The sequence below is a fragment of the Callorhinchus milii genome, unplaced genomic scaffold (genome assembly GCF_018977255.1).
Source record: "Callorhinchus milii isolate IMCB2004 unplaced genomic scaffold, IMCB_Cmil_1.0 Scaffold26, whole genome shotgun sequence".
Taxonomy (NCBI): domain Eukaryota; kingdom Metazoa; phylum Chordata; class Chondrichthyes; order Chimaeriformes; family Callorhinchidae; genus Callorhinchus; species Callorhinchus milii.
Window position 1 is genome coordinate 1,255,336 of NW_024704767.1, and position 70,795 is coordinate 1,326,130.

Here is a 70,795-nt window from a genome sequence, read left to right on the forward strand (position 1 = left end):
TCTGTGAACCTCCGAACAATAAATTGGACAGGTTCACGGGAACGCTGTCCTGGAAGGATAATAAGTATTCCCTGGACAATGAGAAGGTCCTGCTCCGAGGCTGTGTGCTGCGGAACACAGAGTGGTGCTTCGGGATGGTGATCTTTGCAGGTAACTCGCTCTTCTTTGGTCCAGCGCCTGTCACGTTGGGAGGATGTCAGAAAGCGCTTTGCAGGGAATACTGTGAAGTGGAGTCACTGTGTGTTTCGTAGGCAAACGATGCCTTTGTTCTCCAGGTCCTGACACCAAGCTGATGCAGAACTGCGGCCATACAAAATTCAAACGCACGAGCATAGACCGATTGATGAACACTTTAGTGCTGTGGGTAAGTTAGGATAAAACGTTGGGATAAAAACGCCTCTGGTGTGCCACACCACGACAACGACGACGACAACTTGCATTTACGTAGGGTAATGTCTCGGAACGCACCAGTCCCCTGCAGGGGTAAGTGTCACCGAGGTTCATTGCCGCGGTTGATGAAACTGGTTTGCAAATGGAAATGTTACCCTCATCTCTTCTGGCTGCTAATCCGCAATGCGATGTTTGCAATGGATTGCATGACCAGGCTTGCCGATATTCCCACGATAGTCATGAAGGGCAGATCGTGATTCCCCAATTCGCCAAAGTCAGAACAATACAAAAGAAACACTCAGTGATTATTTGTTTCCCTACCACGAGGCTTTTGCTGGCTTGGAAATTTGCGAGTGACTGCTCTGCTAATTGGCAAACTAATATTTTAATAACAATAATAATTTTGTGAATGTGGCATCTTAGACCCGCTTCACCGTTCTCGGAGCTTCAAGCGGGACACTCACGAGGTTGACCTTGCTGTCATGTAATGACGAAAATTGCTTTTTTCACAGATCTTTGGCTTCCTGGTGTGTATGGGGACCATTTTGGCCATCGGAAATTCAATATGGGAACACAAGGTGGGATTCTATTTCCAGATTTACCTGCCCTGGGATCCGTGGATAGAAAACTCTGTCTTTTCAGGATTTTTAAGCTTCTGGTCGTACATCATTATCCTCAATACCGTCGTGCCGATTTCACTGTATGTCAGGTGAGCGATCGTCATTTCACACGCTTCAATAGCAAGAAGTGTTGATGTTTTCTCTCCTCTCATGTCCTCGCCTTTATCTTTGAAGTACAGATTGACTGCTTCGGTTTAGTCCTGGAGAACGTTCCTGTGTGTGATTTCTGTTTCGTTCTATGAAAGTCTTTTTTTTTGCAACTTTGGCACAATTGACTTAGTGGACCAGGAACAGGAGGAGGCCATTCAGCCCATCCAGCCTGTTCCGCCAATTTATGAGATCTTTCAACGCCATTTCCCCGTCGTCCCTCGTGGCATTGTTGAATGCTTTGAAGACGTGCTCACGATGTGAAAGGGGTTGCATAAATGTAAATTGTATTGGGGTTTTTGGGGGGGTTTTGCTCGCATCTCATTTAAGTGAGCACCGTGAGACAGTTATTCTCTTCCCTGTTATGTTCACAACTTTGTCACCCATTTAATCCCAGATACCTTTCAAGCGAAGAGCGTGATTCAGACACGCTCAGTCGTTTGTCTCGCTGTTTTGGCCCTTTTGAATTCCACCTCCTGTCCCATCATGGATTCTATTCACCACTGTCTCCACTTTCCACTCATTAACAGTGTGGAAGTCATCCGGCTCGGACACAGCTACTTCATAAACTGGGACCGCAAGATGTATTACGCCAAGAAGGACACCTTTGCCGAGGCTCGGACCACAACCCTCAACGAAGAGCTGGGCCAAATAGAATACATATTTTCTGACAAAACAGGAACTCTCACCCAGAACATAATGGTCTTCAACAAATGCTCCATTAATGGGAAGGCCTATGGTGAGTGACTGCACATTTGATAACTCATTTGCTTCTTTTACAGCGTATCACTGTTTGCGGGGGGAGCACTGTTGATGCGCTTTATACAGTAGCATTGCATGGAGATCTGTGTTATCAGTTTTCCTGTGGCCTTGAGAGCAAATTGCTTTGTCTTGATCAGTATTAAACATGGATGAAAATACAGCGGCTCGTTGATAGGCGAATGTGTGAAGCATCTATTTATACTTTGCTTAGTGAGGATGAACATGACACCCCTAACAGAGAGAGAGTTATATGTATGTTGTGGAAGGAGAGTCTCCATTGTTAGCATTTAATTAACACTCATTCTAGTTAACACTCATGATGGCAGTCACACCAGCTTTGGGGCTGAAGACTTCTATTTTCAATTAGTTGCACAACTAATGTTTCCTCATACACACACAAACACCCATAAATCACACACACACTATCCCCCACACACACGTACACTAGCTACATACATACATTATTCTCCCGATGCACACACCTTCTCCATAGACACTACCCCCCACACACACACAGACACACTAACCTCTCCCCCTGCATGCACACATACTAACTAAACACACACTGACCTGCCCTTCCTGCACACATACACAAACATCAACAGACATACACAAATGCACACTAACTACAAACTAAGACTAACATCTACACGCAATAACCACGATACACTCGGGCTGTAATGAATGCAGCCGTCTCATTGCAAAACACAACATTGAGCAGTGAGTCATGGCAAGAGTATGCATTTTTGGCTGAATGGAGTAATAAACGTGCTCTCCTTTGAAATGTTGAGTTTTGTTACAATTAGTTTTTTTTTAAGTGTAAGTAATATTCAACGGTTTCATCAGAATAATAAAGAAATCCATTTGTTTGGCTTGTGAGGCGACTGCAGCTCACATATGGAAACATTCAGCATGTCCGTACACTTCACTGGAAAATAGCCTCACGGGCATTAATCATGTCAGCCTTGCCCCACATGGAAACTTTACAACCAGATCATCTTTCGCCAAGTTGCTTTTCGCCGTGGAGACTCAATGCAACTTTCCCATGCTCAGAACTGTGACAGCGAGATCCGTATCATTCAAAATCCATTCCCGATTAGAACACAGTTTCCACTTTTCAGATTGTTGGTACAAATGGAATCCTGTGTGATGTTTTAGTGCTTTCCTTTCGCTTCAGTAAATAAGAAGATTTTATGTAACTTAGTTGCCCGTCCAGCTTGTGAGGACAATGTCACCTTATCATTGAATTTTACCAGGCGTTAATTCTGCTTTGGGAGGGGAAATCTCATAGCCTTGTAGACTGTGTATAAATGGTAATCTTCCCAGGACAGTGCCCTGGTAAGTTTTGCATACGCTTCTCCATCTAGAACCTTGATTTGCAAAGTTGAGGGGCATGTCAGAGAGTCAGAAGGTCAGCAAAGATTGGAATTTTGAATCTTGGCGTCAAATGAAAGAATTCAACACGCGAGGGTTGTGACAAGTAAACAGCCAATGTTTGTATATTACCGTGAAGAAAGAGTGATTGTAATTATACTCACGGCAAAAAACTCTCAATAAGAATTTTTTTTTTTACTGTCATTTTAGGGGATGTGTATGATGAGCACGGACATAAAACTGAAATATCTGAGGTAAGGACTTGTGTAAGATATATGCTCATTGCTTCGAACCGATTTAATACATGTTCTGTTTTAAGGACAAAAATTAAGGCTTATAAAAAAATGATATGTTTTTAAAGTGTGATATTGAGGTCTGCGCGGCTGCCAACACATCACGGTTTAAACCGGTTCATAAATAATAATAATTTGGTCACTCACGACTGTTTGTGGGACACTGCTGTGCGCAATTTGCTGCCGGTTTCGCCCACAAAATATACAGTCAATTCACTTGACTGTATATTCTGTGAAGCGCCTTTGAGACGTTTCGAAGCCGTGATAAGCCGTTACATCAAATGCAAAGGATTATTTTTCTTTTACTTGACAGAGTTTGTTTTCTGTTACTTTGCAGAGGATAGCTTCCGTGGACTTTTCATCCAACCCCTTAGCAGATAAGAAATTCATGTTTTATGACCACAGTCTGCTGGAAGCTGTTAAACTGGAGGTTCCCATGGTCCATGAGTTTTTCCGGGTGCTATCTCTGTGCCACACGGTGATGCCGGAAGAAAAGAATGAAGGTGAGCACAAAGGCTACATTGCCTGGATGTAAAGGGAAAGCCATTCTTCCGAGCAGAGACATGCAATGCCTCCATAACTGTTTGCTCCTTAATAATCCGTGAAATAGCGCCTTATCACGTCACCTAGACGGCTCAAAGCGCTTCGCAGAATATATTGTAAAGTGGTATGACCGTGTATTTTGTGGGCGAAATGTGAAACGCACAAACAGTGATGGAATGAGTGACCGATTTTATTTGGGGAATTTGTTGGCCAGAACAACAGGAGAAACTCTGTTCCCTTTTTTGAATCATGGGCTCTTTAACATCCACCTGAACAGGCAGATGGGACCTCGGTTTAACGTCTCATCCGAATGACGGCATCTCTGACAATGCAATACCCCCCAGCACTGGATTGGAGTGTCATTTTATACTGTGTGATTCCAAGTCCTGATGTGGGCTTGAACCCACAATCTTCCGAATCAAAAGTTATCACTGAGCCAGGCTGACCCTTAAGGGAGTAGCTGCCTGTCATGGTCTAGTTGTAGTATCAAAACAGGCACCTTTTATCCCAGGAGGACATCGCAAAGCACTTCACAGGGTATATTGTAGGCTAGACTAGTAACCGTGCATCTTTCTGCAGGCGAATACAGCAGGAGGTTTGCGTATAGCAACCGTCCCACAGACCAGTGCGAGTCCTATTAAAGTAAGTGGCAGTGCCGGCCACAGCTATTAGAGCGACCTGCTTAATGAAGATTTCCTGCGGCTCTAAAGACAGAAGTGAATGAATGTGTGTCTCAGGCATGCCTGCTGGAATGGTTCTGATTAGCTGGCACTCTGCAGGAATTAAGCTCAGGGGCCAGAGTGTAATGAGGCCGTAACTGTGTAACGCTGGTGTACCTGTTGCCTTTTAATGGGATGTGCCAATTTGAGGCAGCTGAGCCCTGATTAATATCCACCCCAGAACTGTACAGCATGTGAGCCCTTACCTCTCTTATCGTTAACCTCATGAATTCTGCAATCCGTTTAACCCCTCGACGACCCACCGCCAGCCTGGCCGAAGTTCGCTTCTCTTCGAAGGCACGGACCCCTAATTCTCTGAGACGTTACCCTGCATGAAGGGTGCTATATAAATGCAAGTTGTTGTTGTTGTTGTTGTGAGGTTACTTTAACCTTAAAACGCGAGATTGCACAGAATTGTGGCAAATTGTCCTTCAGATGAGATGTTACACCTGTTCAGGTGGACGTTAAAGATCCCATGGCGCTATTCAAAGAGAGAAGGGAGTTTCTCCTGGTGTCCTGGTCGACAATCCCCCAAATAAAATTGGTCACTCACTCCATGCCTGTTTGTGGGACGTTGCTGTGTGCAACTGGCTGCACCGTTTCGCCCACAAAATACACAAGTCAATCCATTTTACAGTATATCCTGCGAAGAGTATTGAGATATCTTGACAGAGTGATAAGGTGCTGTATTAAATGCAAGGATTATTATTATTATTAATAATGTATTCTTCCTACAATAGGAAAAAAAGCCATAACGCCACTTGTTTTTTTTAATAAAAACAATGATAGCCAAATGTAAACGGTACATTAACAAACGGTTCTTACTATTGGTGCAGGAGAACTCTTTTACCAGGCCCAGTCACCTGATGAAGGAGCACTGGTCATGGCAGCGAGGAATTTTGGCTTTGTGTTTCGTTTCCGCACCCCAGAGACCATCACAGTGCAGGAAATGGGTAAATCCGTCACCTACCAGCTCCTGGCCATCCTGGACTTTAACAATGTAAGGAAGAGGATGTCTGTGATAGGTATGTTGAGCACATATATCGATTGAAATTGTTTTCCTACATCTTAACTTAAGTCGATATCAGGTCTTCACTCTGCACCGTGGAGCTTTCTGGTCTGTCGTTCTATCCTGGGTTTCAATCTTCATTATATACAGCGCAACGTATATTTACCTGTTGCCTTTGTAAGGGTCCTAACAGGACTCAGGTGGTCCTATCTGGTCAAGCAGTGCCAGACAGTGCTCTCCATGTGGTATTACCTGGTTAAATTCCAGGAGTGCCCCACTTGTCCCCAACACACCCAAGCCTTGACTCTGCGCCTAATACTCTCCAGGATTTAAGCGAGCAGGGTGCGTCCCTCCAGGGAGAGAGTGTCCATTCCATTGTAGATATAGAGAAATCTCCATGTGTAGGTGACACATATGTGGAACTCTGTCTGGTTTGGATACTCAGGGTTTCCGCATATGCCAAGACGTCGTCAGAAAATCTAAAAAATTATATTTACCGCTCATTAAATATCCTGACGTGAAAAGCGCTATATCAAATGCAAGGATTATTATTATTATCCTCATTAAATTATCATTAAATTGTTAAATGATGTCTTCTGCTTCCAGTTAGGAATCCTGACGGGCAAATACGACTGTACACCAAGGGGGCTGATACTATTTTGTTTGAAAGGCTTCACCCGTCTAATGAAGAGCTGATGTGTGTGACCTCAGACCATCTCAGTGTAAGTGGATTCAAGGAATGAAAACCGCAAGTAACTTAAGGTCCTGCTGTATCAAGTGGTGACGCATTAAGCCCCTTGTGTCAAGACAGGAAACCAAAACAGGAGCCAAAGAACTGTTAAAAAAGTATTAAAATTGACCTAATATACTTCCCACAATGGCGGAATTCATATTTCATAGTAAAATAATACCTTAAATTTTTTTCCTGTTGCTGATCTGACCAGAATCCCACTGAGTTATAAACTCCACAAGTGAATTAAAGGGAGGTTGCCTGCTTCTAAATTGCCTTGTAATTCCTGATAGATCCAAACTTCTGTCTGTACACGTTTAGTCACCTCTTACTAAAGCACATTTAATTTGTAGGATTTGCTAATAGTGGCCTGAGAGCTGATGTTTTGTGTTGACAGTCTCAGGCATAACATACTGAATGGGTATTTTTCTCCAAAGCTTACATTCTCAACGCTGTCCTTCAGGACTTGAACCCTCACCTCACCTCCCTGACTCAAATCGATCTGTTATCACCTCTGTAGTGTACCCTGGTGAGCTCAGGCTGAACTCTTGTATCACTGAGGAGGCTTCTTGAAATTGTTTCATAAAGGGAGGGGTGAGAACCTCATGAGATTTCAAGATTTCGCAATGGCTGTGCTCAAAGTAACGCCTAACTTTGGGAGAGAGAGGAATCCAGTCAGTCTGATCAGCAGAATTAACATTCCCTTGTCTTCAAAGTGAACAAAAAAACGTATCAGGCGCCAAATAACTTAATCACGTAATAATAACCCTTCTCAGAGCTTTCACATCGAGAGGACGTCTCGGTCTATCACTCGTTCGGTTCTGAGTGTCAGCCCTGAAATGCCAATCGAATTGAGAGCTTCTTGGGACACAAATCTCCGAGGTTCTAACTCGGCCCTGAAAAGCCATTTGATTCGAATGTCCTATACAAGCCATTTGTGCTCTTGTTGCGAGTATTGAATGACAGTGGTTGTGAATGAGCGTGTTTCATTGTACAGGAGTTTGCTGGGGAAGGGCTCAGGACCCTGGTGCTGGCCTATAAGGATCTGGATGAGGATTACTTTGAGGAGTGGTTGAAAATGCATCATCACGCCAGCGTGTCACTGGATAACCGAGACGAGAAGCTGGCTGCCGTGTATGAAGAAATCGAACAGGACATGATGGTATGTCTTTGCGAAAGATTTAATTTGTCAGATTACAATGATGCAACACATGAGCTGAGCAGCTGGCAACAAAACAGAAGTGAACTGTGACATTAGAGGAATCGGTTATTACAAGTGTATGCAGTGGGGGAGAAATCCTACTCTGGTCTTCTCAAACATTGTGTGTGTGCCGAACTTGGCAAATTCTTAAAAGTCGCTGAAGCCTTTTTTGTACCGGTTCTTTTAAGAACAACAAAAAAGACGAAATTAAGAAATTCAGCTGTTACGTTCCTAACCACCCTCCCTCCCTCAACTCATCCATCTCACCCTCCTCTATACCTGACTTTAACTCACGCGCTGAAATTTACCTCTTCGATTGCACCAGTGGTCACCTCCCCTTCTTCCATGCTCAACGTCCAATCCATCTTTGTAAACCGCTCCAAGACTTTATGAGACACGCAGGCTGCTATATAATTGCTTGTAGCTGTTGTTTCTGTAAGACTGAATTTAAGATTTTTCCGAGTTTTGCACACTCTGAAACCCAAAGCAAATAGTGCAAGCCTGGAACTGGGTGGTATGGCATTTCTCCACCAAGATTGGTTCGATGTCTACCTAGAGTAGCCAATTTCAGACAGTTCTTGTTGGACAAAACTGGAAGAACTGATCAGAAATATAGGGATGGATGTGCTTCCTCTAGTACTGGTACAATAGAATAACATATTGGAGCAAAGATATAATAGTATCTTGTGTGTGAAGATGCTTGGCTGGTTATCGCTGAATAATTTAAGGAAACCATTCACTTGTTTACATTTTGGAAGACAAACAAGTGAGCACTTTGCAAAGCCTTAGACACACAGCCGAACACTTTGACAGTCCATAAATATGAGTCGTCTTGAGTTCTCGCTGCTAAACATTTTGTAGGAATTGCGATATGAACTCATAAATATTTTTTCATTCCCATTCCTTTACATAATTCTCAATGTCTCTGTTTAGTTACTAGGTGCCACAGCAATAGAGGATAAACTACAAGAAGGAGTTCCGGATACAATTGCCAACCTTTCACTAGCCAACATTAAGATCTGGGTACTGACTGGAGATAAGCAAGGTACGATAGCAAAAGCGCTGTTATTTTTTTTCTCTGCCGAGCGAAAAGCTTGTACTATTTTTCACATCTGTTTCTAAACCACAATATAAATCAATGTGTTGAGAATTAAAGCTCTCACTTTTTACGAGATGGATCCCATGGCACCACTTGAAAAGAAAAGGGAGTTTCTTCTGGTGTCCTGGCAAACAATCCACAAAATAGGATCATTCACTTTATGGCAATTTGTGGGATGTTGCTGTGCAGTCATTTCACTTGACAGTTAATCCTGTGAAGCGCTTTTGAGATGTCCTGCTGACATCAAAGGCGCTATACAAATGCAGGGGCTATTATTGTTATTTAACAGTGTGGATCACAAGTAGACAGTGGAATAAGATGAAGGCATTGATAAAGCAAGGGATTTTCTCTGTATTCTTTTGAAGGTTTTTTTGATGTATTACGATGGTATCTTGCCAGCTGGATGCCTATCAAGGGAACATTCTTGTTGTAAGATGCCTCTTGCAGCCCTTTAATCATTTGGAGAAGAGTCTTCTGAGGATAGGAAAAGTCGCATTATTAAAAACAAAAATCACCTTTATATTAAAACAAAGAAAATCAAACACGTTGAGATCTGGAGACATGAACAGTAGCAGTTTTACGCAGGCACCAGATGTTTTATTATTAATAATAATAAATAAATAATCCTTGCATTTGATATAGCTCCTTTTATGTCAAGAGGACGTCTCAAGTTCGGTGTAACCCGGCTGGTAGAATTGTCGGAGGTGCCGTCCTTTGGATGGGACCTTAAACCTGTTCAGTTGAACTTTAAAGATCCCCTGTCACTATTCGAAAAGAGAAGGGAGTCTCTCCTGGTCTCCTGACTGACAATCCGCCAGATATTCATCATTCACTTCACGGCTGTTTGTGGCACTTGCTGTACGCAAATTGGCTGCCCTACAAAATACACAGTCGCTACACTTTACAGTCAATCTTCTGAAGCACTTTGAGAACTGCAGCCAAGTTCATAATGTCACCGTGAGAGGCTGAGACTATACAGCTATAACAGGAGGAAGAGACCGGGGGTACAAACCAGTCTTGCGACTTGAGTCATTGTTGAAGCAGAATTGCTTGTCTCATATTAAGAATGGAACAAGGTGTAACCCAGTGCAGATAGATCATGAGCGAAATAGCTAGGCTTCAAGTATGTTGTTCAGGATATTGAACTGTGACAGCTTTTCTAGTATGCGTTGACCTATGTACAAGATCAGGTTGTCTGTGTGCGCACATCTGAGGGTAGTACATGCCTTTTTTGGAGCTGGAGGCTAGTCCACCTGAGGGACAGATCTACATGTGATGGAGAGGGGAATAGAAGGGTATGGAAAGCAGTAAGGAGTGGGTGGAGACATATGTGGAGTGTCAACACTGGCCGAATGGCCTGTTACTGTGCCGTGCAGTCCATGTAAGTCTATGTAAGTTGCTTGGCAGCTTGGAAAATAGGGACTTGTTGCTTGGTGCTGGATTCCTCTCACCTATCCCAGTTCTCTCTCTCCTTACAGAGACGGCAGTAAATATCGGTTACTCCTGCAACATGTTGAGAGACGACATGAATGAGATTTTCACGGTTTCCGGTCACACAGCTCTCGAAGTGCGTGAAGAGTTGAGGTAAACCACACATTGATTCGCACCATCCGAGGAGGAGAGCAGGTCGGGGGGAGGTGGGAGGAGGAAAATAGCAGAAACATGGAGACAGAAGAATGTTCCGAAATTTTTGCTTGATTATCTTGCGACGTGAAAGGGTCTGTATTAAATAATAATACCTAAAATAATTCTTGCATTTGATTTTGTGCCTCATCGCATTGTTGAGACATCTCAAAGTGCTTTTCAGGGTATACTGTAAAGTGGAGCGACTGTGTATTTTGTGGGCAAAACGCAGCAGCCATGTTCCCCCAACCAGTCATGGAGTGAGTGGCTGATTTCTTATTTGGGGGATTGTCGGCCAGGACACCGGGAGGGAGAAACTCTCTTGTGTTTCGAATTTAGCGCCATGGGCAGGCAGACAAGGAGCTCGGTTTAACATCAGAAGTACGGCATCTTCGACAACGCAACACACACCCCCAGCACTGCTTGGACTATGTTATTCCACTTGGTAACGCAAGGATTATTACTGCTTTGGGACTCTGGAACAGAACTTTTCCCCAAGAGATAGAATAAATGAGGGGGAGATCATTGCTAGGGCAACTTGTCAAGCTTCATGAGCCCCAGTCTTTCCTCAGTCAAGGGTTTCTGAAGCTCTTTTATGCGTAAGGTGCACCAAACTAAATAAAAATAATAATAAAAACATTGCACGGCCTATTTGGGTTCCCAGCACACTTGTTGACTGCACTTGTCTTAAGGAATAGCTGATCTTTAGGAAACCTATTTTGCATTCCAGGCAAGCAAAGGAGCGAATGACTGGGTCAAGAGAAGGACTGTGTAATGGACATCACTCTGAGAAAGCTGAGGCTTCGAAGTTCGAGTCAGTGATTGAGGAAACAGTTACCGGAGACTATGCACTGATCATGAACGGGCACAGCTTGGTAAGTGCCCCTCTTATCTGCAGCCAATGCTGCAAATACCCCTTATGTTTTTACGTCCCAGTGAATCAAGTGGGCGCAAAGCTCAGTATTGGCATTAGTTTCACACTAAAGTTTGCAAAGTTTCATAATGGGTTAATTATGCTCAGACTCGCAATCTCCAGTGTAGCCAGTCTCAAAAGAGCACAAGGGTGTTTCAGATGAAGAAGGCTCTTTGATCTCATCCTTCCCAAATAACCTCCCTACTGTCTTCCCAACGCAACATCAAACTGTTTCTCAAATGAGTCCCAACATCCTGGCCTCAACCACCCTTCAGTTCGTTAATTACCCTGATGGTGAATAAATATCTCCTGGTGCCTGTCCTTAAATTACCCTTGTTCTATGTTGAAATTCCTTTCCCCTTGTCTCTCTCCCACACAGGCTCACGCGCTGGAAGCAGATCTGGATCAGGAGTTCCTGGAGACAGCGAGCATGTGCAGAGCGGTTATCTGCTGCCGGGTCACACCACTGCAGAAAGCCCAAGTGGTCGAGCTTGTTAAAATGTACAGGAAGGCAGTCACGCTGGCGATAGGGGATGGGGCAAACGACGTCAGCATGATTAAAAGTAAGCCGTGCCCTCTTGTTCTCCTGCCTTGATGTCCAGACCCATTGTTATTGCTTGGATAGCTGCTGCGTAATGCTTTAAACAAACAAGGCCACTTACTCTTGATTCCTCTCTCCACAGCTGCACACATAGGAGTGGGCATCAGCGGCCAGGAAGGAATGCAAGCCGTTCTGGCCAGTGATTATTCAATCGCACAGTTCAGATATCTGCAGCGACTCCTGCTAGTCCACGGGAGATGGTCCTACTTGAGAATGTGCAAATTCCTCTGTTACTTTTTCTACAAAAACTTTGCATTTACCCTGGTGCACTTCTGGTTTGGTTTCTTTTGCGGGTTCTCTGCCCAGGTTAGTAAACGCCAATAGCATCTGGTTCCTCATCGTATGGGGCCTCCTTCCAAAACATCTCTCCCGGTGGCCTGGCCAACAATCCCCCAGATAAAATTGGCCACTCGCTCCATGGCTGTTTGTGGGACAACGCTGTGCGCCAATTGTCTGCCCTCAAAACACTGCACAGTCACTGCACTTTACGTAATGTCCTGTGAAATATTAGGGACGTCTCCCAATGTGAAAGGCCTCTATGCTAAATGTAAGGATTATTATTACTATTATTATTAGTGCTATTATTAGTCAGTGGAAAAGATCAATTCAGCTGTATCCACCCACGATTGGGTTCATTTGAAATAGAATTAGCTTTGTTCTCCATTCAGTCAATTTTAAGCTTGCGATCTGTGTCAGTATTGCCCATAGCATTGTGACCCACAAAGTGGGAGCAATACATTTCGACTTGACAGAAGCCTATTCTGTGATATGATGTGTTATCGAGACATCTTGCATTTTCCTAAGTATCAAAAGGATCTGATAATGGCGAACAAGCAATATTTCCATTTAAAAGCATTTTTTTTAAATAAAAATTAGCAGCTCGGAACAATCTGTTTCAGTGTCTGCAGTTTTCAAAATAATACGAAAAGGGTTTTAATATTCATAAATCCGTTCGAAAACCAAAACCCAGTGGGATTTGCTTCAAGGCCCTGTTATATTGAAATGGAAATGAAGTGTCTCGAAATCTTACAAAGGAAACTGTTCAGATGATGGAAAAGTTATTTATAGAAGCAATTCATTTGTTTGAGGAAATACACTGTGAGTCTTAAGCTTTGAGACGGGATCCGAGACCTTGGAAATGTGAATCTTGCAAAATCGGGCCAAATTAAAACCGCTTGACACAAGATTCTCAAAATATGTTTCCAAGAACCCGTACCTGTCTTGGAAAGATTCAGGGATCAGTTTTGACAAGATGACTTGCAAGCTCTCAGTATGACTATTTTTTTAAATATCTTTCCAGTTCCTATAATGAAGGTTTTACACAACTGCAGGAATAGTGGTCGTTTTTTTTAATGAATTATAAACTGTTGACTAGCAATTGCACCCAGGGCTAGATTTACTCCACTCATGTACCATTTCAGAGCTTAGCAGAAATTGGCAAATTGTTGAATTCAGTTTTAACTTTGAAGCTTGTCTTGTGCAGCTAAGTTACAGAAACAACGTCTTCAAAAATTAAAGGCCGTACTTTTAAGAACTCTGGACGCTTTGAAACGCTATGTTAATAGAGTAAATCTAAACCCAGGTGGAACCTCTACCCATATATATCTTATTTACTCTAAAGATTGTGAGCTTGACAGCTTCTGTTCTTGGTATGAGTATAAAGTAATGAAGTTTTTAAGAAGTTTTTTTTCACCCTCTTGTTCTTTTCTTCCAGACTGTTTATGACCAGTGGTTTATTACCTTATACAACATAGTTTATACTTCTCTTCCCGTCCTGGCCATGGGGATATTTGACCAGGTAAAGTAAACTTCACCGGGATTGAATTCAGTACCAAATAATTAAAAGTTCCAACTTGGCTCAAAAGTCTCTCAAAATTGGCTGCTGCGTTCATCCGCTTCAAACGTACACAGCCACTAACTACACTTTGCAGTAAAATCCTGTGAAGCGCTTTGAGGGATTTTCCCTCTGTGAAAAGCGCTGTGTCAAACGCAAGGATTCTAATTTTATTACGTTGCTGCTAAATGTGGAGCTCCGTAGCACATTGGTCACTCAATCCACGACTGTTTGTGGGACACTGCTGTACTCAATTATCTGCCGCGTTTCGCCCACAAATATACAGTCAATTCCCTTTACAGTATGTTCTGTGAAGCGCTTTGAGATGTCTCGGAAGACGTGACAAGGCGCTATATCAAATGCAAGGATTATTATTATTATGATGATGTGTTAAGAGTCTAATGTGTCTTTTCATAGGATGTGAACGAACAGAAAAGTATGGAGTACACTAAACTGTACGAGCCTGGGCAGCTCAACCTCTTGTTCAATAAACGAGAGTTCTTTATCTGCATCGCACAAGGAATCTACACCTCCATCGTCCTTTTCTTCATCCCGTACGGTGCATTTTATCACACTACAAGAGAGGATGGGACCCATCTCTCGGACTACCAATCATTTGCTGTTACTGTAGCCACGTGCTTGGTGATTGTGGTCAGTTTACAAGTAAGTGTTGTTTGATTTAAAAGCCTTCTGAAGAGTCTCGTTCTTTTTCTGTCGGGCGCGGACATTGCCACCTGCGTTGTAAAGGAAAGGCCGTCGAGGCCGGGACTCTGGTACTCCTGCACTCCCCCTCCCCCCACCTCCCAGCAATCCAGGAGAGAATGAGGTCAATTATGTAACAGATTTGCGTCGCTAAGAATAGAAGGCTTTTTGTTATTTCTTTATAATGAGATTTTAAAAAAATGTAATGAAAAGGTAACTATTTTCAGCGACCGTCTACGCACCAACGATCGCTGCAATGTGACAATCCACTCTAGACTCTTCCGCGTGCCTCAGCTGTGGTATCCATACTCTGTCCCCGTTCTCTGGAACGCAATCCCACGAGGTCTCTCCGACTCGCTCCCTCCCTCACCTCGTTCAATGTCCGTCTCAAGAGGTGCCTCTTTGACCACACTTTTGGTCATCTTTCATCTTCCCGGCTGCTTGGGTTCCCACCCCAGCTTGTGCGCCCAGCCAGCTGTGTCAAGCGCTTTGAGACGTCCATGGATATGAACGGTGCTGTTTAAATGTAAAATGGATTGGATTGGATGCAGTGCAATAGATCGTACAGCATCAAAAAAGGCCAATTGGCTGCCGCGTTTCGCCCACAAAATACACGGTCAATTCACTTTACATTATGCTGTGAAGCACTTTAAGAAGTCTCGAAGGCGTGAAAAGGCGCTACATCAAATGCAAGGATTATCATTACTATATTCACCCAAGGTTAAATTAATTCTCGGCAGGCTCCGGGTACAGTTGTGTCTTCTGAAAGTTGTCTGCCTCGTAACCTTTCGTAAGAGAGTCCGTGAGCATGCACTCGCTGCCTTAATTGTTTTAGAAACGCATCATTGTTTTTCCTGCCCGACATGAAGGTCACAGAGTAAAGAAAGAGAAGAAAAGGCCGGGGACTGGGGAAGAACTATTGATTTTACCCTCTCCAACGTGAGAGTCTCTCTCTGTCATTGCTGGTTTGCTCAATCTTATGCAGGCAATAGAAATGTAACAAGAAGGAATCCTTTGAGCAGCTGATCAAAATGTGTAGCTTGTCCAATTTATAGGATTGGTGCCATGCCCACACTGTGAGAAAATCGGTAACAAGATTCAGCTGAAACTACTCTTTGAACTTTGAACATGTTTGTTTTGCGCATAGACACACATACACAGAGAGACACACACACACAGGAGTAACTGTATCTTCTGGCTTGACATGTGGACACATCAAGAATTTAAAAAAATGTAGAGAAAACTGCATCATAAAATTACAGACGTGCTATGCATTAATGGAAGAGTTGCCTGTAGATGAGACCATTTGGATCATAGACGGAGATGATGTGAGGCCTTGTAGTTACAAAGAGAGTCTCGCAAACTGAATTTGTCATCGTTAGAGAAAAGGGGTTTGTGAGGAGCCATGGTCCATGGCTTTAAAGTGATAGGAAGCAGAGTTTAATTTTGATGTGAGCAAGTCACTTAACGGGGGCTGTGATTGTAGAGCTAAAGGTCGTAAGTTACAAAATTAATGAACTTCAAGCAAGACTTAGAAATTGGAAAAAAATTATTTTTCCCCCAGTGGATTAGCAGACGTGAGGAATACACTCCCGGCGAACGGGCTTAACTCTTATTTCAATTACATTTCTTTCAAAATGACGGGAAAACTAGAGCGGCAGTTTTACATGCAAGGCTGGACTTGGATGATCAGTACAGAACACAATGGGACATCTGCGAATGCAGTTTGGGTCGTAGCTCGCAGGTTGTGGCATTAGATTGTACCCTAATGTTCATATATATGATTCACACATATTGGCCCCAAATCACAGTGAGGGTCGGAACATGAACAGCACAAGAAACTTGTCAACACTAATGAGCGCTGTTTGATGCCATCTTCCCTTAACGATGTAAAGCTGCAGTTTCCCTATCTACAAATCTCTGACACCTCCCTACCTCTCTCACCCGCTTACTCCCCACTTCACCGCCCACCACCTCCTTCCTCTTAGCTTACTTCCTCCCTCCCTTGGCTTGGCATCAGGCTTTGCCACTGTTAAGCAATCCGAGACGCTACCCTGCATGAAAGGCGCAATATAAATGCAAGTTGTTGTTATAAACCCCGGCAGAATAGTAAGTGGTGGGCGGAATGGGGAAAATAGGCTGAAATATTAGGTTATTATTTATGAGCTAGAATAACAAATTAATAAAAGTGACAGAAAATAAAGATCAAAGTAACTAATCGAATTACCGAGTGCTGACTGGCCTGATGTATATCTTAAGTGGTTTATGATGAAATCTTGTTCTATCAGTCTGGCTAACAGCCAAGAACGCTTTGAAACGCTTTGTCCTGTATGGGGAAGCTATATAAATGCAAGTTTGTGGTTGTCGTTGATAAATTGTGCACTTTGGCTTGGGAGAAAATCTTTAAGTGTTTTTCGAAAGAAAAAATCACTGCAAAATGTGAAATGTTTGCATCACAAACCAAGCCTAAAATGGTAGGGAGTGGAGTGTCCAGGGCAAAGAGAATATTGATCAGAACCATGGATTGTGACCTGTGACCCCTCGCAAGAGGGCTTTGCGTACTGTGATGGATCTGAGGTATCAAAACGCTGTGCAATTCAATAAGCTATTATGCGGCTGCCCATCCCTGCCCTGTATCACTTTTAAAATGGAGTGACTGTATATTTTTGGAGGCGAGCCACTTGCACACAGCAATGTCCCACAAACAGCCATGGAGTGAATGGGCAATTTTATCTGCGAATTGTTAGCCAGTGACACGGGGTGAAATTCCCTTCTCTTTTCGAATAGTGCCACGGAATCGTTAACGTGCGCCAGAGCAGGCAGACCGGACCTCGTTTTCAGGCATCATCCAAAGAACATCAGCGCAGCCCACCCAACACTGCACTGGAATGTCAGCCTGTTTGTTTCTGCCAGTCGAAAATAGTCAAATCGTACCGGTCCACCAGGGGTTAATGTCCGTTATTGGATGCGCCTCGTGTTTGTATTGGTCGACAGAGAACTGCTTTCTGATACTTGAGAGCAATTCACAATCTTGATGTTAGAGCATCATCTGGTGGACAACATGGAAATGTATTTATTTTTCACCTTTGTAAAAAATGGCTCCCTCCTTAGGCCAGAACAATCCTTGCAATCTTTACAACAATCCTTGCATTTCATGTAATACCTGATCACGTTGTCAAAATGTCAATGTCCCACAAACAGCCATGAAGTGGATGACCAGTTTTATCTGGGGGATTGTTGGCCAGGACACCAGGAGAGAGAAACTCCCATTTCTTTTCAAATGGGATCTTTAACGTCCACCTGACCAGGCAGGTGGGACCTCGGTTTAACAAATTTGGCAGATTAATAAAGGCAGTTTTCTGTTAAAAAAAAAGTTTTCTTTCACGAGCTATAGAAAATACACAATTTTTTTAATGAAGAATTAACAAAAAAGAAAATAACGCTTCTATCAGGCTTCATTGCCCGCTCGTCATTGCTCTTGCGTTGACTGACTATTCACCGTTCAAATCGATCTCTGTGAAGGCACAAGACAGTTTGGAGGAGCTGCTATGGAGGGTTAGCCTCTGTGACATCTAATTCTATTTATGGTTTGTTTAAATGAATATGTGAATCTTTGCTGGCTGTTCACAACAAGTAGAGTTGGGCATAGATTAAAGATTAATGCAAATAAAACCTTGATTATTTTGTTTTGATTGTCTTTATAGATTGGCCTTGATACCAGCTATTGGACAGCTATCAATCACTTTTTTATATGGGGCAGTGTTGCCATCTATTTTTGTATACTGTTTGCAATGCACAGCAATGGCCTGTTCGAATTATTTCAAAACCAATTTCCATTTGTAGGTAAGTGTTAACCTCTTAATTGAACCATCTCTTCTTCATAACTTTCCTTTGGTTTATGAAACAAATAACCCAGTCAGGTATTGTCTCTTATAGTCAGTTGTTCTCTTTTAATTATTGAGGGTCCGAAATTCATAGTGAGAGATATTCATGGGTGAGACTCGCAGTAGTTTGGTTGAGAATCGTTAAATCGTAGATATTTACAGCGCAGAAGGGGGTCAATTTGTTCCATCGAGTACCCACTAGCTCTCAGAGCAAAACTTTCAATCCCCCTGTCCTGCCTTATCCTCAGAGACTCAAGCATAGTGATGGGTTTCTGCATGTGTCGGAAAAATCCTGTGAAGCGCTTTGAGACATTTCAACATGACAAGGCTTTGCAAGGATTATGACTGTAATATTATTCATCTATTAAAAAAGTATACAATTACATTGCAGAATAACACAATTTACCTTTGGCTGAGACTGGTATCAAATTTTAAAAATCCATTTTCCATGCCGATAGTAACTGGATTAACGTTGGTTCGGTTTACGTAGCGACTCTCTGGCTGGTAACATCCACTCTCAGTAACATCAACTGTACTTTTTTGACACGATTCCGTCGACCAGATATATCTGGTTCATAATTTGCCGCTGAGAGTGAATGATGTCAATCAAGATGCCATCGCGAAAGAGTTTCTTGTTTTATTTCGGTGTCTTAATTTGCCAGAGTGGCGAAAAGGATTTGGAGTGAGCGAATCCTGCAGATCTTATTATAAATCTTACTAACTTAGACCCCCATTGACATCAGTAGTTGTAAGGGTTTCCGAAGCATGATGACTTTTTTTATTTACCCTCTAGGAAATGCTCGGAATAGTCTGATCCAGTTTTCCGTGTGGCTTATCATAATGCTGACCACAGTGGTGTGCATCATGCCAGTTGTGGCATTCAGGTTCCTCGTGGTAGACTTGAAACCAACGCTGAGCGACAAGGTATCTCTTCCGTGTTCACAGTCTCCACTTTTTCCTCTTGTGTTTGTTTGTCCGCCCTGTTGTGACGCAGGACACCCTGCTTTACCCATTCTAACAGGGTTTCGGCCTACACTGTGACGGTTACGCTCATAGCGTTTTGCCTCTTATTTATCTCGGGTAAAATCATGGCTGTTTGCGGGACGTTGCTGTGCACAAATTGACTGCCATGTTTGCTGCCAAAATCCAATCACTGCACATCACAGTGAAATCCTGTGAAGTGCCCTAATAAGGCATCTCAATAAGCAATAAAATGCTACATCGATCGGCACAATACAATTTACATTTCTATCGTGCGTTCGAGTTCGGTTGCCTCCCCGAAGGGCTTTACACAGCTAAGCGGGCACCCGAGCTGGTGCGGGATGTCTTCATTATAAACTCACACATTTCTATAAGAGCTGTGTGTTCGCTTTGTTGCACCTTAGGTCCGTTACATGCAACGAGCCCGGAGGAAGCAGAGGCCACGCTTGCACCGCATGCGCAAGGTACATCGCAACAGCTCCCGGCGTTCCGGCTACGCATTCGCTCACCAAGAAGGCTACGGTGAGCTCATCACCTCCGGCAAGAACATGCGGTTCAGTAACCCGTCAGCGCCCGGCTTACAGGGGAGGTCAGTGTTGAACAGCGCCAGTTGGATCGAGACCTTACGGAAAAAGACCACAGAGACTGTGAACAGCTTTGGCAGCGACAGGCACCTCAAAGCATGAGTTGACCAGTACTTGGAGACAGAGCAGATGGCTCTACCGCTCACTCTAAGCCGTAACCTGCTCTGGGATTCACGCCTGCAAGGCTCGAAGGGACTGCTCGTGGGACAGTCGTAAACAGCGAGCGTTCGTTTCCGAGCTGTTGCGTATCATTTTTTGTAATACGTAGGGATGGGTTGCGTCACAAGGTGGGGATCGTGTCGCTCGCAGGTAACCCAAAGCGTTGGGAGAGTACTCCGACATTCCCGCAAACAGATATCTGAATGCAAAAAGGTTTTGAGTGGTAATCTGGGCAAAGGGTCTTGTTGGTGGGCAGGAAAGGGTGAAAGCCACAGCCTTCAGCAAACCTACTGACTGACCCCAATCATTCCCAGCTGTACTTTAAATTGCAAGTTTGTACTCCTTAAGCTGTAAATATTTTTGTAACTTTAAAATTTTTCTAAGAAAATAAGGAAAGTTTTTTTTTAAAAAAAGAGAAAAAAATACAAAGAGACCATGGGCTGGTTTGAAATCACGCTGCTTAATTTAATTGCGAGATCCCAAGCAACTTTTACGGAACCACAGAATTTTTAAATGCACACCATTTAGTTTTTCTGCCAGATAATGTTCATTTCTTCCTTTCACTGTTATGTTTTTCGGGGGTGGGTGGGGGAACAGGGTGAAACTCAATCTGATTGTATTCTGCAGCGGAATGTGACCCCTTTTTTTTTTGCAATGATCCTCTTTTGAGGGCTTAAGGTGCCTTTTCGGTTTCCTTCGGGGAGGAAACTGTTTTTTATTTGAATGTGCGTTACTGAAAACAAAACATTTGTCTGTCACCTGGAAACTCTTTGCGTTTTCCCCTTAATTTTGAGGCCTAAACTGAGCTTTCTCTGTCGACGTACAACCAACTTGCTGCTCTTGTGTGGATTGCTGCATTTTTAACACAAGGCGGTTTCTCGAACATCGTTGCTCAACGACAACTTGCGTTTACACAGTGCCCTTCGCGTAGGTTTGACGTCTCGGAGCGCTTCACAGTAGCGCGGTCGGATACCAAGTAGGTGGAACGAGGCGGAGGATAGAGAGAGGGTAACTAGGGTAACTAGTTACTCTGGTCGTTCCAGTCTATCGGTCTCAGTTGCCTACAAGGGAGAAATAAACAGGACTTACACAGCTGAAAGAAATTGGCAGTTATTGATCTTGGTTCTGATGCTGTGTATATCCATTGATAGATGTCTGCTTCTCAGTTCTCTCCCTCCCTGCACCCCCTTCGCCCTTCCCCCCACCCCCACCAGCCAGCAATGCCTCACGCTTCCATGCTCAGTTGGGAGTAGAGAACTCTTCTCCGGTATTTCCTCACTGTAAACCTATCTTTTATCGCTTTTCCTCAACACTACTACATTCAGACTTGGCAGCTTTTGAACTTCCAACTTTCGTTTGGGCCCTGAGCCTCAGTAAGGCATATCCACCATCCTCTCCCTTTAAGTGATTTTAAGAACGATATCCTGTCTGTGTCATGTGTCGAGTCAGTGCCCTTCATTCCATTGTTCCTGTTTCTGGGCCTTTTTTGGTGTCAAATTCTGCCACACTTACAAACGGGACATTTGCTTCACCTGCCCATCGACCACAACTGGTGCCTTAGTTGCCTATCTTCTAGGCCTGATTTCAGACTATGAGCATGGTCAGAATCTTTAGTCGTGGGCACTTTGTGAACATTTTACTTGAAATACTAAAAGATCACCCTTCATGTCATTCAACAGTCCCTCACAGTCCCTTTGGGTTATACATACCCTAGTGCCTTGGTGGGGCTGATATATTGGAATATGGAGAAAACTTACATTGTACAAAGGGGGCGAAAGACAAACCAAAGGTGTCTGGCATGACTTGAAACACTTGAAATTCGCATGATTTGATATTGAAATGTGCACGAATGGGGTGGTGAAAAGAAACAAGGTTGGATTTTTCCTGAGAGTTTTCTATCTTGGGTCCAGACAAATGGAGATTTCTCCTGTCTCCGACACTCCTGGCTTTCCTTCTTAGATGCTGTTCATTGTTTAATCACAAATGATTTCCCTGCCTACTCCCCAACTCGCCTGCCTTGGAATACGGGCGGTGAATGTGTCCACAAAACCTTGATGCCATATCACAATGAACAACATGCTGCTGGGTTGCAAAGTTGTCTTGTAAGTGACCTCTTCTTGGTTTTGGGGGTCTACACGTATGTGCAACGTGCCTCTAATCATGGCTCCAAATCTGGTTCCAGTTTCATATTCTATTCCAAAAATCCTCTGTCCAAACCCATACATCTGTATGTGCAATAGAGTCCGGTTGTGGACACTAGACTGGGTAGCTTAAAAATTTATCTGACAACTATAGTACTTGTGATTGAATAGGTAATTTTTATTTCCAAATTTATTTGTCTATTATTTTCAAACATTGGTGCATTAGGATTGCAGTTAATTGGATCTGGCTTGTCTTAAACATGGATTTCCGTTATTTTCAAAGCTCCGTGGAGAGAAAATCATATCTCAGAGAATATTCACAGCTAAAGGTAAATGAGTCGAGTAGGGGAACAGAGGGGCATTGTGCATTAGGCACACTGCCCTTCCACCTCTGGTGCCTGGTGTTGAATCCAGCACAGGTGGAAGAGTCAAAACTTCCTCTCTTCTGTAGAAATTCCAAGCCTTACGTTGAAAATATTTTTTGCCAGTCTTTTTGTCAAAACAGCCAATAGAGGGGACGGCACACAAAATGAGAAGCATGCCCACAATTTGACACAGGTTCTGCATAAAAGCCAAAAAACATTTACTGCCATCCTCAAGCAGCTCAGCTCTCTGTGCGTATCTGTTCGTGTACCTGGACAGTTCATATAATCATAGAATTATACAGCACAGAAGGCGGCCGTTCGGCAAGGTCAACATTCCCTTTTTGTTGCATCCGTTTGCTCCAAAATAAAAGCACCAGAATGTACATTTTGTATTTTTTTTAAAAGATATGTTTTTTAAACTATTATTCGAAACTTCAGTTAATCACTTGTTATCTTTCATCACAAGGCATGTTCGGCAGAAACCTATTTTAGATTCAAGGAATGAAAACAATTAAATTTCCGAAGTTTGTCTTATATTGGTGAATGATCACATGCATCTGTAGTTCTGAAAGCAAAATGGTCATACATTGTTTCTCAGTGCAATATTAAAAAGTGTACATTGTACAAAAATGCATGTTTTTATTACCAAAGAGTTTCATCTCTTTATTTGTAAAATGCGGAGAGATGCGGGGATGGGGGTGGGAGGGGAGAGAGATGTTACGTGGAAAGTGTTTACATCATCTGTCGAGTTCCACTATTCTATAAATCTCTATGGAAAAAAAGTTTGTTTATAAACTTTGTGCTTTAATTTGCTCTATTTTGTCATTTGTGTTTTCTGCTACAAACGCCTTTGACTCTTTTGAAATCTTGACCAATTGCATATTAAAGTCTGTAAACTCTGTCCTACTTCTCCGCCCACCACCCTATCCTCCACCCCAGCACAGCTTGCTTGAACGAATTTTAATTGAAAGCATCTCTAAACAATATTCCTGATTCTTAACCTAGAAGAATATTGGCCAGGCCATAGGGCAAAACACCCTTCTCTTGTCAAGTACTGCCATACGATCATTTACTTCTCTTAACAAGTAGACAAGAACTCAGTTTAATGGATCTCCTAACAAGAACCACCTCTGCAATGTCTCATTCTCTCTCCAGTGTTGGCCTGGAGTCCACAAGCTCATGTCCTGACATGAGAGCTTCAATCTGCCGCAGATATAACAGTGCCACCAACCAAGCCAAACCTTCCACAATTGCAGGGATCCTTTTGACCCAGAACTGAGCAAGTGCTCCGCAATGTGCTGAATGATCAAGCAGCCAGAAAATCAGCGAATGAGGCAACTCCATATGAATCTGTAAAAAAAAGTGAAGTGACTGCCAGGAACACAGTCTTTTATAAAGTGTGAAACATTCAGGTAATGAATTCGCCCCTTTCTTTACGACTTATGGCACAACACATCATTGTCTGGCTCCAGAGAGCAAATAATAATCCCTCTGCCAAAGCCTTACACTACAACCCAGGTGTCAGAAGGTGTCCAGAACAAATCCAGTGACTCTATTGTCTCCAAATCCATTGACCTCACAACAACAACAACAAAATTACATTTATAGAGCACCTTTTACGTGGGGAGGACATTCAGCTGAACGTGCTGAACAGTCAGATGACGGGGCCTGAGCATGGGGGAGGGGTAGTGTAGGGGTGAGGGAAGGCAGAGAGGGGGGGAGGGAGGCCAAAGGCATGGTCAAAGAGAAGGGTCTTGAGATCGGCCTTGAAGGATGCAAAGGAGGAAGCGAGGCGAAGGGACCGTGGGATGGAGTTCCAGAGTGTGGGGGTAGAGAGGCTGAAACCCCGGCCACCTAGAGTGAGCAATAACAACAACAACAACAAAATTACATTTATAGAGCACCTTTCACGTCGGGAAATGAACCAGAGTTAGTGACCGGGCAAACCAAACAAAACTAGGGCAATTTACAGCCACCGTGACTGTGAACGCATATCACAGAACGACTCCTAATTTGTCGGTAGTCACACGGAACTGCGCTCCGAATAATCAAATCTCGTCCTGATGAAGGCATGTAGGCAAGGGTCTCGGTATTTCAGGTGAGCGAGGTTGTGGAGCTGAGGGAAAGCCGAGTGAATGAGACCCCGTCGTAGGGATTGAAGGACGGATGCTCAAGTGGTATCACGTAATTCCTGGGTCACAGAGATTCCCAATCCCAGCAGGTTGGTCAGCATTCTAACCATGGTGAAAGGCTCTGCCAATACTCATTATCTCTTACTTGAAAGATAATAATAATAATCCTTTCATCACAAACTGTTCCTATGCTGTTTGTCTTTCTCCCTGACCTCCAGTTCAGATTGTTTCAGTATTAAGTGCAAAGTGAGTGAGGGTAACACAGCATGTTTATAACTATCAATGCTGGACTACATTTTCCCTCAACCCTGACTGGCCTATACCTCGAAATCAAGATCCTCATCCTCACCTTCGAATTCAAGATCCTCACCCTCACCTACAAGGCCATTCACGGCCTCGCTCCCCCCTACCTCTCCGACCTACTATCCCCCTATCTACCTGCCCGTACCCTCCGTTCCTCTGGCTCCGGTCTGCTCCACATCCCCCGCCCCAACCATCGGTGGCCGGGCCTTCAGCCTCTCAGCCCCTAGGCTCTGGAACTCTATCCCCCAGTGCCTTCGCCGCTTCCTCCCTTTCCTCCTTCAAGGCCGGTCTCAAGACCTTTCTCTTTGACCTTCAGCCTTCAGCTCCCCTCTCGACTCTCTACCCCTTCCTCGCTCCCTCCCTTCCCTCTCCTCACCCTGACCATTTCACCCTTGCTCGGGTCCTGATCCAACTGTACAGCACCTTGGGACGTCCTCCCGACGTGAAAGGCGCTCTATAAATGGAATCTTGTTGTTATTGTTGTTGTTTAATTCTTTAGGAGTAGAATCTGTTTTCTATGCGCTTGAGTGTTTAGTCTGTTTACAGTGTTGCTCAGGTAGGTCGAAGCATGTACTTGAAAGAGTTGGGGTGGAAAAACAAAGGCAGCAGATGTGTAAATACCAGGAAAGTTCACATCAACTATTGCAAAGAACAAAGAGACAGCTCCCCCGGTTGCTCACAGACTCAGCTGTGCTCCGTACGGTGCAAAGGGAGCCTGGCGTTGACTTCCTGGCTTGTCATTCAGGGCATTAAATCACATGAGGGCTATTTCTGGAGAGCAAGTGGAGAGCAGCGCCTGACGTGAAGGTCAATCGCAATCAGAGAACTTTTCTCCTTCGCCTCACCGGAGCCCTGCTTGGCCTAGTCAACAAGTAGCTGCACAATTCAGGTTTGTGTTTTTTTACCGAATGCAGCAAGTCAACGAATTGCAGTCTGTGGCACGTCCACAGCATTGCAGTGTGCTGCAGGTAAAACAGCAGCGACCCTGTGTTAAGGGAGCAATATGTGACCTAACAGGGACAATCAAAGTTGAAGGGTATTGAGTGTGGGTTAAAGAGTAGTTCCGATTTGTTTTGGGCTCGTTGCGGTCTTGCCTCTTACTGATATGTTTTTTGCCAGTAATATTTTCGTTGACCGCTGATTTTTCGTCTTTCGATCCCTTTTGCTGCCGTTCTGCCCCCGCTCTTGTGATGGGTGGTCGGGAGGGATTTCAGTGGCAATGCTTCTGTCAGGTGGCTGGTGTGAGGTTGGGATATTTCTGCGCTCCACAGGGAAATGAATTTCTCTTCTTTCTGTCTTTCAATACCATGTCCTCTGCGGTCACGGCAATGTGGGATCAGGACTAGGTCATTTGCCCGGAACACAAGGCTGCTCTGGCTTTGGCCTGTTTGTCTCATGTTTGGTGAAGTTGTGTAGTTCGATAGAAGTTACATTCTTATCTCATTCAGTTAACTGTAACTCGCCAATTGCTGAATTCTGGGATACTCACTTTGTGCCCTATAACGCGGACATATTTTTGACGGGAGGAATGGGGGGGGAAGGTAAAAATGATCCACTACGATTTCTCTTCTGTAAGAGTGAACGTCGTTTAGGTATCTTGATGAACCAAAAGAAAACAAACTCTTGAATGATCCAAAAATAGGTGATATAAATAGGTTTATAATGTATATTGCTAAAGTTGCTATTTTGGCGTCAGTTTTAGGAACAGAAGTGGAGAGATTTGCTTTCACCTGGTGCAGCAAAGAACATTGAATGAAACTGGACACAGGCCTCAGTCCTTATTCTGCTATGTGAGGTATGCTGCTTTGCAGTTTGATGGACATGAATCGCAAAAGCTGTATTGATAATAATAATAATCAACAGCTGTAGTACAGTGAACCTCATATAAGTCGTATCAGTTGGGACCATACACTTAATATGACTTATGCAAAGTATGAGTTACATGAAACTTATACGAGTTTTACTGTATATCAAAACATTACAATATTAATTTTTGCGTGGGTTTGTGTCCTGGAGTTGTGCATTTGTTGAGTTATTTGACAGGAATGTACACAGTCATCAGTAGAACACAGTGTTTGAGCCTTGCTAACGATGGAACTGTTCAGCTAATTTCACACGTGCACAGTTCAGCCACTCTAATAGTTCAGACCTTGAATGGGCTCATCTCAAGAGTGCTGTGTGACCTCTACGAATCTTGTAGGATTCGTTCTCTGCTCAACCAGACTTTCACTTCAGAAATCCCTTGCAATACCTTTCAGTTCAAGAGCCACCGTTTGTGTAAATTGTCTGTAGAATTCATTGCTTTCACCCCCAGCCTTTGGTATTTAATAATTTTCCCTCATCGTCCAGGGTAGAAAATAAAATCATTTCAATTATAAGTTTTGCATCAATTATTTCTGTGTTATTATCACGCTTAACCTACAATGGGTTGAAAAAATTGGTAGGTGATAATGTGATGATTAACAATAGTATAAGTTGTACTATGAGAGTACAATTCTTTAAAATTGACGCGTTTTCTTTCTAACTACGATTCACTAAAACCTGCCACCCAGGTTTTTTTTTTCCAGTCCTCTGAACTTTCCCTTTTAAAAATGTTTCTTCTTCATGACCCATCGGTGCTCTGAAAAGCCACTGATGTCACAGTAATCCTAATAGGAATTGATATTTTCCTTCCAGGTCAGAAGGAAGGGGAGGCAGTGCCCTCACGACCATCTGTGGGTGAAGCTGCACGAAGGCTGGCACTCTCTGTTCATTTTAAGCCCTATGCTTTTCTCCTAAAGGGGGGCTTGACTGGGCACAGGTTGCACCACAGACCGGTTCTTGGTCTACGTCCGGCTCGGAATGGCCTGCTTCTTCCGTGGGGCGATAAACTGCTCCTCTCCACTGTTACGCAACGCCCCGGTGCCCAGAGTCCGGCGAGCCCTCTGCAAACGTTACTTTGGATCCCAGCAAACCTTGTGGAACCAGCAAACTGTTAAAGGTGAGCAACTTATTTTTTTTTTTTACTTACTTTACCTCGCCCTTGGATGGTTCCGTTTGTCATTTCGATTGCCATAGCGCGACCGATTTGTTTCGCGAGCAATGCGCCCGCTCTAAACGCTTCCCATACAGTTGACCGTACTCCTCCTCGTCTTTTAGCCAGTCCCGTCTCCAGCGTCACCTTTTGTAAAGACGATCCTGGAAAATTCTGCGGCATTTACAAGCGTCTGCAGCTAATAAAGCTAATCGGATGAATATAGAAAGTACGGGATTTTGCACAGCTGTTGAGGCGCTGACCTAAATAACTGTTCGTTCAACTCGTATTTCATCCTCGCCTTGAATAAAACCAAACTTTTGTGCTTTTGACACGGCAGCTTTCTCTCAATGTTAGGCGTGCGTCAGCCAGTCAGTGCACGGAAAAAGGTCGAATAGAGGTGAAAGAGTTTGGTTATCTTAAGCTCCTCGTCCAACTTTTGAGTGGCATGAAAAAGCACGGCTCGGATGTTTTTTTTGAGGGTGCCCCTCTGTGTTCAGGGAGGCTTTACCGGGAGCGTTACCTTGTTTTTTTTTGTAGATGTTTATAGTTAGAAATCACAAAATCTCCCTCAGTGCAGGTCTGCCTTTTCCTGGGCCCATGTCGGGCTCTGTGCCAAGCAGCTGTTCACAATCACTAAAACTCAGGACAGTTCCCCTGCCAATAAAGGAGAGATATTTGAGAACAGCACGTGAACAGTGAAAGAGCAACTACAGGCCCCCTGAGAGCTGCGCCTAGTGTTTGCGTTGAGATTACAGATAAGAGTCAGTGTCCTGGTCACAGACCATCTTTAATTTATTGATCGACTGCATCAGACACATTCAAAACCTGGATACCGCTGTACTGATTTATTGATTTCTGGGGTTACGAGCAAACCTGCGCGGTCACTATTTTAATTCACAGACGCAGGCACATGTCCAAAAATGGATGATTCTTGGGAAAAGAACATTCTCTTTAAGGTTTTGATGAACCCCACTACATGCCGTGGTAATGGTTAACTTGTGTTTGCGAACCTTAAAGGAACTGTGGAGCGATAATTTGGTATTACTTACTTATTGTGATCCAAGGAATGCTTGGCCTAAGCTATTTTTAACAGCAAGTACGTGTTTTTTGAGCTATTTATTTTTTAAAACATGTAAAGTATATATAGGGCACTGCGGTGCTGAAGAAAAGCCAGCTGAATCATCAGTTTTTGGGATTCTAGATTTGCAGCAATGAGGATTTCGAGAAAAGAATAGGTCATTCAATAGAATCAATTCTACTCCTCGTTGCGTAGCTTGGTTCTCCAGGAGCTAATGGGTTCGCAAGGCCCAGGGAGGGAAGAAGACTTGCATTTGATACAACCCCTTTTACATCGGGAGGATACCTCAGTAAGCGCTTCACATGATTTACTGTAAAGTGTGATGACTTTGTGTATTTTGTAGGCAAACGAAGTAGCCACTTTGCGCACAGCAACGTGCCACAAAAGAGCTTTGAAGTGATTGAGCAATTTGATCTCGGGGATATAAATTTGTAATACAAGTTTGATCTGGGAGGATATAAAAAGCCCAATACAACTGAGGAAGCCACCTTGTGTTCAGAGAAAATAAGATAACAGAAAGTGGCTTCAAGTGTACATTTACAATCCTTGTGCGGTAAACTGTTCAAGCATAACTCTTGATCTGTATTTAGTGTCTTTGTAAGCCTCCTAATGGGAATGCAGATGTTTAACTCACTCCCAGACTGTCTCCTTGTCTGACTGCCAGGATGCGAACTTTACATTGGAATTTGAAATGATAGCAACATCTAGATTGTTAATGATGGATTGAAGGTTCATTAATTTACCGTCCAGCCCATCTGTGGCCATTATCATAACGCAGCTGTTTCTCTGAATTGTGGCTAGTAATAATTGAATTGATTTTATAGATGTCAATTTTGTAATATATCGTCGCCATTTGCTCAAAAAAATGTCTTAATGACCCAGTTGTTTTTCATGAATTGTGCTATCCAGCAGACACCCATAAAACCGAAGGAAACCTGCCAAAATGCTAATGGAAACTTACCAAAGCTCTGATCGTAAGGTTTGACCTGCTGAGATCCAGCCAAGTGCAACATTTCTGGATCATTAAGGAAGAACATGTGGGGGCGAGCATGTCAGTTTGTGTCAACTCTTGCAGTTGCAACAGTTGGATAAAGCTTTCCCAATTATCTTAAGACGCAATTAACAACTTTTCCCGTCGCCTCACGTAGGTGTCCTTTACAAAGACTTGGTTGTTGGCATTCCCAAAGAAATCTACAAGAATGAGAGACGAGTGGCCGTGTCGCCTGCCGGTGTCCAGGCTCTGGTCAAGCAAGGGTTTAACGTGAAGGTGGAGAGCACGGCTGGCGAAGGAGCCAAGTTCTCTGATGACCAATATCAAGAGGCCGGAGCCATTATTAATGACACAAAAGATGTTTTTGGATCCGATATTGTTCTAAAGGTGAGTGCAAGAACAGAAACAACAACTACTTGCATTTATACGGTGGTTTTCACATAGGTTGACGTCTCACAAAGCTTTCCAATGTGTCAGACTCATCCTACTGTCCTCCCGTCATAGCATCGAGCTGCTTCGTAAATGAATCTTGGTGAGGGCAGGGCTACTCGATGCCCTGCCCTCAACCACCCTGCTAAAAGACAGATAGACAGACAGAGGGGTAAGAACACAGTCACTACTCCTGACACCAATTACATCTAAGCGCTTTGACACATTAAATCAATTGCAAGCACTATTATTACTGAATCTAACCCAGAATAACTGGGATACATTGAATACAACAAAGAGAACACCACTGAATTTTACCCACTTTTCTCTTCCCCAACTATTTTGGAAAACAATTATCGGGTACATATTGTCCTAGGCTTTTCAAAGGGAACATCTTTGTTTAATACAGAACCGTTTACTCCATGCTTGAGCCAGGGTGCAGTGCAGATTGCATGGGGACTACAGGTAGCGAGATCTCATGGAATTCACACATAGTTCTGATCTTATTAGTAGAGCAGTCTATTGAGGATTGAGAGTCCAAGATTCCCTGGCAGAGAGAGAAATTCAAACAGGATGGGTGGTTTGAGAAAAATTGTTGAAAGGAACGAGCAGATGCTTTGAAAGATTTCTCTCTTTGAATCCTTGAATATTCTGCTACTGTGTAGTAACAGTGACCTGGGTCCTCTTGCCCCTCCTTTTCTCACATCAGGAAAGGATGCATAATAAATCTAATATAATATAATCTTTGCATTTGATATAGTGCCTTTCACGTTGGGCGGGTGGGGGGTGCGTCTCAAAGAAGCACTGATTTTGACCTGCAGACGTCCCTGTGTTTCTGAGTTGCCGTGTTCGGAGATATCCTTGAATTGGAATAAAAGGGCTTTCTCCCCTTGTGAGGCAGGCCAAAACTTTGGAAACCTGCTCCCCTAAAAGAGATACTACATACCACTTTGGTCTCTTGTTTGCTTTAAAGCTTAGCAATGTTTCCATGGGTTCGCTGTACTCTCTAATGGTCAATGGAATCGATTGACCATCTATTGTTATTGTGATTGTCTTACTTTGCAGGTCAGGGCTCCGATCTTTAACGATGTCCTGGGAACACACGAAGCAGATCTGCTGAAGGAAAGGGCGACCCTCGTCAGCTTTATCTACCCTGCACAGAACGCTGATCTTATGGACAAACTCTCCCAGCGGAAGGCCTCCGTTCTTGCTATGGATCAGGTGCCTCGAGTGACTATAGCTCAGGGATACGATGCTCTTAGTTCCATGGCTAACATAGCAGGGTATGGAGAACTGTTGCGTGTTTTACTACGGCATTCTGTTTTAGAAGCAGCGTCCAAAACTCTTGTAAAGAAGGTCATGACTGAGCAAACAGCCTGATGAAAATCAATGGACATTTTATCGGTAGCATTTTCCCCTTGCCAAAAGAAAAATGATTTTGAAAAGATTCCTATTTGTTGACTTGGCATTTGATAGCAGAAGAAGCAATTGGCCCCAAATTCCACCTGGCCTTGGCCAGTATGACCGCCTTGCCTTAACATTTAAGGTAGAGCAAACTTCTGAATGATTCCATCCTAATTTGGAAGCCAGTTTTTTGCAGCAACTCCAAAGAAGAGACTTCCAAAATAAGATGAGGTAGAATTTCTGGCCTTAGCTGAGTATCATTATGGCCATACAAGGTTTTCGTCTACTTTTGGTTGGGTGATTTTCTTTGTTTGTAAGTTTTGTTAATCCCCTTTGTTCATGTTTTATTGTGGGCCAATGTTCCCGAGCCTAACCTGCGACCTATCGGCCAAAATTCCTGCTTAACCAGGAGCTGTCTAGAATGGCCACTTAATTTTCCCTGTGAGAAAGAATGACCTACTCGCTCATTCCTTCCCACAGAACAAAATTCAGAGCTCACCCCTGGAGGGAGTAGGTGGAGAATTGAGACCCAGGCTGTGTGGCCTCGTTAACAGTGCCCTTCATATAACTGCAATTCCAATACAATGACTCCCTTACTTTCCGAAAACGTGCTCTCAAACAGACGTTGTTCTCAATCCTTCCAGGTACAAGGCTGTGGTTCTGGCAGCGAACCACTTTGGTAGATTTTTCACCGGTCAGATAACAGCGGCTGGGAAAGTGCCTCCTGCAAAGGTAATATTTGGTTTGTCACGAATAAAGCTGGTGGTGGGATTTGTAATGAAAAGCCAGTGTGATATTGTGAATGTCAAATGGTTCCAAATATGTAATTTTATTGTAGTGTTTTATTCCTCATGGAACTTATCCAAGTAATAATCATGTATCTAAGGCCTCGGAAAGCAGATCAAGCACATTTTCTAATTTAAAACGGGGTGTGTTTGTTGCAGGACTGATGGATCTCATTAGATGCCATTAAGGGTACTGTACGCGGTTGAGAAATCTGCTGGAGTCACTTAGCAGTGGTAAAGCAATACTATATTCCCGGCGTGAACTGCATTCGAAAGCGCTGCCAACATTTTCAGATCTTGTTTAGCCTTGCCCAACTCTGATCTTAGCCAGCGGGTTAAAAAGGGAGAAATTCCTAACACGTTGTAACTGCTTCCTGGATGAATGGGAGCTCCATGCAGCTTGCACTCCGGAGGGTGACTCTTTATTTTGGGGGTGATTTAGGTAATAAGAAGATAATAATCCTTGCATTTGACACAGTGCCTTTCATGCTCAAAGTGTTTCGCCGGATTTACTGTACAGTTGAATGACCGTGTTCTTGTAGGCGAACCTAATTTGCAGAAACAATTTGGCAACAGCCAAGAAATGACTGATCATTTTTTTCTAGGGGATTGTTGGCCAATACACCAGGAGAAACTCCCTTCTCTTTGCCACAGGATCTTTAAGATCCAGCTGACCAGACAGATGGGACTTCAGTTTAACATCTCAACTGAAGGATGAGCAGATGTTATAATATAGTAATAATAATACGCCTTGTATTTGATATAGCGCTTTCCACGTCTTCTAGACGTCTCAAAGAGCTTCAAAGAATAGACTGTAAAGTGAATTGACTGTATATTTGTGGGCGAAATGTGATTATGTTACATAGATAGACACTCATATCTATTCCAATGATATTAATAATAATAATAAATTGGTCACTTTAATCCATGGCTATTTGTGGGACACCGCTGTGCGCAATTGGGTGCCGCATTTCGCTCACAGAATGTATTGTCAATTCACTTTACAGTATTTTCTGTGAAGTGCTTTGAAATGTACCAAAGACATGATAAGCCACTATATCAAATGCATGGATTATTATTATAATGATTAACCTGAATAATAATCCTGGCATTTGATTGCAGTTTATGTGCCCCTGGCTTTGAGCATTCTCTCTCTCAATTGATCTCCTAACGTTTACAATATATTATACTTTTGATAGGTATTGATTATTGGTGGTGGTGTTGCTGGATTAGCAGCTGCTGGAGCTGCGAAATCGATGGGAGCCATTGTACGTGGCTTTGACACCAGGTAAAGCTGCTTTTGTTACTTGTGGCCGTATTAAATAGTGCACTAACTTAACTCAAACTATAATCGAACATCTGGTAAACGAAAAGAAGTTAGCTGCAGTCTTAGATAAAAGAAATGGTAAATATCATCGCATTAGTGGCTGGTATTGCGCAAGGCGAGCCGCCCATACAATCTTGTGGCTTGTTACAGGACAATGTAAATGCCGTGTGTTACCGAGTTTTGCTGTGAGTCAGGTGGAAATTGCACACTGTTACCTTACGATCACATCCCTTCTCATCAACACACCCTGTTCCTGTGCAGACCTCCGGCCTTGGAACAGTTTAAGTCACTGGGAGCAGAGACCCTGGAGGTGAATCTGCAGGAGTCGGGCGAAGGGGTTGGTGGCTACGCTAAGGAGATGACTAAAGAATTTATTGAAGCAGAAATGGCTCTGTTTGCCAAGCAGTGTAAAGATGTGGATATTATCATAAGCACTGCTCTGATTCCAGGTACTCATTGAACCCAAATGTGTACCATTACTAAGTCTTATAGCATAACCACTCTTGCACTTGATATAGCGTCTCATCACGTCATCAAAATTCACTTTAAAATATATTCTGTGAAGCGCTTAATGACGAGATGAGGCGCTATATCAAATGCCAGGATTATTATTATCAAAATGTCTCAAGGCACTTCCCAGAATTCACTGAAAAGTGGACTGACCTGAACAGGCAGATGGGACCTCGGTTTAACATCTCATCCAACAATGCAGCGCTCCCCTAGCACACATTGGAGTGTCAGTCTGGACTGTGAGTTCAAAGTCCTGACGGGGGCACAGCTTAAGCGCTCAACCTTCTAATCCAGCAGCAAGACTGCTACCGACTGACGCCTAAAATCAGAAATAAGAACCTCTCCTGTCCATTATCTCTGCTTGTTTTTGTCGACGTTCAGTCTGTTCTGTTTCACGGTTACCTAGAGCAAGTTGCCACCTCTGCATTAAGATGGTAACTAATGTGCACCTGTGCTTATGTGTCTTACAGGAAAACGCGCACCAATTCTTATCACCAGGGACATGGTGGACACAATGAAGGACGGCTCTGTTGTCGTCGACCTTGCAGCAGAAGCAGGCGGTAATATACAGACAACTAAACCTGAAGAGCTCTTTCTATATAAGGTCAGTAGAAACATAGGGGAACCTCATTGCGATGCCCTGCAATCCAGTGCTGTCTCGTAAGGTAATGGAGTCCAATCAGAGGAATTTTTGGGGGGTGAGGTGGTGCAAATGGATTTGTATGTCGCCGATTTCTTATCTGATCCGTTTCTTTCTCTATTAGGGTGTGACGCACATAGGCTACACCGACCTCCCGAGCAGAATGGCTACACAGGCCAGTAGTCTGTACTCCAACAACGTCTTAAAGCTGCTGAAGGCCATTAGCCCCGACAAGGAATACTTTCACTTTGACGCCAAGGAAGAGTTTGACTATGGAACTGTCGATCATGTGATCAGAGGCACTTTGGTGATGCAGGTAATGTGTTTACTACAAAACAAATCATTGCAGTTTGTATCTGGTATTTTTCCGGAGGATGTCTCAAAGGGCTTCACAGGATTTTACTGTTAAGTGCAGTGACTTGAGTATTTTGTAGGCGAAACACGGCAGCCAATTTGCACGCGGCAATGTCCCACGATCAAGCCGCGAAGCGAATGACCAATTTTAATCAGGAGAAACTCACTTAGTCTGGCTGACACTCCAATTTAGTGCTGCGTGAGCCCTGCACGGTTGGAGATGTTGTCCTTCAGACGAGACGTTAAACTGAGGTCTTGTCCACCTATTCAGCTGGATTTTAAAGACCCCACGGTACGATTCCTAAACAGATGATAATTTCTTCCAGTGTCCTGGCCAACAAATCCACCAGATAAAAATTTGTTCTTTTTCTTATGAGTTTCATTTAAGAAACTTACAGAAAACCAGCTTCGACGTTGAGACTGAATTCAGCAAATTGCCGAATTGTGCACGTTGTGAAAAGCATGCAAACCTAGTCCTTGGTGGAATTTCTCACAGATGGTTTTCTCTTCACTCTTGCCCCACAGGAAGGCAAAAATCTGTTCCCGACACCGCAGCCGAAACGTGTACAGCAAAGCGCGCCAGTCAGGCAGAAATCCGTGGCAGATATTGAAGCAGAAAAGCAACTTACAGTATCTCCTTTCAAAAAGACAATGACCTCCGCTGGTGTCTACACAGCAGGTAAATACAATAAACAAATAACAGCTGCGTCCACTGAATGGTGAAGACGGTTTTCCATTTGGCCTATTGAGACTATACTGGTGCCAGCTCCTCCACTGGAGCTAACTACAAATTCCGATTCTGCACCTTTTTACATTGTTCCTCTTCGCTGATCTAGGTTCATTGGTGGAAAATGGACCTAACTGCAGTGTTGATTTGCCTCAGGTCTCACTGGAATCCTGGGCTGGGTCTGAGTGCCCCGAACGTTGCTTTCAGCCAGATGGTTACAACCTTTGGTCTGGCCGGCATCGTGGGATATCACACAGTCTGGGGTGTGACTCCAGCTCTTCACTCGCCGCTCATGTCAGTCACTAACGCCATCTCAGGTAAGCAATTTACAAAGAACCATTCACATAATGACCTATTGCAATTACTGGTTTGCTTTAGGTTGATCAAGCGCAATGAGGATGACCCCAGTGTTCCAAGGAATCTACTAAATGAACAATGATTAGACAAGCTCAATCTTTAAAAAAAAGGCGGAACTCCATAGAGGTGTATAGGATTTTCAATGAGATTGAGAAAGTAAACCCAGAACAATGCTTTCAGATATGTTAATACAATAGAACTAGAGGACACAGGTTTATAGTTGCAAAGGGCAATTTCAGGACAAACACCAGAAACATTTCTTTACCCAGAGTGTAATTAACAACTGGAAAAGGTTACCAGCAAAGGTGTTGAGGTCAGTCATTGGGACTCATTTCCAAAAAAATATAGCTTAATGCCACATTGGGGGGGATTGGTAGGGTGGGTATTCTGGAAGGATGAGATCAAATGGACCAAAGGATCTTCTTCATCCAAACCGATCTTGTGAATAATCTTCTGGACTGTTACCGTATCTTATCACTAAAAGAAAAGGCAACTGATTTTCAAAACTGCAATTGTTTTGTGTTCCTGCTTAAAGTTTGACCTTTTCCTGTGTAATTTCAGGATTGACAGCTGTCGGGGGTCTGGCCCTGATGGGAGGAGATTACTTGCCTTCATCTCTTCCTCAGACACTTGCCCTTCTGGCTGCATTTATATCATCCGTTAACATAGCAGGTCAGTCATGCAGTAGTCGTATTATTGCAACTGCTTGCACTCGTCCAGCAACCTTTGACGTAAGAGAAAACCTCCAAACATTTCACAGAGATGGAGTGGGGGGACTGCTTATTACTTGTTGAAGTGATTGCTGTCGACCTTGCTTCCCTGTTGATTGTCTTCGCAGTGAAGTAAATCAGGTGTTAATATCTAATTGGTTGCAGGGGGCTTCCTCATTACCCAAAGGATGCTGGACATGTTTAAACGTCCCACTGATCCACCCGAGTACAACTATTTGTACATGCTGCCGGGTGCAGTGTTTGTCGGTGGTTACGGTGCAGCGTTGGCTGGTGGATACACGCTGGAACAGGTGGGATCTCTTTCCTCTTTTTCTCTTTCCGTTTCACTCTTCGCCTACGAGCATACAGTCACTGCACTCCCGCCGAAACTTTGTGAAGGGCTTCGAGACGTTCTTGAACTTGATGGCGCTGTGTCAAATGCAGGGTTCGTTCACTCGTTCGTTCGTTCATTCATTCCACTTGTGCTCTTGCAGATGATGTACCTGGGCTCAGGCCTGTGCTGTGTTGGAGCGCTGGCTGGACTTTCTGCTCAGAAATCCTCCCGATTGGGAAATGCGCTGGGCATGATCGGTGTAGCTAGTGGTCTGGTTGCCACATTGGGGGGGATCAAACCCTCGCCCGAGCTCCTAGCTCAGATGTGCGGAGCAATGGCAATGGGGGGAACAATCGGTAAGTAAAAAGTACCTTTCAAGCACCGTTGAAATGAAATATTGTATCACCATCAACAAATACCTCTATGGCAGGACAGGATACTCAGAAGATTTCAGGCATAAATGATAAATATACTATAGGGGTGGAGGGTGATACTCTTATCATTTGTAACCCCCACCCCCCCACCAAATAAAACAATCACTGGACTTGACAGCGATTACCTACAAGATGCTTGCAACCTTTCAATGTGATGGGCACTATATCAAATGCAAAGGGATTATTTCCTTACAGACTGTTGTGTTACTTTCCAATCAGAAATACCTTGATCAACTGACTTTGAGGACATTCATTTTACTGATTAGCTGAGGATCCAATCTTCTTACTCCCCAAAGACCTTAACTGGCATTTTCTAAGGTTATCCTTTGGCTTAGAATTGCACACCTCAGTCTTGCCGGTAGATGATGCTGTTAGTCGTGCCATTATACAAACCCTGAGCGAGTAGGATGATTTATTTTTCATTGTTTAACAGTCTGTTGCCAAGAGTGATGCACACTACAAAGAAATGCTTTGCATTATTTATGTGTTGCTCAGTCAGCTTGTATGTAAAGCTTCTGACTTTTGCGCTGTTGGGAATAGTGGATATTGACAGCAAAACTCTGTGATTTATTGCAGTAGTTCTTTCCCCAACGCATTCTTATACACTATTCACAATACTGGTATTTTTAACTGTATGTTAGCAAAGTAATTTAGACAATGGTTAATCAATATTATTAGAAACTTGTCAGTAATCTCTTTTTATTCAGTTGGCAGCTTGGCATATTTGATAGCACTCTTGCCTCTTAGTCAGAAGGTTGTTAGTTCAAGCCCCCATGGCACAACTTTCAACTAATATACTCTGTTCAGTGCTGGGGCCATTCAGCATTATCGGAGGTGCTGCCCTTCGGATGAGACATCACACAGAGGTCCTGTCTTCCTGTTCAGGTAGACGTTACAGATCCTATGGGACAATTTGAAACGAGAAGTGAATTTCTCCCAGTGTCAACGCCAACAATCTCCCAAATAAAATTGGTCACTCACTCCATAGCAGTTTGTGGAACATGACTGTGCGTAAAACTAGCTGCCGCATTTCACCCACAAAAATACAATCACAACACTTTACAGTATATCCTGTGAAGCATTTTGAGATGTCTTGATGACATTATAAGATTCTGTATCAAATGCATGGATCGGTATTGTTTTTTATTTGTACACCAGCAAAACCTTCCGTGCATGACTGATTAAATTGCAGTAATCCTCCCTGCTTCTGTTTTACAATCGGTTCGGATACGATGCCCAGTGCTGCTGGAAGACTGATCCAAGCGTCCCATGACATCACACGAGGACTCCCTTTATTTTTGAGCGAGGGAATTACAATCCCCAAAAAACACATGTGAAACCACATTCGCAAAATCCCGACCAGACCAGAATTGTTGATGTAACTACTTTAGAAGGCATATGTCTTTTTGGCCATTGGTACTTTTGATTCCTATAATTTCCCATCACGTTTCTCAGGCTGCGACACCACTGGTTCAATCCGCCAATCAAAGATCTCCTTTTCCCTTCTCAGTTTTGGCAACTTTTTTTTTTGCATTATTGCCTTCCTCCCCTTCCCAACGCCCTCCCCACCACCCCCCCACCAGCCTTTATTGTTTCCATCTTAATTCTCTGCTCCCATTGCAGACAACATATGTCCACAATAAAGAAAATTGAAGCTTTGCACGCTATAAAAAAAGTTAACAGTGTAAGATCATTATATAAATGAGAGGCATGCACCTTTATACCCAACCAGTAGAGCTGATTTGTGGCTACTTCTTACAGTAAATCTAAGGCAGAATAAAGCATTACTTCTTGATATATACAAGTAAGGTAAACTTTTAAAAGCTACATTCACCTACTTGTAGATTTTCGATTAAAGTCCTTTAAATACACCATAAATTCAGGAGAATAACGTTAGTTACACAGAGAATAATGTGAGAAGAGATGAATATTAACATTGTTAATTCAGTACTCTGGCTGGAGAAACATTTACTTAAGTGCAGATTCATTACTTTCTTCACTTCTTCGAGACTCTCCAGTTTTTCTTTAATCAGAGTGATTATTTAACAACATGTCTTATTTGAAAGTAAGCTGTTCCCAGAAGAGGCTATTATTTATAAAAATAACCAGCTATTATTTACTGACAGTAGCATAATTATTTTGAAAATGTTCCACCTCGTTGCCCAGATCTCAATGATTTGCCAAGGTGCACTGCGCTATGGAATACTTTCAGATGAGTTCTGTTATCAGACGCTTTATATACTGTGACAGAAAAATACAGCACAGGCTTGTGAGCATTTAGATGCCACGCCCTCGGAATTTGGGGAAAATACAGTACTGAAAATGTCACTTTGTATATCGATGTTAGGAAATGTATTCTCGATGTTTTTGTTCACTTTTTGCAGGGCAACAATTTATTTCTCTGTAGTGCCCAAGCTTCCAGTTGTACACTCAGAAATTCAGTGCAGCTGGCAGCAACTTTAGTGCAATCCAGACGGTTACATTAAAATAGGCTCGCGCAAGGTCAACAGAGCTATGTTTCAAAAGCTCTTCACATATGACTCCCATTAATGACTTGCACTTGAACAGATTTTGAAATCGGCATTGAAAGGATATTTGGAGAGATTTGGGTTTTTCTGACCATGTCTGTAGGTAGAGAGGACACACCTAGCAAAGCAAACGCCCAAACTGCACTCACTTGGTCTCGCCAATATTTCAAAACGAGCTGAAAAGATTGCTGGTTATAAGGGAGATCGAGGCTGTCAGTTACAGGCTTAAGTTGGTCAAATAGACCATGTGGACTAGACCACTGTGGTGCCATGAGGATATCTTCTGGCAAAATCCTAGAGATAGAAAAATCCATTGTAAAGTGGTCATTGCAAGGAGGGTACTTCATAAACCAAGTGGCTTTTTCTTGTTCCATACTATATTGTGTAAATACATTTGGTAAATAAGACATAGACTACAACTGCGTAGCAGACAATGTACAAATGTTATGTTAAGCAGAGTGCACACCTCTGCTCAGCACGTGTTAACCCGGTAAGTATGAGTATTGGTAGAATTGAGGATCAGAAATGCTACTCATTGATGATTAAAATGCACATATATTGCTGAGAAGTTAAGTTATTGTTAGTTCAATCCAACTGATCTCTATACTTCCAGTGTTTAGTCAGAGAATCATTTGTGCACAGGTAGAAATCAGGTCCATCTTTGCCAATGGGCGCATAAATTTTGTTGTTAGCTCAGGTATACTTACTTACTAAGCAGAAAGGGCTTAATTGCATTTGCTGTTCATAAGTTGGTTGTGATTTTTGTATCTGAAAAAGTCACCTTTGTTCCTCAGGTCTCACCATTGCTAAACGCATCGAAATCTCTGACCTTCCTCAGCTGGTCGCTGCTTTCCACAGTTTGGTGGGTTTGGCTGCAATGCTCACCTGTGTTGCTGAATACATGATTGAGTATCCGCATCTCGATGTACACCCTGCAGCAAACGTTATTAAGACTGTATCCTATCTGGGCACGTATATCGGTGGTGTGACATTTAGTGGTTCCCTGGTTGCTTACGGAAAGCTGCAAGGTAATTGAATCTTTAACCTTCAAAAGTGATTGATTCCAAAACTCTGAGAAAAATGATCTGGGTCTTTGTATTTTTTTTCTTCATTTCTTTACGTTCCTGTAATTAATATAATTTCCTGTGCATCGATTGCTCTTAATATTAGCTTTTTAATATTTGCAACATGAATTGACATTTTTTTTCATCAAAAGCTTTCCTGCAATTCCAAACATAAAATATTAAGCGTCGAACACGTGTGAAACATTAACGCCATAACTGACTGGTGATTGAAAAATGCAAGCACGTTATTGTGGGTTCAAGCCCGAGACTTTGAGCTCCTCGTTTGATGCTCCAATGCAATGCTGGAGGAGTACTGTGTTGTCAGAGGTACCGGCCTTCTGATGATAATTTAACCTGAGCTCCTGTCTGCCTGTTTATGTGGATGTTAAAGATCCCATGGCACCAGTTGAAAAGAGAAGGGAGTTTCTCCCAGTGTCCTGGCCAACAAGCCCCAAGATAAAATTAGTCATTCACTTCATGGCTATTTGTACACAAATTGCCTGCTGCACTTGCCTACAAAATGCACAGTCACTACACTTTACGGTAAATCCAATGAAGCGCCTTGAGACATTCAGCCGACTTGGTATCACATGCAAGAACTATTATTATTTTGATTAATTTGATGAGAAACAACTGTGGAGTCCTTGCAAATCTTTTTGCCAGCAATTTTTCGAATTGATTTTGCATTTTCGAGGGGGAATGAATACAAGCCGTAGAATATTGAGTATAATAGTGACATTTACAGCGTTTACGGTGCGGTGTGTTGAAATACACAGCTGATTTTCTGTATCTTTGACGAGCTGACCTTTTTTGTTTTTTTAAAAAAAAACAACTGTTTGCTGATGGAGGTGACATTTTTTCACTGACCTTATCATTGGGACAGCAGTTGTTTCGTTGAAGAGATTTTCAGATTGGAGATCAAAAGAAATTGAAAAGCTTTCATGTTGCTTCTTTGGCTGGGCTGAATTTGATTGTTTTTTAAAACAGAAATCTATCCGTTGTAGTTATATTTCAAAAAAAGGCAGCCATTTACCTTCCAACTGGCCCTTCCACCCACCCACGCACACAAACATCCACTCTTGAACAGGAATTGTTGCCCAATAGATCAAATAAAATCGGTCACTCACTCCAGGGCTGTTTGTGAGACATTGCTCTAAGCAAATTGGCTGCCGTGTTTGCTCACAAAATGCCCAGTCAATTATCTTTTAGATATCCTGTACTTTGTGGTGTCCTCCCCACCTGATAGGCGCTATAGCAAATTTAAGAACTATTATTACCTAATTAGTGCATGTCGGCAAGACCCTGATACAATATTTTGCTGTTTCTCTTTGCCAATGAAGTAGTGGAGGAGTCTAAGTGGGGGAGGATTGAAATGGTTTAAGTAAGGAACAAGATGTTGATTTTGTTTTTCTTCAAAACTGGAAGGAACTCTCTTAAATGTTGAATTCCTGCCTTTGCTGACACTCTCATCATTGCCTCTAGGTTTGCTGAGCTCCTCTGCTCTACTTCTGCCCGGCCGTCATTACCTTAACGCAGGACTCCTAGCTGCCTCGGTGGGAGGAATGGTGCCCTTTATGCTTGATCCAAGTTACACCACGGGAATGAGTTGCCTGCTAAGTGTCTCGGCCCTGTCTACAATCATGGTACGAGGGATGTAATCTCTTGGTATCTATTTGCTCGTTGATCTCGTGAAATGCTACGAGGCTTGCCCTTTGCATCAGTGTTAAAGTACTCGTTTCACAGCTGCCTTTACTCAAGGCTAATGTAATGTGAAAGGTGCAATGCTATCATATACAGATGATATTTGATGCTTTCACATTTTTTGCATTTCCACAGTCAGATCATTTTGCAGCGAGGGATCCAGATTGTTTCGTCCGATGAGTGTTATTTTTTATTTGTTAGACGAATGATTCCTTTGAAAGATCACGCAGGAGCATTCAAATATTTCACAATAATTTGAATTACAGTGATGTTTGCACAGAGTATGAAAATATCACTTGAGGGAACAGTTCAGAAGGTTACAATTTTGTGCCAACATTATTCACGGTCTGCTGGACTCACGGAATCATCCACATTGTTCACTCAGTCCATCATGTTGTTTCTAATCCCTCCAGTTGAGCTTACTGCTTGTCCACAAAATATACAGTCAATTCAATTTACAGTATATTCTGTGAAGCGCTTTGACATGTCTCGAAGACGTGATAAGGTGCTATATCAAATGGAAGGATTATTACTCTAATTCAAATTCCCTGCAAATCCTTCTCTATATCCTTTATATTGGTTTTACATAAATGCAGCCCATGCATTCTACTACAACCTCCCTAAAGCAGTTGATGACAGTTTTAAGCACCGGGCTTCATTTGACGTTCCAATCCATTTGCTGGCGATGAAATTTAATGCTCTCATTCTCTTGTGTTGGTTGCTTATTGGGGCAGCTTATTTTCCTGTGTGACTGGGAGAGGAGAGATGTTCTGGGGGGTTTTCTGGGTAAAACAGACTATTTAAGAACAACAAATTAAACTTATGGCTGTTTGTATGACGTTGATGGGTACAAATTAACTGCTGCATTCACCTACAAAATACACTGCTGTCACTACACTTTACAGTATGTCCTGTGAAGCGCTTTGAGACACTCTCCTGACATGAAAAGCGCTAGATCAAATGTAAGGATTATTATCTATTGCATTTACTCATCAAGGAATGTTAGTAGAAAAATGAACACAAAACCTGACGACTTTCCTCTTCGACCATATTCTCTCGATTCGGTGTCAAAGTACGCCATTGTTAAGTGATCCAAGACGCTACCCTACCATGAATGGAGATTATGTAAATGCAAGCTTTTGACTTACATTTTGTGATGTTGTCCCTGTCTCGTCTTGCGTCTCAGGGTGTGACTCTCACCTCAGCTATCGGGGGTGCTGACATGCCTGTTGTGATCACCGTTTTAAACAGTTATTCTGGTTGGGCCTTGTGCGCAGAAGGCTTTCTGCTTGACAACAACTTAATGACGATCGTCGGTGCATTGATCGGGTCTTCAGGTGCTATCCTCTCCTACATCATGTGTGTGGTAAGATTTTCTCTTCAAACTCTTTCAAGCATTGGTCCAGCAGCACATGCATTCTACTACAACCTCCCTATAGCAGTTGATGACAGTTTTAAGCACCGGGATTCATTGACGTTCCAATCCATTTGCTAGCGATGAAATTTAATGCTCTCATTCTCTTGTGTTGGTTGCTTGTTGGGGCAGCTTATTTTCCTGTGTGACTGGGTAAAACAGACTATTTAAGAACAACAAATCTTAATCTTGTATTGAGCAAACAGGAGGAACATAAACTATAGCAGAGAACAATTAAGCAAAAGATTGCTTTGAGACACTGCAGCTCGGTTAAGCAAATAAGGCGATTACATGAAGATCTTGTTTGTACGCTAGGTAGGGAGCAAGGGAGGGCGGGTGGGTGTTCTGGAAGGATAAGATCGTATGGATTGAAGAGGCTTGTCTGTCCAAACCAATCTCGTGATAATCTTTCAATATGTTGATTATTTCAATCAGTGTGACCTTTCCTTATTGGTTCCAGGCTATGAACCGTTCGTTACCCAATGTGATCTTGGGTGGATATGGAACATCATCGACCGGCACAGGCAAACCTATGGAAATTGTTGGAACTCACACCGAAGTCAATGTGGATCAGGCCATTGAACAGATTAAAGAAGCCAACTCAATCATCGTTACTCCTGGTAAATATTTCTGGAACCAGATTTCTGTAGCTGATAAAACCATTTTTCAACACAAGAAAAGCAGCAGCAGAGGCTGAATTCAGAAGCAAACATACTTGATGCTTAATATCCTGTCCTACAGGGTGGGGATTATGTGCTGCAAAAGCTCAGTATCCAATTGCTGACATGGTGAAGATGCTTAGCGAAATGGGCAAGAATATCAGGTGAGCATTTAACATTCTGCTGTGTTATAGCTTCAGGGGTGTGAGGAGACTATTTAGTTTTTGTATTGCTCAGCCAAGTGTCTGACACAGCTGGAAACCCATCACCGTTGCTTAAGAGTATCCAAACCAACCCGAGAATTTCGTGCATCACACCCACATATGGAAATTCCAGTGATTAGTCATTGGAATGGAATGCGCACTCTCTCCCTGGAGGGATGCATCTTGCTTACCTAATTCTGGAAAGTACTAGACGCGGATTGGCAAGAGCCAAGGCTTTGGACTGTTTTTATATTGGCAGAAACTGATTTACCATGGGCAGGGAAGCAAAAGGGGAAACCAAACTTGAGAGGTCTCGGAAGCTCCTTGAGATGTTGTGATGCGATAAAATGATTTTGATGACTGTTTTCCAAGCAATACTCCTGGTAAATTGTTGTGGTTTCTTAATTTCAGGGTTGTTTTCTGTAAATTCTTTCAATTGTTTCTGATAGATTTGGTATCCATCCTGTTGCTGGCCGAATGCCTGGTCAACTGAATGTGCTTTTAGCTGAGGCTGGTGTACCTTATGACATTGTTTTAGAAATGGATGAGATAAATGAAGACTTCCCAGGTAAGAACAGTGCTGAAGCTAGGCTGTGCGTTCAAATACCTGATCGCAGGTCTGAGACAGCAGCTTTGCTTTTTTAAAAACGCTGCAAGAGTAAATCTCTTCATCCGGGTTTGTGTCAGTCATTGTTTAGTTTTCACATGTGTCCACACCCGATGTACACTTTCAGAACAAAAACAATCAAGTGCGCCTATTCCCAAAGTTCAGTTCGAAACTTGATGGTTGATAATGTCATTTTGTATTGTATTACTGTTCAGCACCTCGGAATTTCCTCCCAACATGAACAACAACAATAAAATTACATTTGTATAGTGTCTTTCACGTCGGGAGGAAGTCTCAAGGCTCCGTGCAAATGTAATTTTGTATTATATTCATTGCAGCATAAAGTAGAAATAATCCCAATAATTAAAATTTTGCGTGGAAACAGTTAACTAGGCAGGGCCGTGCATATGAAAGGCATCGGGAGGCTGAAAGTGAATGCTAAAATACCACTTACATTTAAAAATTACAGACACCGTCACATGGGCTTAGATAACAAGTAACATTTGCTTGAATAGTTTATTTGTTCATATGGCAACGGGCACTGAAAAATAATAAAAACCCCTCACGGTCCCAGATCTAAAGAGAAGCATATGTTCAAGATTGATTGCAAAGGTTTTTTTTTAAAGTTTCTCTCCAATGTTTCGAGCGTAGAAAAGGTGATCAAAAGACGTGGCACAAAGAGTAAAGAAATGGGCAGCCCCATTCCTGGTACGATGGCACGAGCTGGCGGCTTTTTCCTCGACATGCCACACGGAGGGTTTCATGCGCCAACCAAGAATAAGGGGAGGTGTTGAGTTGAGGTGAACTGCTCCCCTAATGGGGAGGTGGGGAGGGACTTCCTTCAGTCTACAGCGCCTTTTGAGTGGCTTTGGCAGAACGATTGCCTGCCTGACCTCTCGGTTGGGGAATTGTGTGACGACGAGCCATGGTGAAGCTGGGGGAATACAAAGCCCACAAAACACACAGAGCAGCAAATCTTTTTGATTGTATTAGTATAAAGTTACCACCATATAATGTCTAAACCCCATGTTAGCAATATGTAAACACAAAGCTGTCTCAGACTAGCACTACATGTGTAAGTACTGTACTATTTAACCTGAAATTGACCTACGCCTTGTGATGCACGCAACCCAGGGAAAACCTGTGACTCTAGTACCATTGTTCAGATAAGTTTAACCTTTAATAAATGCGGATATTTTACAGCTTAGGGACAGGAGGCAGAATTTGTGACTGCAATGATATTTAACAAAAAGAATGTAATTTAAGTTTTTCCTCCTTTAATTGGTCTGGCAACACAAACAAGAAATCGGATTCACCCCACAAATTAACGTAACGTGAGGCATGGCTCTCTAGTCGATCTAATAGGGAGTTTAGAAGGAACTTCTTCACGCAGAGGGTGGTGAGAATGCGAAACTCATTCCCAGAAGCTGTGGTTGAAAATCAGTTGAAGAAGAAACTAGATGCATACATGAGGGAGAAGGGTCAAGAGGGGGTGGGGGGAGTTTGTGCAGAATATAAACACCTGCATGGACTAGATGGTCTAAATGGCTTTTTCCATGCCATATCTTTGTGTAATTCAATGTAATTCGACATCCTTGTGGAAAATGTGCATCTAGGTTGTTCAGGTCATCTCCCCCCACTCTGCTGTATATGAGGCACATTCTGAGATCTGCCCTTGGGTCTTTTTCTCCTGTTATCAGTAGTTCTCCATTGCATTATCTCTCTCCCTCAGGACCCAGAAAAAATAAAATTGTCGTTTGCCACCAAACACTATAAATTCTCCCTTACCGCCTTTGGACTCAGAGTGGGTGGATTGGGGGAAGAGGAAAGATATTCCTAAGTTTCACAAGGAAGGCTCTAGTTACGTTAAATAATTGACATTCCTTGCTTGGAAACCTCAAGTTGGAAAATAAAAGGCACTGTACAGCAGTGCGACTGATTTAGGGTCTACGTCTGATTGAATAACAATGGCTTAGCTCAAAGTGAGTGAGACTACAGATGGTCTGCATTGTAATATTTCACACAATAGTGAAACTTTACATGAGTTTTGGCAGCATTTTGTACTTTTTTTATAAAAAACACAGATGGGCAAAAAGTAATAAAAAGACACTGCCATCTCGTATTATTGTGGTTTAGATTTATTTTTCTGTAGACCTGTATTGTCATTCAAGAGAGTAGGAATAACCTCAAGCTTGTGTCTATGTGCCCTTAGAGACAGACTTGGTCCTGGTTATTGGAGCAAATGACACGGTGAACTCAGCAGCACAGGAAGATCCAAACTCAATCATTGCTGGCATGCCTGTGCTGGAGGTCTGGAAGGCGAAACAGGTGAGCAAAGGTGTTCGGTGGATGAAATAATGCAGAAATACTGGTCTAAACCCCATCTTTCGATCCAAATCCAATCTCCTGGCAAATGCCAAAACGTTATCATTATCAATCAATGTTACAAATTACTTTTATGAAAGTTCGAAGGGCGCTTGTGGAAATTTAGCAATGTTCGTGCTTTTTGTGAAAAAAAATTATGTTTGGAAAGGAAACAAAGCGATGCAGTGAAACTAAAAATACCTTTCATTTAAATCCTGAATTAGATCACATCATAACAGTACCCAAAGCATTGTAGCTTCATGTTCACCTACAAAATACAGTCACTACACTTGACAGTAAAGTTTACAGTAAAGTGGGTGGTGGGGAGGCATTTGAGTGCAGATCAGATTGCATTAGGAAGAAGACCTAGTCACTGCTGTGCGCAATTGGCTGCCGCGTTTCACCCACAAAACACACAGTCATTACACTTTACAGTGTGTCCTGGGAAGCGCTTTGATACGTCTCGACCCGATAAGGAGCTATATCAAATGCAAGGATTATTATTATTACTCAATCTTCAAGCATTGACTGAACATCACTAAACTCAGCTCATCATCTTATTTCTGACTCTTCATAGTTTTTCACCATTCGGCCAGCAGCAGACATTGCCCTCTCCCTCTGTTTTCTCGTACTTTAGCATGTCCATATCTGGTTCACTGTATCTTATTGACTGAACCAAACCATTCCAAGTCTTCTCATGTGGAAGATCTGTGCCAGCAGGAAATTGCTCTCTTCTTCAGAAGCATCCAAGTTTTTCAGAAAGATTCGGTCGACTGCGTTTGATGAATAGCTAAAAAAATTCCACAGCAATCACTCACTTCTATCCATCCGAGAGGATTAAAACTATTATTGATGATTATTGGCTAAAATTTTGATTGTCGCTGCAATCCTATTGCTTGGCACACTACCTGTTGTCAGTTTAATGTTAAGAATCCTGTTTAGTTTGTAAAAATATAGACATAAAAGTTCGATTTTAGATTCAGCTGCCACACAGGTGACGCAGTGGAGTTAAAAATAGTGCAAACTGATCTTTCCTTCAGATAAAACAAATAGGTTAGCCGTCCTATTCCTGAGCATGATCTTGATCCAAAGCAGAACATTTCTTGGCAAACCATAAATGTCACTATCAGGAATCGTTTGAACAAAGAATGTTTACAATGGCCAAGGTATGTTCTTGGGGAATTTTGTGCNTTTTTTTATTAATTGTGAAAAGACCTCAGTAGGGATTGTTGCAAGGCCAGCTCAATCAATATGATTCTTAAAGTAGATTATGACTGATTTTTTTTTACAAAAATACTCTTTTAGTGACTGTTAGTGCTCACTTTGACACCCACGTGTCACTGGCAAACACTCTGAGCTTGGGGGCAGGGAGAAGGAATAAAGCTGCCTATGCTTTGCTCCTTCCATCAGAAGAGCCCTTCCTACTGCTTCAGTATGTATTTTCCATTTCCTTAATCCATCATGCTGAAGGCTTCTCTGAGCAAAACTGCCAATTTATTGTTGACATGGAATTTTAAATCTCAACTTGAATGTATTTTGATCCACGTATACAGTTTGTTGGCAAACTATAAATGCCTTTATTACAGTTAAACTGTTTGTAACTTTTTCATGAAGCTTGGGGATGAGTTTCTTTGAAATGTTATATCCATTATACAAAGATAGGAATGTTTGACACAAGAAAAAGCTGCGGAGTCCATCAAGGCTATCTCCAGTGCATCGTGGATTCTACCCAACTCGGTTAATCTCTTCAAGGAAGGTTGTGCAAACTTTCTCCCTGTTTTGATGGCAATTGAGCAAAACTTCAGTCTGGCATTTCCTTGGTGCCACAAGGAGTAAACCTACCCCAAAGTGGAATTTTCTCGCCAGATAGATTATTAAAGTCAATATCTTTAATGGCAAGATGTTTCTGTAGACACAGCTGAGGCCTGGGACTCACAGGAAAAGTAATGATAATGATAATAATCCTTGCATTTGATATGACGCCTTATCACGTCTTCGAGACGTCTCAAAGAGCTTCGCAGAATATACTGTAAAGTGAATTGACTGTGTATTTTGTGGGGATCTGGTATCGTTTAGCACTTGGAATACAGAGTGTTTCTTGTTAAACATATTGATAACTACTGTATTTCTGCTGTTAGGTTATTGTGATGAAGCGAACCCTGGGAGTAGGCTACGCTGCGGTTGACAATCCAATTTTCTACAAACCCAACACTTCGATGTTGCTTGGTGATGCAAAAAAGACATGTGATGCTCTCCAGGGCAAGATCAAGGGAGCAATTTTATAACAAATAAAGTCATGGACGGAAACAAATGCAATGCAACAATAAACTGTCTATTCTGTTTCAGAGGTTTTGTGTGTTCAAGATAACCCAAACAAGTAATTCCAACTGAAAAATAGTTGAGTGCAATTTTAAATTCCATTTATCTTCGATCATTCAGACAATGCAAAATACTCTTTGTACCATATTCGCTCTGAGATCCAAGCTAATTCATAAGATTTACGGTATCACGTGTGGCAACATAAACCGTGGAATACAGATTTGAGCTTTTCTTTAAAATCAATTAAAATTAAGCTAAATTAAATTATGGAAGGGTGGGCGGACTTCAATTCATAAAGGTAAGTGAAATATTGTTCCCATTTAGTTACTTACTGACCTCAGTGATATTGCTTTATATTGAAGTACTTCTTAGATCTATCTTTGTATTGCAAAACACTGGGTAAATTTGTAGAACAGGCTCAGTGGGCTGAACAGCCACCTCCTACCCTTTTTTTCCCATATTGCTAACTGTTAATAGCAGCAGAATACTCAAATCAAGAAACTGTACAGGAAAATTTAATTTGTGGCGATCCAGCTATGCAACAATGCAGCAAAAATACATTTCCTAAATTCCAAATGCCCATCAATGCCATTGCACCGCTGAGCTCAGACAGAGAATAAACTTGTGCGTGATTCACTTCTGACACTGTTGTGGATAATTTCCTTATTTTTTCTGTTGAAATTACTAACCCCAAAGCTGACCCGGTATCAATAACCTTCTTTACAACGTGCCTTTTTCACGTTGCGAAACCACAAGACGTCTCCTTTAATGGCCTTTCACAAGGCNAAAAAACAGCTAAATTGGCCTGTAGCTCCATTTTCAATTTTGATTTTAAATAAATGGCTGTTTCTGGGGGTAGAAATGCAAGCAGGAACCTAACCAAATTGAACGTTAGCACCTTTCTTATTCACAGCTCTTTGGGACCTAGCGATTTAATTTGCTTGATTTTAGTTCTCACCACAGAGAATCCTAATCTTAAGGCAGGAGGAATTGCAATGAGGTTAAACAAGATGCAGATGCGAAAAAGCACGAAGAGCAGGGAGAACACAATTACATTTTGGTGGGACCAACGAGTGGGTCCCTTTGTCCGTGACTAATGAACATTACAGCAATATTGTGGTGGCTTCCATCAGCAAGTTCCTTCAACACAACACGCTCAGTGCAGTGAAAAGACATCACGATTCCGTGTACTTCAAGCTGCATAAACAATGCACAATGTGTGATTTAACCTTATCAAAAATTTTATAACTATGCCCACACCAAGGTCAGTAAATTTACCACTGATCAGAGAATCATTCCTCCTCCAGTTTCCTTCGGGGCCAAAGTAAACCATTTCTTGACACGTATTTTGCTTTATCATAGGACTGCCTTCAGCATTAATTAAACTAACCACGCAGCCCGTGCACGAACATCTAATGGATCCAAATTAAACATTTTTTTTAATATATACTTTATTGCGTGTCTGATTGCATTGACGCTTGACTCACTGAAACCCCAAAGCCAATGCCAGATGAAAAACTGTTGCTGTTTTTTAATCATTGCCTTTTGCATAGATTTAAAGCGATGTGGGAAGAAAATCCTTCAAGGCCCGATGGCCCTGGTCCAAGTTGGCAATAGTTGTCCAGTAAGACTCCAATTCCACAAAGTATCATCAAGCCTCAGTGGCAACCATCCAACCCACATACCTTCAAAATACAAGGTTCCAGGGTTGAGTATGTACTGGCCCTGGATACCATAATCCTGAGAGATCCTAAGTAGACCATTCTTAGCATAATAAACTCCCCCAAAAAGTTCTTCACTGTATCTGCTCCATCACTGTTCTCAAATCAGTTTCCTCCCTCACAGCCTCCATTGGTTCCTCTGTTTAATGTGGGTCCATATTCTATTGATATCTGATTCGTCCTTTTGAGCATTTTGGTGCATGTCATTGCAGTCGTGTAATCAGCAATGATCTCTGACCTCCTCACTCCATTTCTTTAACACCTCTCCTCCCTGGTCTCCAGTTCCACCATCCACAAGCCCCAGCTCGTTCAAAACTCTGGCACCCGCATCCTCATCTCCACCAAACTCCACAAACCCAGTCTTCCCCAGATCTTGCCAAGCTCCAATGTCTTCCAACAGATCCATTTCAAGGCCCTAACCACCACTTATAGATCCCTTCACACCCCCGCACCTTCCTAACTCTGTGTTCTTCTAACTCACTCGCCTCCACTCCGCTAGACATCTCCCATCCCATAATTAGTGTCCAAGCCTTCTGCAACTCCCCCTCCCCCAAAAAACTTGGATCTCTCTTCCTCTCAGTCTTGAACCCTCTCGGTATTTAAATCCCGTCTATAAAGCTGCCTATTCAGCCACGCTTCTGGTCACCTCCCCATCCTCGTTTTGTATCCGAATCTGTCCATTAAGAGCTCTGAGACGTTATCCTATGTGAAGAATGTTATATACTCTGTATGCGTGTTGCTATTTCAGTTAAGGAATTTAAGATTGAGCCAAGGTTCAAGGCAAGCATTTTGAATGTTTCTGGAGCGATTGGTGTCTTGATATTCCAACACGCTAACCCTAACTGGTGGAACGTTCACAGCAGAAGCCAATTATAAACTAAAAGGTTCACAGTTCTGTGTTCGGTGCCCAGAACTGTTTGTGCTCACTGTGTAATTCATTTACATTGCATGTCTTTGTTATTCAGTTATGGTTCATGATCATGGTACCCTGCAGGAATACTGCTTTCTTTGAAATGAAAAATGGAACAATGCGCCTGGAACAATGTCTTATTCTCAGCCAAGTGCCAATCCCACAATGTGTCTGAATGCTAAAGAGGTTGTGGAAGCTTGGCTCATGAGTGATTCATCAATTTGTATTCCAATTTGCAAGGATTATTAAGTTCAGTTATCGTTCTGCTCTGCGCTTAAAACCATTGAGACCCATTGTTGCAGCCTGACTCAGGTAGGAACTTTGACAAACAGGTAACTGGGCTAGAACTGAGAACCAACAGCCGTGGTCCAGTACGCTCTACACCAGTTCTCTGCTTCAACTAAAAAATACTAAGAGACTCTTTATATCCCCCACTATTTACATGGAAGGATGATGGTTTGACAATTACGTTCGTGGGTAGGTAAATAGTTGAAGGTTACAATGATGTGGTTGATAACAGCCATTATGAGCTTCTGACAATTGTTGAACATTAACTTTACAAAGTAGTGGATTGAAGAAAAGTAGTAAAGCGTCTCACGTGCTTGCTATACATGTTGTCTCCATGGAAGTTAAGTTTTGTTCTTCCATTATTCTCCAACATACATTTCTTGTAAACCGTGGGACAGTCCTCTTGAAAAAAGATTCTAACTGTAGCCCACATTGTTTTGCCCTCTCTCTGCTCAGCTTGGTAGATGTCACATGGATTGCCTTGGATTCCTGTTTTTTAACCACAGTTGCTGGCAGATGGTTGCTCACCATGACCGTTGTGGTATTTTTCTCTGTAGTTTCACAGAGCTCCGATGGGAGCAGGGATTCTGCCCACTCAGCTCGTGTTAACTCTTCAAGTCAAAGTCCTACAAAGTAAAGTTTTACTAGCTAGACAAGCAGAGGAAAGCTTGCAAGCCAGTGCTCTCAATAGCAAGCTATGTAGTTGTAGCCAGTGAAACTCCAGCAGTTACCTCAACTCACTCTGGGATTCCCCAAGCCTTGGCAACAGCGCTTAATACTCTCCAGAATCAGGTAAGCTGAGTGCACCCTCTTTGGAGACAGTTCGGATTCCATTCTGGACACAGGGAAATTTCCATGTGTAGGCGGCATAAATACTGTATGTGGAATTCTCGGTCTGGTTTGGATACTCTTACGCGGGGTGATCGATTTCAACATGAGACACCAGCTGACCAGAAGAAAATTAGTTTAAGATTCAGTTTATAAAAATATAATGGGAATAAAGAGACAATAGGTAGGCATATTTAATTGAAAAAAAATACAATCAACAGTATTCTTTAAAGAAAGCCTCAATGCAGCTATCACAAAAATAAATGAATTCTAATTTAACCCTTGGTTTGCAGAACCTTGGAATAGAATAAGAAAAATGTCAATACGGTAAAACTTGCATAAGTCTGATCTGTATACATCGTATAATCGCCTAAGTCGTACATCTGCCCAAGTCCTGTTCAAAAGTTTATATTCTACACAAGTTTGACATAACTCATACTTTGCATAAGTCATATTAAATGTGTGGTCCCAACTAATAAGACTTATGTGAGGTTCACTGTACTCATATTGATGCAGAATTATGCATCTTTTCAGTTAATGTAATAAGCCCAAAAATGGGCATAATTTACACTAACCAGTCTCCATGTGAAACATACAGTGTGTTTGCAGTACCAGCCTACTGACTTAAAAGAATCTTCAATGAACCAGAACATGAAAGTCATGAACTGAACAAAAGGTCAGTCTGTACAAATAACAAGTGATTTTCCACAACCAGCAGCTCAACTCAGTTTGCCTGATGCACGTTTCGCCTTCCTGATTAATCTGTACATGAATGAATAGAAGAATAGCAGGTTGTCATATTTCCCATCGTAGCTCTCCTTTAAAAGCAGAGTGTGGTAGTCAACTAGGAAATAGTAAATCGCCTCAATTGTAGAGAGGTAGGTATCTGGCTTCCCTTTCTGATGACGCCAAAAACAAGTCTTTTGCGTTCTTAGCTCAACGTGAAGCAATTCTGCAGAAAGAGCACAGAAAAAAACTGTTATCATTTTCCTGTCTGTCTGACCGGATTTTCTCACGGGTGGACAGGAATAAAAGAAACCTCTTAAAATGATCAAGTGTCAAAATAAATAACATGATCCCCAAGACAGCCTCCGCTGTGACATGTTACCTTGGAGACGCTCATCTGTGATGATTTTATTAGTTTGGTTCCAGGTGCTATCGATAAATATCACACGTTTTAACAGGGCTGGTTTTGTCTTCTCATTTGCTGGCTCCTCCACACTTAAACCAAGTTTGTCTTCACAGTCGTACTTTGGCTGTTTAACTGATGGTTCCTCCAGCACACTGCTCCCACTGTCACTGGGCGCATTCTTCCCGAGCTTTGCCAAAACGGATTTCTCGTCTGCAATGTTTGATAAGTGCTTTGGAAGGTCCTCAAGACAAACTGAGGTCGGTCCAGGGAACATCACCACGACCTGAACAAGATTGCAAAGTACCGGAAATGTTCGATCAAAAGGACACATAAAATAACAACAACAACAAAATTACATTTGTATAGCTCCTTTCATGTCGGGAGGCGTCCTAATAAAAATTGGATCCTTGTCCACCCTATTCAGCTCCAATTTACCTACAAACACAGACACTACACTTCATTTGAAGTAAATCCTGTAAAGTGCTTCAGGAACGTCCTCCTGACGTGAAAGGAATTATATCAAATATCAATATAAAGTCAAAAGAATTGCTGCAGCCAGCCCAGTTCTTCCTCATAGACACTAATAATGAAAGGATATTTTATTAACAATAATAATCCTTGCTTTTGATACAGTGCCTTTCATGCCAGATGGATGTCTCAAACCAGATTTACTGTAAGGGGTATACTTAGCAGGCGAATGCTTTGGATTAATTTTTCTAACTTACTTCATGTTTTTCATTCCCGTACTCTGGCATGCAAGGGTACGTGTAAATATTAACGTCATCTCGGGCCAACAGCTTTGCATGCACGGCGGTACTCTTCCCATCAGTCTCATTGGGGTGTTTGATAATATCGATCTTCAGAGGCAGCTGGGAACCGAAAAAAATGGAAGTCGGCATATAAAGTGCAAAGCGAAATGTAATAGAAAATATTGATTTCATACATAATCTGATATTCCGCTTTTCCACCCTTGTATATTTTCTCCAGAAAACGTACCTCTTCTCTTGTACTGGAGTGCGAATACTGGAGGCTGGCTGTCACTGGTTCCAAAAGGGACAACCAATATCCAGTGCGTTAGCCAGGGCCATTATTCATGTGTGCAAGAAGAGACTGTCAGCAGGCTAAATGGGGGTATCAGAGCCAAGCTCTCTCCTCTTCTGACCCAGATAGTCACGTGTCATACTGTGCAACGTGAAACAATCCTGACAGCAAACAATAACTTGGGTTACTAACCTTGACTTGAGGGATCTCATCAGAGCTCACTCCATCTACCAGAAGGAAGCACGAATAACAGTAGAACATCCTTGAACAATGGCATTTTGGACACTTTGATCTCCCGCTTCGCTGGAGCGTTTCCAGTACTGTCTGGGGAGCCAGTTTCAGATTTTCGAAAGCATCGGAGGTTTGCTCTTTCTGTGCTTCGGGCGACGGAACGGACGGGCTTTGCAAATTGCCGCGTTTCCCGGCCTCCGCACCAGCTGCCCCTTCAGCCGGTGCCGTTCGTTTCAAGCCGGCGGACATCCCAGGCGGACGCTTCACCGGCTTTGCCTGTAGGGTTTTCCGAAAGACACGTAAAAATGAGCGAGCACGTCAGTCAAGCCCTTCAGAGTAGGTCTCTCGGAGCGGGAGGGACCGCCGTTATAACAGTAACAGTCCTTGCATTTGACACAGCGCCTTATCCCGTGCGTCGAGAGGTCTCGCCAAGCGCTTCGCGGGAACGCGCAACACAGGACACGTCTGTCGCGAAGCGGCGCGAACGTGTATTGTTTTGTGGGCGAAAGGCGGCGGCAGCAGCCGATGGGAGCGCAGCCGGCGTCCCACAGGGCAGTCGGCATCGTCATCGTCACAATGATGAGCAAAAATTCAAAAGAACCATTTTTTAAAAGGAGTGACTTTTTTTTTAAAGGCCATTTTCCTCTCAGCCCCTCCCCCCCCCCCCACACACACACACACACACAGGGAGGGGTGGGGGGGGGGGGGGGTGCAAGACTTGGTAAAAAGGTACCGAAATAAATCACCATTATTCCTCACCCACACACACACACACACACACACACTCACACAAAAAAAGAGGGCCTTAAGTTCGATGGCAACGCCTCAGTCTACGCTTCTTCTTCCTGCACTGCAGGTGGTGGGGATGGTGGTGGGGTGGGGGGGGGGGGAACCAAAACCCGGGGCGGGTGGGTCGGGGGGAGGGGTTTGAGGGGTTGGGTACCGAGTTACCGGCCGCTCCAGAGGGGAGGGAGAAAACCGCTGCACCGGTTCCGCTCGACGTCACGAAGCGGAAGTGCTCGTTGTTGCCAAGCGACAGGGACGCCAAAGCGACCCACGTGTGTGTCCCCCACACACTCACACACACACACACACCACACTCTCTCCACACACATTGTGACTGTGGGGCTGAAGGTTATTTCGTCTTCAACTGTAAAAATGATCCCAGGGGGAAAATCACGGGTAACTATCTATATATATATATATATATCATTTTTTGTATGTATATATATATACAAAATTATATGTATGTAATGTTTTAATCATAATGATATATATAATATAATATTATAATTCATAATGATATATAATTTTTTGTGCATATATATACACACACAAAATTATATATACGCGTATAATTTTTTGTATGTATACACGTGTGACGCTCTTTGCACACACACACACCTGCATCTCTATGCGTATGTATTTATGTGTTTATTTATTTATATTTACTTTTTTTGTACCAAATTATATTTACGTAAAAGTCTACATATGTCGTAGAGAGACACAGGCGCTCACCCGCGCACTTTTTTTTTTTTTTGGACCCCCCCCCCACCCCCCCAAAAAAATGTTGTTTTGTGTTTGCATTCCTAAGGTGGTTAAGTTTGGCTGCAGGTATCTTATCACGTGGCGGCGGGCACTGGCTCGGTCGATAACGCTCTCGCCTCCCAGTCCGAAGGATGTTGGAGACTATAATAATAATAATACTTGCATTTGACATAGCGCCTTATCACGTCATTGAGACGCCTCCAATAATAATAATAATAATAATAACAATAATAATGTCTCCTCCCTTGCTCAGCATCCAACACCAACCCCATGACGCGCCCTCCAATGGACATCCTATACGTGAACGGTGCTGTCTATAATTGTTGTTTGTTGTTTGTAGAAAATGCAAGAACCACCTACTTCGCACAAAGAGGTCTTAAAGTATCTGAATCTGGTGAGTGGATTTCACTTCTTTCAGTACTGCCGCATTGTAGAAACCCCAGAAATTGTTAATCTTGTATTTATATTTTATTTGAAAAGACGTTTGATGTTACTGGTGCCTGTTGACTATTCCAGAATGTATCCATGAAAAAAAAATGAAATGTTTCCATTTCTCTCCTGCGTTTACTCCTTTCAAATTTCCTTCCTTCACTTCTGGGCCATTTGTGGGCACATTGCTGTGCACAAATTGGCTGCCGTGAATTCGTGAAATACACTCAGTCAAACCACTATGCACTATGAAAGGCATTGAGACATCTCAATAATGTGATAAGGTACAATATCAAATGCAAGGATTATTATTATTATTATTGGTTTGGAGCTATATTTTTCATTGATTGCAGCATGAGGGAGAAGAGAGAATAAAGAGTGCCGCCAAAATATATTACAGGTTTAATTAAAATATTATATTTTTTAATTCAAGTCACACTAAAACACAGGGAGGAATATAAAATCGAACCATTTTACCCTTGATTTTGCGAAAACATGCTCTCATGTGTTTGAGATTTTCAATTACACGTGCTCTCGTGTGTCATTGAAAATATTACGTTTCTTACTTTCTAATTTGTGAAATTCATCTTTGTTGCTTGTTGCAGGAATCCTGGCCACATTTTTACCCTGAAGACTACAAAATTAACTTCCGAGACCACCTTGACGTGTTTTCTTCACCTCAGAGCGTGTTTGCGTATTTTTTGCAGCATGCACCTTTTAGGGTGGAGCTTCTTGTTAATGTGGAAGAAAAACTAAATTCTTTTATAACCATTTTGGAACCATATTTTTCACATATCTTGACCGACGAATCCAGACCATCTAAAATCAAAACACATCTTTTCTATGTACCATCAGAAGGTAAGTGAACATGCTCACTATAGAGTTGTGTTATGAGATAAATTGATTTAATGCTCGCAACTATTTTAATGGACTGCAATCCACAGAGCATCGTAGTCAAATATTGTATGGAGAATTGAAAGCATTTAAAATAAAAACACAAGTAGAGCAAAACTCCTAGTCTAAAAAATAGTAAAAACAATTCAGCAATACAGCATTGATTTTTCCAATGATTTAACTTATTTCAAGCTCATGTGTATCTTTCAATTATTTTTCCAGATTTTCTGAAACAAATCCGAAATTCTGATGCATTGAAAGCGCACAGCAGCAGAAAACCTGCAAAAATGAAGGTTTGAAAATTAGAATAGAAAATTATAGTCTCATTTCATCCCCCCTTACGCCTGATATACTTAATGGATTTGATCACACTTACAACTACTCTACGGAACTATAGGGCAGTCTGTCAAATATTTGGCTGAGATAAACTAGTTGCAGATTAGCAATATTATGAATGAATGAATGAATGAATGAATGAATGAATGAATGAATGAATGAATGAATGAATGAATGAATGAATGAATGAATGTTCCTTGAAATACAACAACAACAACTTGCATTTTATAGTGCACTTCACGTGGGTAGCATCTTGGAGTGAGATAAGTTAAAGGTCAGGTATTTTCAATGTAGTTTCACATTATATGTCAATATGATATCTATATATTAAAGTTAATTTCTAGGACTATATTTGCCACAGAGGTTTAGCGAAGGAATACAGGGGCAATAATTAGACAAACTAGGGCTCTTCAGTCTTGAAAGAAGACGTCTCAAAGGGAACCTTATAGAGGTCCATAGAACTTTAACGAGTTTGACAAAGTAAACCCAGAGACACTAAGATAGTAAAACAAGTGGACGAAGGTATAGCATTGCAGAGGATAATTTCAAGACAGACATCGGGAGGTATTTGTTTACTCAGAGAGTGATTCATGTCTGGAACAGGTTACCAGGAAGATTGATTTAGGTCAGGACACTGGACTCTTAAAAATCAGCTTGATGCTGCAATAGGAAGATGGTATGGTTGGTATTCTAGAGGGATGAGATCAAGTGTCTTCTTCTGAACTGATCTTGTGATCTTGTAAATTGCAGCCAGTGCAGATAAGAGCACAAATCAATTATTTGGCTTGTGCTTCAAATTTCCCTAATTTGATGTGATGCATAGTGAGAAGTTTAGGACAGATATACACTGCTCCAGATTGCTGGACAACTGTAACAGTTTCGCTCTAGTTCAGATTAACACAAGTTGAAATGCTATTCAATCAGTTGTACTACGTATGTAATATCAATTTAAATATGAGACAAGTTAAAACCTCAGAATTGTTGCTCACAGCATTCCATTTATTAACATTGGCTTAAATCTTTTTGAAATATAATCCCTGATATTTGTCTCTTTGTAACAGACTTTGGAGGAATCCTTGGTGGTCAGTGTAATGAAGAATGTTGAGGTAACTTCCAATTTAATATTGAATTGTTTGCATTTCAAGTTTATTGTTTCTTAATTGACCAACTAACTATTAAATAAACTATTTTATTATTTTTAACTAAGGAGAGTTTAAAAAGATCATTTGGAGGCTATTTGAAATTTTGAATACACACAAAAAGAAATCCTGAATTAAAAGGGAGCAAATATTGTTCAACTATGAAATTATATTTTGACATTTGTTGTAATAGAATTGTGGAAATGAGAAAAGCCTTTTCATAGAATCATAGAAATCACAGCATAGAAGGATTCCAATCAGTCAGACCATCAACATTCCCTTCTCCTTCATCTTTGTGGGAATGGTTTACATTGAATGTAGGTTCTTTCACTTCCTCCCAAGAGTCATATTCCTCCTTCAAATGTAACTTGACTACTGTTTTCATTTAGTCTTGCAGTTTCCCAGGCTTCAAATTAAATGAATTCACTGAACTGGCTGGTAATCTTGACGCTGTACAGATGCTGTGCTGGATTATAAAAGCCCAGAATGTAAGTATTTTGATGCAAGTCATTAATTTCCCATTATTTACTGAGGTCTTGTAGAATTTCTGTTCGCTGAGGTTTGCACAAATCCACTTGCTGGGTATCCATTCTGGCATTTCTCCTTGTTGTTGGTTAACGTGACCTCCAAATTATAATGTTGAATGAATATAGTTTACCAGGTGGAAAGTTGGGATGCAAACAACATAAAGTGTGAATTACAATGCAACTGCGAATAAACCAGACGTACATTTAGCAGAACAAATGTCGTAAGTTCCCTTTTTTTAAAGGTAATACTGTACTAACAATTCAGACTACTATCGCGGGAAAAAAGCATATTTTTAGCAATTGGTCACTTGATGTTGTTTATATTTCTCTCTTTGTTCAGCGGCACTGTACGTATACAATTAAAGTCTGAAAGTTGAGAATTAGATTTGTTCTAATTACAAACATTTTGTCGCACATTCCACATTCAGCATTTTACAGTTCAGTTTCCTCTATATAGTTTATTATTGCCAATCTCGTCCGCTTTGTATAGATTATTAATGCTTGTCTTTTTGAATGAAATTAAACTCGCGGTGAGTATAATTCCTCCTATTAAACCAGGTATTCTTTCCAGTATTGAACCATTAAGTATCAATAATAGTAACCGTTATGAATTTCATAACAGCGTTCATTTCCCAGAATCTGGAGGACGTTGTTCTTCTCCGAGGCATCTGCTGCCATCTTCAAGATGCTTTTTGGTGGTTTTTCCTTTCCAAGTATAAGGTACAGTAACTCAGAAATACTCGTTGATGATAATCAGAGGGAAACGGTGATTTCAAATAATTTTGGGTCAATTTTTGTGGGAGAATACTTTACGTATAAATATTGAACTGAAAAGATTGATGGAACTTTGCTCTTAACAAGCTTTTTTTTCATATTTTACCAATATAAAAGCCTTGCCAAGAAGTTCAAGACAAGCTGTTCAATAGAATTGCTGACAGTTTTGTGGCACTGTTTATGGGGACACCTCGCAAAATTCAAGATAAGTTCTTCTTGGTAATGTCAAGAAAATTATGTGATTGTAAAATTTAATGTTCTACCTGCAGACTATTATTTGCAGCTTAATTTAATATATATGGATATATATGCCTTCCTTTGTAATCACCACATTGCAAAATCTATTCCTCGCACTGTTTTTTAGGGGATACTTCAACTTAAACAGAAAATAAGCCTCTCAAAGTACAGTACATATTATATTTTTGTAATGCCAACAGGTAACTAGATGGCCATCGTTACTCATGTAACAATAATACAAACAGAAGCACCAAATGACGAAACTAACAACAAAACTTTCAAAGTTGAGACTGAATTCAACAATTTGCCAAATTCTGGACACTCTAAAATGCTTCATAAATAAAGTAAATCTAGACCCAAGTGGAATTCATGAACCTGTCATTTTGATCTCAGGAAAATTTAATGGCTATGATTATCCATGACATGTGCTTAACGGGTTACATTTAATCAGGAAATGGGGAAATGTCATACAAATTGAGCAGTAATACTCCTCATTTTAATGTTTGTGTGCTGATTGATTCATTACAACACAAGGATTGGATTTGTCATTTTAGTTGTACGTATTCAGTGCTAATTTGGCTCTTTCCATATATGTGAATAAATCAATAACTTTTTTTTAAAAAAAAGGTATCATCAAGTTATCTCCGATTTAGGTTTCCTGCTCTTTCGCATCTCCTTTTCGCACTCCCCTAAAGCCAAACACTGGGAAATGCATGAGAGGGGCTATGGACTTTACTGCTCGCTTGTCACCTTCCTACAACAACAACAACTTGCGTTTATATCGTGCCCTTCAAGCGGGGTAGGGTCCCGGAGCGCTTCACAGTGGCGGAGTCTGACAATGAGCCGGGGGAAAGGGCAGGGGAAGGTGACCGTAAGCACGATCAAAAAGGAAGGTCTTTGGGTGGGATTTGAAGGTGGACAGGGAAGGGGCAAGGCAGAAGGATTGAGGGAGAGAGTTCCAGAGTTTCAGGCTACAATGAGCTGAGCTGCATTTGGGAACTCATCGGAGGAGAGCTCCAGCTGGTGATCTCACTGACCAATTATAGTGTGCCCTGATGCTCCCAATCTATTGTTTCGCCCTCTTCCTACTTAGTATCTTGCATGATTGAACCCAGAACATTGGGAATTGAATCGAATCATTGCTCGCGTTAGAAAGAAAGCAAGTTTGGGAACCTGTTGGGCTGTAGCCAACCCTGCTTCGTTAAATGGTTGGCACGGTAACTCCAAGTCACACTTTTCCGGACGTCTGCATTCCATCAAACGCAGTTGTTTCCCCATCCAATTGCAAATAACAGATGTCTTTTATTGCTCAGCAACAAAACCAGTATTTGTTTCCCCAAACTACACTTTTTTCAATAACTTCCCAATGTGTGGCTTGACACAAACCCTTCATTCCCAAAATATGCTACAGTTGATGGATGGATTTCATTCAAGGTAGATACTTTTGCGATGCCCTGTCTGGGAGACATTCCACCCGGGTCTAAATGAAACCAGCCTGGCTATACTGGTAGCATTTTCACAACTGAGTCAGAAGGTTAAGGGTTCAAACCCCCCAACACGAATTTGAACTCAGCGGGAGTGTTGCATTGTCAAAGATTCAGGGTATCAGTCCCTTGCGGAAACCCATCGCCAAGCTTAAAAATATCCAAACCAAACTGAGAGTTCCATACAATCCCAACAATTTTGGGACGTTCCTGTATATGATGATAAATTTTTACACCAGACAATTATTCGACTTATCACATCTCCTGAGGTCTCCTTTTTCTTAACAGCTTTACACTGGCACTAGGCTCACTCCAGCACCTCAGCCAAGTGCCCATTATTCATATTTGAGACTCGGCACTGAGTGTTGGCAGGCTATTTGACCATGGGTGGGGGAGCGGGAGGAATCACTGTGATCTTTTCTCACCTGGCAGCCTTACATATAAATCTTCGGCACGATTTCTCGATAAATATTATGAAACAGAAGCTAGGCTTATTTTCACCTCCACGACTTGGGATATTGAGGCCAGTATTTAATATTAATAATAATAATTATTATTAATGTATTTAATACTGTATTGAATATATTATTGGCAGCAGTGTTGGTAGTTACGTAGGATGGTCTATTTTACAAAGTTAGTGTTTTTGATCTAAAATTTAAATTTTCTTTATTATTAGGAATATCATGATTTCTTAGCTCAGGCCATCTTTGCTGTTTTCTACAAATCTTTCCCAGAATCGCACGAACAGTTTGGTGCAGAATTTAAGACAGAGTTAACTGAACTGATTTCTCTGTGGTTGACAGGTATGATTTTCTTTCACCACCAGTCTATGCTATCACTGATAATGCATTCATAAATTCTCTGTGTGTGAATCTTTAAAGGTCTCTCTCCTTCCCCTCCTTAAATTACCTGTTTAACCCACTTGAGAACTTTAAAAGGGCGATGGGAGAGGGTTGCCCAGTTTGAATTCTGCTCACCGTCTTCATAGTAAAATGGGATCAAATTAAACTAAAGTAATACCCCACCTCTTCCAGCAGGGCTCCAGCTTAACCCAGATTTATAGTGGATGATTTGTGGGGTGAATTGTTTGCAAAATGGGCAATTTCTAAAAAAAATTGTGTATTGAATTCTGCTTTGTGCTATGAATTGCAGTCCATTTACTGGCCTGAGGGCATATGCTATAACTGCTGGCATGGGTAGCAGAGCATCTATAAGCACCATGTACAGCAGGACATTATTTTTTGTTTTGTCTGTTAATTTTATAAAAGTGGCATTTCACTTCATAATCCTCTCCCAAAAGCCAGTTGTAGAGCTCAGAACCTAACTCGATGCCAAGTTTTGAACACAACAATTTTTTTTTGGAGCCGTTTTTTGAGTTGTGCGAGTTTACCAGTTAATTAAACCCAACAGAATGAAGAAGTGTGTTTGTGGGGGAAGGAGGGATATTAGCTCATAAAAACACTACCACAGATTACTAAAATCCAGTGTGGTTCCAGGTCTTACAAAGTAAATTTCTGAGTAACCAATTTTGGTATTTTGCATTGAGGCTTCCAGACATCCTCAGCCTCCATACAATACTAAAAAATAATGATCTGAGGATGAATTACAGATGTAAATCGTGTGCCTTTCTTTCATGCACATACTGGTCCAAAACAACATTGGGTTTCATGAAGCACCACCTTAACATCATTATTCTGTGTGCAATTAGCTTAATTCAGGCTCTGGCTTCAAATAGTTTTTTCTGTGTGGGCCAAAGTGGCAGTGGTAACTTTTAGTGATTGAAAAAATGAAGCAGAATTATTGATACCTTCAGGAGTTGACGCAAGTTATTTACTTATTCCTAAAAAGAAGAATAAAATGCACTGTCCTACTTGATCTTACCTTTTTTGATGTTTTATTTTGCAGGATTAAAACCACCGCATTTGTCCTGGAAAAAATGGAACCTGGAATGGCTAGTGAATCTAACCATCGGAGCCAAAAAAGATGATTACGATGAAAAGGAAGAAGTTATGAACATGTTAGAAGCCAGGGCAGGTGCGTTGGTAGTTGTCCAAAATGTATTGCTATATTTTACTGCTTGATGTTTCCTTTGGATTATAATTCCAGTAGAGCTTGATGCTCTCAAGGCAGATCTTGATTCTGTTTTCATTGCCAAGTCCAGATGAAATACTCAAGACAGAGGCATGAAACAATGATTTTATTAAGACATAAGAAAGCAGGTCATGGTTCACATGCCATGCTGGAAATCAAACTTGTTTCATTAGGAGTTTGCACGCAGTCGACTAAGACAACTCGAGAGGTTCATTCTACGTCAAAGGTGTATATGGGTTTAAGTTGTTGTTGAGACAAGTATTTGTTTCAATTACAAGGTAGGAATTCTAGAACAGTATTCTAGAGCTACGAGTTACGGACAAAAGGTAGACTGCAAACACTAGGTTAATGCTCTGTTTCTTACGGCAGAAATAACATAAATCAAGAAATATTCAATCAAGAAAATGTTGTTAACCAAAAGATTACGGTCTTAACATTTATGTTTCTTCTCATATTTTGCATTCTTGCAAATAAATTTAATGTGTACCAGATAGGTTTTTATCAAATATATACCCTAAAATGTGGGCTGGCAAAAATATCTCCAGCATTATTAGACCTTTCCCTAATTAATAATACATCTTAGGACAGTGCTGTAATTTTCAACACTACTGTTGTCAGAATTTGTGCTAATTTCACATTTTGATTGATTTCATTTGTAAAATAGCACTACTATCAATCCTCCAGATAACCCTCTAGACAATCAGGGCTCCCTCTGCCTCCTCGTCCTCCTTGACCTCTGTTGCCTTTGATACCGTTGACCACTCTGTCCTCCTCCAATGAAAAGATGACTTATTATAACATTCTGAAAAGAAATCTGTAAAATGGACATAAGCCTTTAGGAATGTAAGAATAAGGATAGGCCATTCAGTTTGTCAAGATTATTCCCTAATTTTATTAGTTTGTGACTGATTTATTAATCTCATTTCCCTGTCTTTTCTCCATTTTCTTTAATGCCTTTACTTCTTAAGTAAACATTTATTCTATTTTCCCTTTCAAACAACCCAATTCTGTATCATTGGTCTTCTGGGGTAGTGCATTCCACATTTTAACAACTTTTTCTGTAATGTTTATCGATTCCGCTTTTCACCGACTACACTCTTAATTTTAAGATTATATCCTCTTGTTTTGGAAGCCTCTACCAAGCTTCCAAAATAGCTTTTTCGATCTGGAATTTTACGAAGTCTGGGAAATACGAAAAAAAAAACTCATTATGGTCGCCTCAAAGTATTTTTAATCAAAGTGTATTTGTTTCATACACTTTGATTTAACCACATTAATTCCTAGATCTCCAGGGCCATTTTTGTGGTCACTGTTCTGGCAATATAGAAGAAATGGGAAGGAGTTGCAGGCTTTCAATGAAATGCCACCCACAGAATTGATCTTTTTAATGCAAACTTGAATTGCCGAGTTCTTTTTACAGGGAAGTCACAGTTGACAAACAATTTTTTTAAAATTATACATCCCAGTAGGGATTCCTGATAACGGTCATGTTCATCTGCAGATTACATTTTAAGTTTAACCCCGTGAAGTGCTTTGAGACAACATGATAAGGTGCTATACCAAATGCATGGAAGATTATTATTCTGACTTGAGAGAAACCCTCTTCAAAAATATACTTGCATTCTATTCTGGCATTTGCCAGTGCAGAATTCCAGATTTCTTAACTAAGAAATAGGCTGAGAAATAGTGCGGAGTCTACACGATAGTGTGAGATGTTGGCATAGTAATAAAATAAATGTTCTACCAATAGATGCTCCAGATCTCTTAGTGGTATTAAGAGTGTACTTACATTCTCTTGAGAGAGGAACTAGGAAGTGCTTTCAGAATGCCTTTTGCCAAACACTTCACGCATTCCCTGAGTTATACGGTTGCAAGCATTAATCTTGACAGTTGATGGCGCTCCATCACAGCTCCTGTGGTTTTTTTTTAAATTGACACATGAAAATATGAGATAATATATGAAATCATCTTTTATTACAAACCAAAATTAATGTTTGTAACAGTTAGACAAATTAATATTTGTAATGCTTCAAAACACTTACACATTTCCAGAGGCGTTCCCGAGTCACTGTCGAATATTGAGATATTGGCAGCAGCAGCAACAACAACAACTTGGACTTATATAGTGCCCTCCACGCAGGGCGCTATATAAGTCTCGGAATGCTTAACAGTGGCGGTGCCCGACTTATCTTTTACAACATCCACAAAATAATATCGCTTTTATTTGCGGCATTCTGTTTTCAAATAGAAAGCTCTTTAGGCCTCCTTTGCACAAGACCAGTGTGTGAATCTTGTGCAAACGTCCTGTTCTTTTACTCACATTCAGTAGGATATCAAATTGTACCAAATCTTGAATTAAAGCAAAATATACAGATTTGATTAGATTTCCCTAAGAAAATCCCTTTCTATGTATAGGTAGACAATATTCAGATGTTCGCAGTTTCGTCAATGCAAAGGTATAGGTAGTAAAGCAACAGTGACACAATATGACCATAACTACAATTTCTAAATACGCTAAACTCCTATCTTGCACCAGAATTTTATGCAGGCTCAATGTGGACGTGCATTTTTTGAAATATATATATATTGCAATGTTTGGGTTTATGAAAATTGAAATGGAAAGATTCCTGTGATTCCTTTATGTTTTGCACATTGTTTATAGCCTTATTCTAACTGCTGAAGGAACACTTGTTGCCATTACGCAGCTTGGACCTAGTTCTCTTCTGTGTCTCCATTGAATTAACCATGCCCTTTCTAAATTATTCTGCATTTTATTCTCTGGCTCTGAGCACGTTGTTATCTGTTATTCATTTACAATATGTTTTAGGCAGTGTGGTCCACTAAATAAAATTGGCTGCTATACAACCTAGCTAGCCTGATCTCTAGTTGAAAAAAAAAGTTAGTTTAATAGACTACTACAAAACACAATGATTCAAACAGTTTGTTGAACTAACTTTGCACGACAGGATGTGAAATGGAGCTGTGATCGTTTTTGATTTATGGTATAAGTGTTTTCCCTGTTTAAAATTACTCCTTCGTGTCACGGATCCCTTGCTTGTTGTGGCAGATTTTACAATGTGTTCCAGCAGTGCTTGTTGGATTAAAATTGTGAACTTAGTCATGAATCCTGAAATGAGAAAGCCACATCTGGATTTGATTGATGATGCAGCCAAGTCTAACAATCAAATTGAGCTTATGACTTTCAGTTCTCTTAGCATTTTTCACGTTAAAATGTTGACGGTATGAAGAAAGCTGTCTTTTGTTCTTGCTGCTTTTGGCCGTCGGTGATGGCACACCCTGTAAAGATGATAATCGCAAATACAAAAAAAATTGAAGCATCGGAGCTAACTTTATGACTAAATTTATTTACCTGTGATCTTCTTCATATTTTTCCTGTCCAAATTGACGCTTTTGGTCTGACTGATTGGTTCGCTGAGGTCACACGGGAACTAAAATCTGTGTTTTGAAGGATTTCTCTTTCTTTCAATGAAAGAATTTCTCTTTTATTTTATAAAAGTAATAAAATACTTTCATTTTTAAAAACTTTTATTTTGAATCATGTCACGTTATCGTATTCTGGGTAAATGGGACAGAAATGCCAAAAAATTCAACCTTACAGAAAATATGAACGTTTGCATTGTCAACTCATGTGTTCGATGTGATGTTAGATTTTTCCACTGTCTTCTTCACTCTGTTGTCTCAAGCTTGCTTCATAACCCACCCCACCACCCGGTTACCCTCCACCCTTTTCGTCGATGTGCGAGCTTTCAGTCACTTTGCTCCTGCACTGTAAAATTTTCTCCCTAGTTCCCTAAATATATCTAGGATGATTCCAAAACTGTCAAGATTGGATGGAGTAGATGCCCAACAAAACCTGGGGTTATGGCTGCAGGATGCTCACTGGAAGACTGCTGTTTGCACATCTGTGTGTTTGCCTAGAATTTATGACTTTGGTAGTAACTCATCACATTGATAATTGGCATTTGTGCATCATTCTATACTTAATTGCTAATTTATTATTCAGTTGAAAAATGTAAGAAGTTCGGAGCGATGGCAATTCTTTGATCTAAACAACAAAGGAATAAAAAAAAACCTTGACTGATTGCTAGGTTATAATAATC

General features: G+C 41.7%; 5 protein-coding genes across 8 annotated transcripts in view; 4 read left to right on the forward strand and 1 right to left on the reverse strand.

The window, feature by feature from the left end:
- atp8b4 (ATPase phospholipid transporting 8B4) overlaps positions 1–22,813 on the forward strand; it is a 68,891-nt gene extending 46,078 nt beyond the window's left edge. For all 3 annotated transcript variants that reach the window (XM_042344071.1, XM_042344072.1, XM_007906227.2), the window contains 19 exons: positions 1–150; positions 276–364; positions 903–1,099; positions 1,688–1,896; positions 3,504–3,547; positions 3,924–4,089; positions 5,685–5,873; positions 6,464–6,579; positions 7,585–7,749; positions 8,722–8,833; positions 10,366–10,471; positions 11,241–11,385; positions 11,803–11,986; positions 12,107–12,330; positions 13,739–13,822; positions 14,276–14,521; positions 18,265–18,403; positions 19,238–19,368; positions 19,830–22,813. The exon at positions 1–150 is cut by the window's left edge and continues 9 nt beyond it. In XM_042344071.1, the coding sequence (XP_042200005.1) occupies positions 1–150; positions 276–364; positions 903–1,099; positions 1,688–1,896; positions 3,504–3,547; positions 3,924–4,089; positions 5,685–5,873; positions 6,464–6,579; positions 7,585–7,749; positions 8,722–8,833; positions 10,366–10,471; positions 11,241–11,385; positions 11,803–11,986; positions 12,107–12,330; positions 13,739–13,822; positions 14,276–14,521; positions 18,265–18,403; positions 19,238–19,368; positions 19,830–20,111 (2,978 nt within the window). In that variant the 3' untranslated portion in view covers positions 20,112–22,813. The remainder of the gene's footprint in view (positions 151–275; positions 365–902; positions 1,100–1,687; positions 1,897–3,503; positions 3,548–3,923; positions 4,090–5,684; positions 5,874–6,463; positions 6,580–7,584; positions 7,750–8,721; positions 8,834–10,365; positions 10,472–11,240; positions 11,386–11,802; positions 11,987–12,106; positions 12,331–13,738; positions 13,823–14,275; positions 14,522–18,264; positions 18,404–19,237; positions 19,369–19,829) is intronic.
- A 3,103-nt stretch (positions 22,814–25,916) lies between these two features.
- Positions 25,917–51,707, forward strand: LOC103186933 (NAD(P) transhydrogenase, mitochondrial). The gene is given in 24 exon segments (XM_007906215.2): positions 25,917–25,998; positions 26,806–26,904; positions 27,786–28,089; positions 30,352–30,581; positions 31,689–31,906; positions 32,672–32,759; positions 34,012–34,100; positions 34,401–34,588; positions 35,120–35,253; positions 35,414–35,605; positions 36,169–36,322; positions 36,527–36,538; positions 36,541–36,687; positions 37,289–37,399; positions 37,603–37,748; positions 37,932–38,127; positions 41,528–41,761; positions 43,280–43,440; positions 44,685–44,864; positions 45,373–45,532; positions 45,654–45,735; positions 46,224–46,342; positions 48,594–48,709; positions 50,884–51,707. Coding segments are annotated over 22 exon segments (3,243 nt in total). The 5' UTR covers positions 25,917–25,998; positions 26,806–26,904; positions 27,786–27,950; the 3' UTR covers positions 51,031–51,707.
- Positions 51,708–55,255: 3,548 nt separating this feature from the next.
- On the reverse strand, positions 55,256–58,084 carry dtwd1 (DTW domain containing 1). Its single transcript, XM_042344090.1, has 5 exons — positions 58,005–58,084; positions 57,177–57,491; positions 56,669–56,812; positions 55,920–56,226; positions 55,256–55,763 (listed from the first exon to the last, which is right to left on the reverse strand). Exons 2-5 carry the CDS (start codon positions 57,462–57,464, stop codon positions 55,531–55,533), a joined length of 972 nt encoding a protein of 323 aa, XP_042200024.1. The 5' UTR covers positions 57,465–57,491; positions 58,005–58,084; the 3' UTR covers positions 55,256–55,530.
- Positions 58,085–59,687: 1,603 nt separating this feature from the next.
- Positions 59,688–62,914, forward strand: LOC103189358 (protein FAM227B-like). Its single transcript, XM_007909720.2, has 6 exons — positions 59,688–59,699; positions 59,798–60,050; positions 60,309–60,379; positions 61,484–61,528; positions 61,951–62,049; positions 62,711–62,914. Exons 1-6 carry the CDS (start codon positions 59,688–59,690, stop codon positions 62,912–62,914), a joined length of 684 nt encoding a protein of 227 aa, XP_007907911.2.
- A 122-nt stretch (positions 62,915–63,036) lies between these two features.
- LOC103186978 (protein FAM227B-like) overlaps positions 63,037–70,795 on the forward strand; it is a 56,867-nt gene continuing 49,108 nt past the window's right edge. For both annotated transcript variants that reach the window (XM_007906273.2, XM_007906277.2), the window contains exons 1-3: positions 63,037–63,081; positions 65,260–65,386; positions 66,489–66,617. In XM_007906273.2, coding sequence (XP_007904464.1) covers positions 63,043–63,081; positions 65,260–65,386; positions 66,489–66,617 — 295 coding nt within the window. In that variant the 5' untranslated portion in view covers positions 63,037–63,042. The remainder of the gene's footprint in view (positions 63,082–65,259; positions 65,387–66,488; positions 66,618–70,795) is intronic.

What these genes read in the sequence shown, in the direction of transcription:
- dtwd1 (XM_042344090.1), bottom strand. Translation starts at nt 57,464, where the DNA reads ATGTCCGCCGGCTTGAAACGAACGGCACCGGCTGAAGGGGCAGCTGGT. An exon ending in ATGAGATCCCTCAAGTCAAG is followed by an intron (nt 56,813 to 57,176) that starts GTTAGTAACCCA and finishes TTCGGTTCCCAG; the next exon opens with CTGCCTCTGAAGATCGATAT. An exon ending in ACGGGAATGAAAAACATGAA is followed by an intron (nt 56,227 to 56,668) that starts GTAAGTTAGAAA and finishes AATCTTGTTCAG; the next exon opens with GTCGTGGTGATGTTCCCTGG.
- LOC103189358 (XM_007909720.2), top strand. An exon ending in GTGTAATGAAGAATGTTGAG is followed by an intron (nt 61,529 to 61,950) that starts GTAACTTCCAAT and finishes GTTTTCATTTAG; the next exon opens with TCTTGCAGTTTCCCAGGCTT. An exon ending in GGATTATAAAAGCCCAGAAT is followed by an intron (nt 62,050 to 62,710) that starts GTAAGTATTTTG and finishes ATTTCATAACAG; the next exon opens with CGTTCATTTCCCAGAATCTG.